Source organism: Salmo salar, chromosome 24, assembly GCF_965601325.2.
Source record: "Salmo salar chromosome 24, fSalSal1, whole genome shotgun sequence".
In the NCBI taxonomy this organism is placed as follows: Eukaryota; Metazoa; Chordata; class Actinopteri; order Salmoniformes; family Salmonidae; genus Salmo; species Salmo salar.
The window spans coordinates 11,809,082-11,881,170 of record NC_138314.1 but is presented as its reverse complement, the minus strand read 5'-3'; the positions used below and the strand labels follow the sequence as shown (position 1 = coordinate 11,881,170).

General features: G+C 44.4%; 1 protein-coding gene across 1 annotated transcript; it reads right to left on the bottom strand.

The window, feature by feature from the left end:
- Nucleotides 1-32,056: 32,056 nt before the first annotated feature.
- On the bottom strand, nt 32,057-68,433 carry tacr1a (tachykinin receptor 1a). The gene is made up of 5 exons (XM_014170969.3): nt 67,646-68,433; nt 57,717-57,911; nt 48,146-48,296; nt 45,008-45,204; nt 32,057-35,810 (listed from the first exon to the last, which is right to left on the bottom strand). The coding sequence occupies exons 1-5, from the start codon at nt 68,053-68,055 to the stop codon at nt 35,441-35,443; spliced, it is 1,323 nt and encodes a 440-aa protein (XP_014026444.1). The 5' UTR covers nt 68,056-68,433; the 3' UTR covers nt 32,057-35,440.
- Between the last annotated feature and the right edge of the window lie 3,656 nt (nt 68,434-72,089).

Genomic DNA, 72,089 nt, shown 5'->3' with positions numbered 1-72,089 from the left:
GGTGGGACGATTTCGTCCCACATACCCTAGAGAGGTTAACCTCTTACATCTAGACGTTCCGCTAGCGGAACACCTGCTCCAATATCCAATGATGGGCGTGGCGCGAAATACAAACTCCTCTAAAATCCGAAAACTTCCATTTTTCAAACATATGACTATTTTACAGCATTTTAAAGACAAGACTCTCGTTAATCTAACCACACTGTCCGATTTCAAAAAGGCTTTACTTATCCGAGTTGAGGGAGACCCGCGATCCTTACACCAGCAAAGAAAATAGTTTGCACTACACAACAAGGAAATTGTGGATTTACTCAACCATAAATGAATAGGTTATTAGTAGGTTAAAATCTACTAGTCACAGACAAACGACTTGACATGCTGCCATCTTGGATTTTGCAATCATGTGACAGCAAGGCTCAGCTGAGGCCTCGAATCCAGGATGGCTCGAACAGCATACGTCGGGGCCCCCTCAATGTCCAGAGGGGGGCGGAGGAACCTCTCGCACCTCAGCTTCCTGGAGTGGACCAGCCACCACCGGCCTGAGGAGAGACACACGGAACGAGGGATTAATGCGATAATTCTAGGGGAAGCTGTAACCTGTAGTTTACCTCGTTCAGTCTCTTTAGGACTTTAAATGGCCCCACAAACCGCGGACCCAGCTTCCGGCATGGCAGGCGGAGGGGCAGGTTTCGGGTTTAGAGCCAGGCCCGGTCCCCCGGTGCGAACACTGGGGCCTCACTGCGGTGGCGGTCAGCACTCGCCTTCTGCCGCCTCACGGCCCGTTGCAGGTGCACATGGGCGGCGTCCCAGGTCTCCTCCGAGTGCTTAAACCATTCGTCCACCGCAGGAGCTTCGATCTGACTCTGATGCCACGGTGTCAGAACCGGCTGATACCCCAGAACGCATTGGAAAGGAGGGAGGTTAGTGGAGGAGTGGCGGAGTGAGTTTTGGACCATCTCTGCCCAGGGGATGAACGCCACCCACTCCCATGGCCGGTCCTGGCAATATGACAGCAGAACCTACCCACATCCTGATTTACTCTCTCCACCCGTTACTCTCGGGGTGAAAACCTGAGGTGAGGCTGACCGAGATCCCCAGACGTTCCATGAACGCTCTCCAGACCCTGGACGTGAACTGGGGACCCCGATCAGAGACTATATCCTCAGAGACTATATCCGTAGTGCCGGAAGACGTGAGTGAACAGGGCCTCCGCAGTCTGTAGGGCCGTAGGGAGACCGGGCAAAGGGAGGAGACGGCAGGACTTAGAAAACCGATCCACAACGACCAGGATCGTGGTGTTGCCCTGTGATGGAGGAAGATCTGTCAAGAAGTCCACCGACAGGTGCAACCACGGCCGTTGTGGAATGGGTAGGGGTTGTAACTTCCCTCTGGGCAGGTGCCTGGGAGCCTTGCACTGGGCGCACACCGACCAGGAGGAAACATAAACCCTCATGTCCTTGGCCAAGGTGGACCACCAGTACTTCCCACTAAGGCAACGCACCGTCCGACCGATGCCAGGGTGACCAGAGGAGGGTGACGTGTGGGCCCAATAGATCAAACGGTTGCGGACAGCAGACGGAACGTACAGGCGCCCAGCTGGACACTGGGGGGGAGTGGGCTCTGTGCGTAACGCCCGCTCTATGTCCGCGTCCAACTCCCACACCACCGGTGCCACCAGGCAAGAGGCCGGAAGTATGGGAGTGTGATCCATGGACTGCTCCTCTGTGTCATACATCCGGGACAGTGCGTCTGCCTTAGCGTTCTGGGAACTTGGTCTGTAGGACAGAGTGAAAACAAAACGGGTAAAGAACATGGCCCACCTTGCCTGGCGAGGGTTCAGTCTCCTCGCTGCCTGGATGTACTCCAGATTGCGGTGGTCAGTCCAGATGAGAAAAGGGTGTTTAGCCCCCTCAAGCCAATGTCTCCACGCCTTCAGAGCCTTGACAACAGCCAACAGCTCCCGGTCCCCCACATCATAGTTTCACTCCACCGGGCTGAGCTCCTTCGAAAAGAAAGCACAGGGGCAGAGCTTTGGTGGCGTGCCCGAGCGCTGAGAGAGCACGGCTCCTATCCCAGCCTCGGTCACGTCCACCTCCACTATGAACGCCAAAGAGGGATCCGGATGAGCCAGCACGGGAGCCAATGTAAACAGAGCCTTCAGGTGACCAAAAGCCCTGTCCGCCTCAACCGACCACTGCAGCCGCACTGGTCCCCCCTTCAGCAGTGAGGTAATGGGAGCTGCTACCTGACCAAAACCCCGGATAAACCTTTGGTAGTAGTTGGCTGCCCTAGAAACCGCTGCACTTCCTTTACCATGGTGGGAGTCTGCCAATTATGCACGGCTGCAATGCGGTCACTCTCCATCTCCACCCCTGATGTGGAAATGCGGTACCCTAAGAAGGAGACGGACTGTTGGAAGAACAGACATTTCTCATCCTTGACGTACAGGTCATGCTCCAACAGTTGACCAAGCACCCTGCGCCCCAGGGACACATGCTCGGCGCGTGTAGCGGAGTATATCAGAATGTCGTCGATATACACCACTACACCCTGCCCGTGCAGGTCCCGGAAAATCTCATCAACAAATGCCTGGAAGACTGATGGAGCATTCATCAACCCGTAAGGCATGACGAGGTACTCATAGTACCCAGAGGTGGTACTAAATGCTGTCTTCCACACGTCCCCCTCCTGGATACGCACCAGGTTGTAAGCGCTCCTGAGATCCAATTTTGTGAAGAAGCATGGCGATGAGAGGCAGCGGGTAGCTGTACCTCACGGTGATCTGATTGATACCTCGATAGTCAATACACGGGCGCAGACCACCATCCAAAAGAAACTCGAGGAGGCAGGTGAAGTGGAGGGCCGAATGTATCCCTGCCCCAGGGATTCGGAGACATATTTTTCCATAGTCTCCTCCTGTGACAGAGGATACACTTGACTCCTGGGAAATGCTGCGTCTACCAGGAGATTTATCAGACAATCCCATCGTCGATGAGGTGGTAATTTAGTCGCCCTCTTCTTACAGAAGGCGAGAGCCAAATCGGCATATTCTGAGGGGATGCGCACGGTGGAGACCTGGTCTGGAATTTCCACCGTAGTCACACTGATGGAAACCCCCACACACCTCCCTGAGCACTCTTGTGACCACCCCTTGAGAGCCCTCTGTTGCCACGAAATAGTGGGGTCATGACAGGCCAACCAGGGTAGGCCCAGCACCACGGGAAACACAGGGGAATCAAAAAGGAAGAGACTGATTCTCTCCTTATGACCCTCCTGAGTAACCATGTCTAGTGGAGCGGTGACCTCCCTAATCAGCCCTGACCCTAATGGTCGACTATCTAGGGCGTGTACAGTTAAGGGCATATCCACAGGAACAAGGGGGATCCCTAAACTAAGGGCAAATGAACGGTCAATAAAATTCCCAGGTGCGCCTGAATCTACGAGCGCCTTATGCTGGGAATGCGGGGAAAACTCAGGAAATGAAATAAACACATACATGTGAGCAACAGGGGGCTCTGGGTGAGCCTGGTGCCGACTCACCTGGGGTGACACGATAGTGCCCTGCCTGCTGCCTCGACTCCCCCAGCACCGACCAGCAGTGTGCCCTCTGCGGCCACAGATGGTGCAGGGAATGGCCCCTCTTCCGATCGCTCTAAGTGCAGCACCTCCCAGCTCCATGGGCGTCGGAGCGGAGGTGCTGGGGAATGGAAGTGACAGGCCCCGATCCGGATGTCCACGGGCAGTCAGCAGGTTGTCCAGACGGATGGACATGTCCACCAGCTGGTCCAATGTGAGGGTGATGTCTCGGCGGGCCAACTCCCGATGGACGTCCGGTAGTGATCAAGTCAGGGCCCTGTCGTTCCATCCCGCACTGGCAGCCAGGTTTCGGAAGTCCAATGCAAAATCCTGTGCGCTCCTCGTCCCCTGCCTTAGGTGGAACAGTCGTTGAACTCTGCGTAATGGTCCAACGCCGCGTCTCCCTCACTCCATACGGCATTGGCCCACTCCAGGGCTTTGCCTGAGAGGCAGGAGACGAGGGCGGACACGCTCTTACATCCCGAAGGAGCCGGGTATACAGTTGCCAGGTAGAGCTCAAGCTGGAGTAGGAACCCCTGGCATCTGACAGCTGTCCCATCATCAGGAGCGCGAGCCGGATCCCGCTGGAACCGGGTGAAGGAGGGGTGGACAGTGGGACCTGCTGTAGTGGGGCTGGTGGAGGCGCTGGGCGACCTCCTCCTCTCTCCCAATGATCCATCTTCTGCAGCACGCAATCCATGGCGGTGTCCAGTTGTTGCAATATGGTCGCATGCTGCTGGACGCGCTCCTCTATCTCTGAAGGGAGGGCGTCTGCTCCTGCTGACTCCATTATTTCGGGTGAGTGATTCTGTAATGAGGTCTATGTGTAGCTGGTGTATAGGAGTCAGGCGCAGGACAGCAGATATGAGTAAATAAACGTATTTTACTCAACATAATATAAATGCAATACAAAAACAGAGCCCACAATAACGGAGCTTCCTACATAGAAACAATCACTCACAAGCAAACATGGGGGAACAGAGGGTTTAATAATGAACAGGTAATTGGGGGATTAAAACCAGGTGTGTAAGACAAAGACAAAACAAATGGAAAATGAAAAGTGGATCGGCGATGGCTAGAAGGCCGGTGACGTCGACCACCAAACGCCGCCCGAACAAGGAGAGGGACCGACTTCGGCGGAAGTCGTGACAAGCAGCTGTTTAGCACTAACGGAAGTTTATTTAGTGCTTCATCCGGGTAGCCGGAGAGTAGAGCATTGCAGTAGTCTAATCTAGAAGTGACAAGGCATAGATTAGTTTTTCTGCACCATTTTTTGACAAAGGTTTCAGATTTTTGCAATGTTACGAAGATGGTACAAAGCTGTCCTTGAAATATTCTTAATATGTTTGTTAAAAGAGAGATCAGGGTCCAGAGTAACGCCGAGGTCCTTCACAGTTTTATTTGAGACGACTGTACAACCATCAATATTAATTGTCAGATCCAACAGCAGATCTCTTTGGTTCTTGGAACCTAGAACTAGAATCTCTGTTTTGTCCGAGTTTAAAAGTAAAAAATGTATCGCCATCCACCTCCTTATGTCTGAAACACAGGCTTCCAGGGTAGGCAATTTTGGGTCTTCACTATGTTTCATCGAAATGTACAGCGATGTGTCGTCCGCATAGCAGTGAAAGTTGACATTGTGTTTCCGAATGACATCACCAAGAGGTAGAATATATAGTGAAAACAATAGTGGTCCTAAAACAGAACCTTGTGGAACACCGAAACGTACAATTGATTTGTCAGAGGACAAACCATCCACAGAGACTAACTGAGTTTGTGGGCTAGAAGAACCATCCTCACATTCATATCAAATGCCACATCTCCACTGGAGCACTCCTGCAGCCTGGAGGAAGTGTAAACACTCCTAAATGCATCACGATCACCTTCACAGCATGCACATTCTATCATGGCAGAATGACAGAATCCCTGGTTGGTGGGGTCTATGGTGATTTTCAGTCCAGTGTTTAGATACTTAGGGCAAATCAAATCATGTACAAGTTGGTTTATTTGTGACGTGGAATAAAAGCCACTGTTGGCTGGCTGCTGTCTGGTTGATCGCTGCTAGCTCTCATCTTCATCTCAACTAATTTGCGTCTCGACGCGCTGCTGCCAGCTACCTCATTTTCCTCCTCAACCTTTACTTCCACTGGCTGCCTTGATCAGTAGATCAAGCAAATTTTTTTATTTCATTCACTGCTTTTCTCACATTGGCTAACTGAGTTTGCTTATTTCTATTCACATACTGTAGGTATATTCTTCAAGATTTTTAATTCTGTCTCTCTTTACGGGGATTCTTCACAGGTGATATTTTCAAACAAGCAAGTGCATTTTAACCAATCAGGTTGCCGGAAAGGGCCTTTAAATGCCAGTAACCAATCAGATGTCAGGAAATTACTAATCTTTCAGCACGAAGCACTACGTCTACAAATAGCCATGTATGGACTAGCTAACGATATGCTCTGGAAAACAAGCTTTGAATGATATATGATTCAACATGGAGAGTTTTAAAAATAGAGGTTGAAGTTCTACATTAAACATGCTAACAAGATCAAAATGTATGATAGGTGTAGCTGACAGAGTTGGGATAAAATTATACAAATGAAGTATTTATATACATTATTTACGATTTATTTGTACATTTTATGAAAATAGGGAAGTTATTTTTGCAAAATATCCCAAAATCGAAAGAATTGACAGATGGAAGCAAAATCAAAAATGTTGCATGTGGTGCCTGGCCTTAAAATAAATGGCTACATCAAATGGTTTTGTATTGAACAAGCCATCTGATTCGATGAAAGATGGAGTTGAATGTGTGTTTCTGCCCATAATTTAATTTAAAGTTCTCCAAAGTTTTTTTCCAGCATTCTTTATATCATTGATCTTGGCTACATAATACAATTTCTTCTTCTTTTTGTAGAGTTTAGTCACATCATTTCTCAATTTGCAGTAAGTCAGCCAGTCAGATGTGTAGCCAGACTTATTAGCCACTCCTTTTGCCCCATCTCTTTCAACCGTACAGTTGTTCAATTCCTCCTCAATCTATGGAGCCTTAACAATTCTAACACAGTTTCTTAACAGGTGCATGTTAATCAATAATTGGAAAAAGCAATTTCATGAATTCATCAAGTGCAGCGTCTGGATGCTCCTTATTAATCACATCAGACCAAAAAATACTTGAAACATCAACATAAGAGTCACAGCAAAATCTTTTTATACACTATTTTAGGCCCAGTCTTTGGAACTTTGGCTTTCCTGGATATAGTCACTATATTGTGATCACTGCATCCAATGGATACAGCTTTCTAACAAAGTTCTACAGTATTAGTAAAAATGTGATCAATACATGTGTATGATCTTGTTCCTGTAGTGTTTGTAAACACCCTGGTAGGTTGATTAATAGCCTAAACCAGATTACAGGCACTGGTTACAGTGAGATGCTTCCTTTTGAGCGGACAGCTTTATGAGAATCAGTCAATATTCAGGTCCCAAAGAAAGAATAACTCTCTGTTTACATCACATACATTATCAAGCTTTTCACACACATTATTTAGATACTGACTGTTATCACTTGGTGGCCTATAGCAACACCCCAAAATAATAGGCTTTAGATGAGGCAGGTGAACCACAGCACTTCAATAACACTTGACATGAGATATTCTCTAAGCATTACAGGAATATGGCTATGAATATCTATAGCAACACCTCTCCCATAAGCAGTCCTGTCTCTTCCTTGTATTGCTACTGCTGTATCATCAAAGGAAATATCCAAGTGATTATCAGAAGTGGCTAATACAGTATATTAATGTTATTTGATGTTAGGAAGTTATTGATTTCATAAACCTTATTGCTAAGGCTACATATATTATTATGGGCTATTTTCAGCCATTTCCTGTGTAGCTTCTCAGAGATAGACATACAGTAATATGGAATAGAACAAACAAAGCAAGAAAAAAACATTCAGCAGGCCATTCATCAGTTGGTGTGTGTAACTGTGTGTGTGTGCTGTGGGGTTGAAGCTACGAACCCATAGGCTTGGCTTGCTCATCCCTTTCAGGCTTTTGGGCGGGAGGGTGGACAATGAGCCTGGTATAGCGGATGTAAGCAATGTCCCCATGCGCTCTGGCAGTTTCATTGCCGGGATAAGTTATTTTCTCTTCTGGCACACAGCCTCAGGATAGTCCTCGTTGAGGAAAATGTACGTTCCTTTCAAGTTCTTCGCTTTTTCCAGAACAGCTACCTTGTTCTTGAACCTCAGGAACTTGACCACTATTGGCCTGGGCATGTCACCTGGGCCGGTGGTGGGTTTTCCAGTCCTGTGGACACGTTCTACCTCAATCTTCCCGTGGTCCATCTGTAGTTTTTTTTTTGTCCTCAGACTCCGTCCAGGTATCATGTGGAGATTCTGCAATTCCGTCCACAGCAATGTTGTTCTGCCTTGATTGTCCCTCAAGATAATCTGATTTCTTCATCATTGCTATCATGGTTTCAGATACAGAACTGATGTCCTCTCTCAATGACTTACAGATTGTAAGCTTATCAGACCCTTGGTTGGCAGCATCCCTGGACAGATAGCAGCGTTTCCAGCAACTGATGCCAACCACGTCACATGATCCAAATTAAAAAATAACCAAACTTTTTCAATAGAACACTTTTTCAGAGACTTTCAAAACTTTCCAAAACAATAAACCGAGCTCTCGCTCGTTCCGGTTTTAATAGGGTTCCCGAGTGGCGCAGCGGCCTAAGGCACTGTATCTCAGTGCTTGAGCCGTCACTACAGGCCCTGGTTCAATTCCAGGCTGTATCACAGCTGGCCGTGATTGGAGTCCCATAGGGCGGCACACAATTGGCCCAGCGTCGTCCGGTTTAGGGTTTGGCCTTAACTGACTTGCCTTGTTAAATAAAAATATGGGCTTACATGATATGACAAATGAACAAACCTGAACTTGAACCTAGAAGGGAACACCAGCCAGAAAGAGAGGAGAAAAGATGGCCAGCTTTGTGGTTAGATTGTTATGTAACCTAAAAATATACCATTAGCTGGTAGAAATGACAACATGAAATGAATCATAGAATTGTAACTTATTCCATTCTACAGGTCAATTTTTTGGGCTCTTGTATCTTCATTTTCGTATAGGCTAGAGGCTATGTAATTTTGTATCTGTGGAGTTGTGTTGCTCTGTTATGAGAACAGTTTAATTTTTCTTTACAGTTGAGTTGCCCTGCTCGTGTCAGTGAACAGTAACTTTCAAACTAACTAATGACATGTTGCATGTCGACCCTGCACCAGAACCTGTGTTTGTATAGTTCATTGTGTTCTCCTGTGTGCTCCTTGTCCTTTGACCAGGCTTAAAAGAGATAAGTCTGAGGTTTTGACTACTTCTGGTCTGAAGCAGTGCACTATGTAGGGAATTGGGTTCCATTTGGGACATAGATCAGCATAAATCTGCAGAGGACAAAGTTATGATTTGAAAGTTCTGTTTGATTGTTTGAACATTCATTTTATGAGGCTATTTGCATTCTTATTCACCGCTCCAAGCTACTTTGACTTTATCCCCTCGTCACTCATCTTTTTTTCTCACTCTGTATTACACACATTCTCTCTCTCACTCTCGCTCACTCTCTCTCTCTGTCTCTCTCTATCTCCCTATCTCTCTCTCACACACTCTTGCTCTCTCTCCACACAGACACACACAAACACACACACACATTCATACTAATACGTAATCCAGTTGAGGTTTTGACAATGCAGTCTTTTAAACCGAAGAGTAATTGAGCAAAATCTGTTTAATCCATTTTCACTGCCCCATTGTGTCAGAGCTAAAACATTTTCAAGGGTGTTAAGCCTCATATCTATAAGAGAGCACACAGACAGCGAGACATACACACAGGGGTGGCAGGTATCCTAGCGGTTAGAGCATTGGGCCAGTAACAGTCGCTAGTTCGAATCCCCGAGCCGACAAAGTGAGAAATCGGTCAATGTGCCCTTGGGCAAGGGACGTAACTCTTATTGCTCCAGGGTCGCAGTTGATAATGGCAGACCCTGGCCATGACCCCACTCTCTGAGGGTGTCTCAGGGGGGTTCACACATGCGTATAAACCACACTTGTACATGAAATAGGACAAATATAAGCACACACTAAATTATTATTATTATTATTTATTTATTACAAACACTTGAATCCTTACCTGATTCTTTCGTCTCTGATTAGCAACTTTTCTTTACCGCCCAATCTATCTATCTAATCTAAAATAAGAATGACTTCATCAGGGGTGGTGTGTATTATTTGTAAATTAGGAGGCGAATACTGTGTTCAAATCACCCCCAGCCGTCAGCACAGGACACCAGGACACCCATCACGCTGCTCCGCCAGTTCACACCTGCTGCATAGACCACTGAGCAGACAACATACCAATTTCCCACCTGTCAGTCTTAGAGCAGTACACTGAGTAGAGGTCGACCGATTATGATTTTTCGCCGCCGATACCAATACCGATTATTGGAGGACCAAAAAAGCCGGTACCGATTAATCGGCCGTTTTTTTATATTGTTTCTTTAAAATTTGTAATAATGACAATTACAACAATACTGAATTAATACTTATTTTAACTTAATATAATACATCAATAAAATCAATTTAGCCTCAAAGAAATAATGAAACATGTTCAATTTGGTTTAAATAATGCAAAACAATGTGTTGGAGAAGAAAGTAAAAGTGCAATATGTGCCATGTAAAAAAGCTAAGGTTTAAGTTCCTTGCTCAGAACATGAGAACATATGAAAGCTGGTGGTTCCTTTTAACATGAGTCTTCAATATTCCCAGGTAAGTTTTAGGTTGTAGTTATTATAGGAATTATAGGACTATTTCTCTCTATACGATTTGTATTTCATATACCTTTGACTATTGGATGTTCTTATAGGCACTTTAGTATTGCCAGTGTAACAGTATAGCTTCCGTCCCTCTCCTCGCTCCTACCTGGGCTTGAACCAGGAACACATCGACAACAGCCACCTTCGAAGTAGCGTTACCCATGTAGAGCAAGGGGAAACAACTACTCCAAGTCTCAGAGCGAGTGATGTTTGAAACGCTATTAGCGCGCACCCCGCTAACTAGCTAGCTATTTCACATCGGTTACACCAGCCTAATCTTGGGAGTTAACAGGCTTGAAGGGGTGGGTATAATTTGTGGAACTTTCCAACAGGAATCTGTTCCAAAAAACGTAAAGTAAAAGGTTGCCAACCAACAATGCATACAAAGTAGCAACGCATACAAACCTAGCTAACTAGCTGCCGAATAGGCATCAACTCACCACGTAGCTTATTCTTAATGTTTGTCCATAGGCAACCAGAGTGAGGACAGACATTTTTCGGAATAAATGTGATGAGTGAAAAACGCAATGAAATAGACCACTCACTACCCGGTATCTTATTCTGCCGCTATACAACTTTGTATGCGTTGTTTTTTGGCAACCTTGTTATTTACAAAGTTTTTGGAATAGATTCCTGTTGGAACGTTCCACAAATTATACCCACCCGGCTTGAAGTCATAAACAGCTTGAAACACAGCGAAGAGCTGCTGGCAAAATGCACGAAAGTGCTGTCTGAATGAATGCTTACGAGCCTGCTGGTGCCTACCATCGCTCAGTCAGACTGCTCTATCAAATCATAGACTTAATTATAACATAATAAACACACAGAAATACGAGCCTTTGGTCATTAATATGGTCGAATCCGGAAACTATCATCTCATCTCGTGGAGTGCAATAGAGCGTTGGACTAGTAACCAAGGTTGCAAAAACTAATCCCCAAATCCCCCCTGAACAAGGCAGTTAACCCCCGTTCCTAGGCCGTCATTGAAAATAAGAATGTGTTCTTAATCTGACTTGCCTAGTTAAATAAAGGTGTAAAAAAAAAAAATCGGCAAATCGGTGGCCAAAAATACCGATTAACGATTGTTATGAAAACTTGAAATCGGCCCTAATTAATCGGCCATTCCGATTAATCGGTCGACCTCTAACACTGAGTATAGAAATGGTGAGGGACCAGCAGTTACCAAAACCCGTTGTCCCCTTTGCCCCCACACACTGCTTCTCTTCCCAATCTGTCTCCTATACATACTATGAAGACAGCAGATGGCACCATTTATAGTGCACTATAGGCCCTGGTCAAAAGAAGTAAACTACTGTATGCAGGGTATAGGGTGCCATTTGGAATGCAACCAGTGATGACAGGCTGTATCCTTGTGTAAATGAATCTATGTGCCATATGGGTTGTGTTGTGAGGTGGTGAGTGAGTGAGTGGCACAGGTAGATATGGGTTGGAGGGAGGGTGGGTTAGTGCAAAATTTCCAAGCTAATATGAACTGAGTGAGAGACCTCCTGCGGCTCCCTGACATCTGCACTCCCAATCAAGACCTTTCTCCCCTTCTCCCCTTTCTGCCTTTCTCTCTCTCCACCCACACACTCTCTCCCTTCTCTCTCTCTCTCTCTCTCTCTCTCTCTCTCCACCAACACACTCTCTCTCCCTTCTCTCCCTCTCCACCCAACACATTCTTTCTCCCTTCTCTCTCTCTCTCTCTCGCTCTCTCCACCCCACACATTCTTTCTCCCTTCTCTCTCTCTCTCTCGCTCTCTCCACCCCACACACTCTCTCTCCCTTCTCTCTCTTTCCCACATCCCCATTCTCTCCCAATCTCTTAATTTTTTTAGCTCTCTCTTTCCCTCTCTCTAACACAAACACACACAACCATTCTTCTGCATACAAACATTCTCCGTCTCTTGATTCCTCTTTGTGCTCACACTAGTCCTTCAACAATTACACGAACTCATACACAAATTCATAGCTTTTGTTTGGATGCATCCGCAATACAAATATGCTCAGCCCGTGATTGATGCGATCCTGTTGTTCCAACCCAACTCCCCGTCAGAGTGTAATTGGCTGTGTGACTGATGTTGATGCCTTCCTCTGGCTGGTCACCTAAACCACCGTGCTCTCCATGTGAGCCTGTTGAGCCTGTCATTATTCTGAGACCCACAGAGCAGGGGACAATTAATCTGAGGCCAGTGATGGATAATGACTGGGGCTGCTATGACATTCAATCTGCGTCCCAAATTTCATCCTATTCCCTATATAGTGCATTACCTTTGACCAGAACCCATTGGGTTGAATGATTGATCCTGTAATTTCAATGGCTGACTGATTCTTTAAATACTGTCTCTTTTTTGTTTGAGGCGCGGCTGCCCGGGGGAAGGCGCAGGTAAGAAGGAAGTTGCCATTTGCTGGTTGGTAGTGTTTGACTGTCTGACTAAGTTGAGAGAATATATTTTATTTATCTTGATTTGAAAATGAAATAATGTCTTCCTTCGACCCTGCACCAGAACCTGTGTTTGAATATTTCATTGTGTTCTCCTGTGTGCTCCTTGTCTTTTGACCAGGCTTAAAAGAGATAAGTCTGAGGTTTTGACTAATGGTGGAGAAGGAGAAAATAAAACTTGTAAACTTGCAACATGTTGTTGACTTCTTTATTTTGCAACTCAACCTAAACTTTAAGAAACTGTATGTATGTTAGGCAGAGCTCCTCATGCTCTTGTTTAAACCTGGGGTGGCGTGGGATTTGCTACACTTATTTCTCTACTGCCTTACAATAACCACAAACCTCTAACTGGGAAAATGACTGATTACTGCTAGACACAACAGCAAATCATCCGCCAACAAAATGATGATATTAATTCTATATAGTTATTGTCACCGCATGGGGCATAGCCTTAATCTACTTAGCTGCCGTCCCGGAACCCGTATGTCATGTTGAGATAGTGATGGAAAATTGCTTTGCAAACAGACTTACAGTTCCTCTATTTATACAACATAGTGTGTATATGTGTGTGGGTATACGTTTGTGCGTGAGTTTACACAGTATGTTCTGACCTGTAGTTAGTTGGCATTGGAGATGTGGGGATGGAAGTTTGTGGGGTTTGCAGAATTTTCTTTGTCATAGGAGGTCTATTTAATTTAGGTCCCGGGTCATTCCAAATCAAAAGCACAAGAAAGAGAATATTATCTCCGATTGTTTTGAAATCTTTTCTGTTTTTCTAAATAGATAAGATTAGTATTCCTGCAACTTTATTTTGTTTAACTGTAATTTGATCTCTGAGAAATGAAGCTAATTGATTGCACCCAAATTGGCCATTTTAATGTGTAGGATTCATATAATATTCAATAAATATAGCACCTAACATCTGATTTGGGAATTCTTTAAAAATAATCACCTAATAGTAGGAACAGCACCATCTACTGGTCAGAACCTGGTAATATCAGGATGCAGAATGGAACATAAACCTAACAACATCAATCATTTGTGAGGCATCCTTTGTGATTCTGATTCATCAGTCAATAGGTCTTTCTTGTGAGGGAGTGCAAAGAACGAACAGCTCTGCTCTGCAGCATGGCTACTCTGCTCTGTAGCATGGCTGCTCTGTAGCATGGCTACTCTGCTCTGTAGCATGGCTGCTCTGCTCTGTAGCATGACTGCTCTGTAGCATGGCTGCGCTGCTCTGTAGCATGGCTGCTCTGTAGCATGGCTGCTCTGTAGCATGGCTGCTCTGCTCTGTAGCATGGCTGCTCTGCTCTGTAGCATGGCTGCTCTGTAGCATGGCTGCTCTGCTCTGTAGCATGGCTGCTCTGTAGCATGGCTGCTCTGCTCTGTAGCATGGCTACTCTGCTCTGTAGCATGGCTGCTCTGCTCTGTAGCATGACTGCTCTGTAGCATGGCTGCGCTGCTCTGTAGCATGGCTGCTCTGTAGCATGGCTGCTCTGCTCTGTAGCATGGCTGCTCTGCTCTGTAGCATGGCTGCTCTGTAGCATGGCTGCTCTGCTCTGTAGCATGGCTGCTCTGTAGCATGGCTGCTCTGCTCTGTAGCATGGCTGCTCTGCTCTGTAGCATGGCTGCTCTGTAGCATGGCTGCTCTGCTCTGTAGCATGGCTGCTCTGCTCTGTAGCATGACTGCTCTGTAGCATGGCTGCGCTGCTCTGTAGCATGGCTGCTCTGTAGCATGGCTGCTCTGCTCTGTAGCATGTCTGCTCTGTAGCATGGCTGCTCTGCTCTGTAGCATGGCTGCTCTGCTCTGTAGCATGGCTGCTCTGCTCTGTAGCATGGCTGCTCTGTAGTATGGCTACTCTGTAGCATGGATGCTCTGTAGCATGGCTGCTCTGTTCTGTAGCATGGCTGTTCTGCTGAGCATGGCTGCTCCGTAGCATGGCGGCTCTGCTCTGTAGCATGGCTGCTCTGCTCTGCTCTGTAGCATGGCTGCTCTGTAGAATGGCTCTTCTGCTCTGCTGAGCATGGCTTCTCTGCTCTGTAGCATGGCTGCTCTGCTCTGTAGCATGGCTGCTCTGTAGCATGGCTGCTCTGTAGCATGGCTGCTCTGCTCTGTAGCATGGCTGCTCTGCTCTGCAGCATGGCTGCTCCGTAGCATGGCTGCTCTGTAGCATGGATGCTCTGTAGCATGGCTGCTCTGTTCTGTAGCATGGCTGTTCTGCTGAGCATGGCTGCTCCGTAGCATGGCGGCTCTGCTCTGTAGCATGGCTGCTCTGCTCTGCTCTGTAGCATGGCTGCTCTGTAGCATGGCTCTTCTGCTCTGCTGAGCATGGCTTCTCTGCTCTGTAGCATGGCTGCTCTGCTATGTAGCATAGCTGCTCTGTAGCATGGCTGCTTTGCTCTGTAACATGAGCATGGCTGCTCTGCTGAGCATGGCTGATCTGCTCTGTAGCATGGCTACTCTGCTCTGCTGAGCATGGCTGCTCTGCTCTGTACCATGGGCCAAGTCATCTAGTAGCTATCTCTCTAGGTCCCTGAGGTAATTTATCGGGAGAAAAGTATGAGGGGGTACTGGAGAAATGACTTTAAACAGAGAATAAAATGGTTGTAATATGTAATAAGGAAAACTAGTCCCCGGCCTGAAAAGCTAGTTGCTGACAGTGATGGATGTAGATGGGGATAATAAGATACAATGATTCCTAATTAGAGGGTATTACCGTGTTGTAAAAATAGTCAATCACTAATTTCTTTGACAGGGGGTAAAAAACCATCACCAAATTCAATGAGAAGACATTACATAGGATAAAGAAACAACACTCCGAGCTCCATACAATTTCTGACACATAGAGAACTGATACTATATACTCGTTGTTGGGGTTGGATTGTCGTGGGGTGTGGGAGGTTTGTGGATGGATTTTGACCACTTCTTTGGATTCCTTATGTCTTGCTCATTGTTAGAAAAAAGTTTGGTCCAAATCGAATGTTCGGTACTATAATTATTGCATATTCTATGAATCCTGTAAATTAAAATGGCCAATTTAGGCGCAGTCATTTCTAAGATAATGTTTACGGAATGCTTATCTTATCTGTTTCTAACTACAGAAACTTTTTCATATTAATCTGAGATGGTGGTTGTAATGGCTTGCTGAAATGCCATGGAATGACCCTCCTAGGTCACTATCCATTAGATTTTGATGAGTCAGCACCGGGAGAAAACACAAAACATGACATTGACTTAGTGCTGCCCTGCCGATGCTGTGCCAGTGCCTTGCAGGGCAGAAATAAACTTCTTGGATAAAGCCTGCAGCAGCAGCCATGAACAGACAGCACAGCAGCACCAGGCCCTGTCGCTTTCAGGTTGCTCACTCAGACAGACAGACAGACATATTGTAGCCCACCATGCTTTTGTGACTTAATGGATGCATCGCAAATTGCATCCTAATCCCTATTTAATGTAATACTTTTATCCAGGGCCTATATGGCACTGTATAGGGAATAGGGTGCCATTTGTGAGGCATCCTTTGTGATTCTGATTCATAAGTCAATAGGTCTTTCTTGGGAGGGAGTGCAAAGAACGAACAGCTCTGCTCTGCAGCATGGCTACTCTGCTCTGCAGCATGGCTGCTCTGTAGCATGGCTGCTCTGTAGCATGGCTGCTCTGCATCTGCTGAGCATGGCTGCTCTGCTGAGCATGGCTGCTCTGCTCTGTAGCATGGGCCAAGTCATCTAGTAGCTATCTCTCTAGGTCCCTGAGGTAATTTATCGGGAGACAAGTATGAGGGGGTACTGGAGAAATGACTTTAAACAGAGAATAAAATGGTTGAAACATGTAATAAGGAAAACTAGTCCCCGGCCTGAAAAGCTAGTTGCTGACAGTGATGGATGTAGATGGGGATAATAAGATACAATGATTCCTAATTAGAGGGTATTACCATGTTGTAAAAATAGTTTGGAGTGAGGCTGGTGTATGGATACTGATTATGGATACTGACAGTCTCCAAGCTGATGTAGGATATGCTGTTATTTATATACTGATCTCCATCTCTGTATGGACACTGATTGGTTGCATCCCAAATGGCACCCTATTCTCTATATAGAGGGCACTGGTCAAAAGTAGTGCACTCTATAGAGAATCAAGGTTGGGTAGATTGCTTTCTAAATGTAATCCGTTACTGAACTTTGGGATTACCCAAAAGTTAACTTTCTGTTACTTTTGGATTACTTCCCCCTTAAGGGGGCATTAGAAGACAAAAGGGATCAATCAAACACATTTGGTGTGTCATCATAGTGTAGAGACTTGCTCAGGCAGAACTCATTTAAGATTGTACCTTTTTTCAATGCTGAATGTCATTGAGAAAACAGAAAGGTGTTCATTTATTTTTTCCTCAAAATCCTTTCTAAATGTAAAAGTAATCCAATAAGTAATTATCTAGTTTTTCAAAAGTATCTGTACTCTGATTACAATATTTCTGCTGGTAAAGTAACTGATTACAGTTACAGTTTAAAAAAAAATAATCTGATTAATCAGTTACTCCCTAACCCTGTAGGGGATAGGATGCCATTTGGGATGCACTCTCTATTTCTGTATGGATAATGATCTGTCTCTGGGATGATGACTAGGAATATGCTAGACTGTTAGGAGATTTTATGATGTCAACTTGCTCTGGCAAAACTCTGGCATTGCCATACTAGATTCCAGTAATCCAGTAATTTAATCATAACTATGACTAGTTGTGGGTCTTTGTGTAATAGGCAAAATATCTTAAGGGAAGGTGGATTATTGGCAGCATGTGGACTCACTATGCTCATTGAATTATCCTCTCACCAGGGTATGTTTGTTTCTTTGTTTGTTTGCTTCATAGCTTTGATGAAGTTATTTTGAATGGTTTGATTGCGATTCTGGTCTCCGTTGTCTGAATGGAGGAGAACATTGGCTGATGGCTATTCTGTGAAATGTTGATTGTGTTTACTTAGTCTGGAGGAAAGAACTTTACTTGACACAGGATTACAAAGCCCTACACATGCCCAGAGACAGAAGTCCAAGTTTTACTCTGAATAGTTAACTGCTGTATAATTTGTGTGTGTGAGTACATGCACGTGTGTGTGCAAGCAGCCCTGTTAGTTTTAATGGGATAGATGCTTCTGCTGGTATTTGCTTGTTCATAAAATTTGTGCAAGTTTACATTAAGGTATATTTACTTTGCTGTTTCTGTACTTATTGTGTATGCTGGTGTTTGTTTAAACACATCTAAACACCTTTTCTATACTGAACAAAAATATTATTGCAACATGCAACAATTTCAACAATTTTACTGAGTTACAGTTCATATAAGGACATCAGTCAATTGAAATAAATTCATTAGGCCCTAATCTATGGATTTCACATGACCTTGTAGGGGCGCAGCCATGGGTGGGCCTGGGAGGGCATAGGCCCACCCACTTGGGAGCCAGGCCCACTCACTGGGAAGCCAGGCCCAGCCAATTAGAATTAGTTTTCCACCACAAAAGGGCTTTATTACAGACAGAAATACTCCTCAATTTCATCAGCTGTCCGGGTGGCTGTCCGAGTGGCGTGGTTACACGTGGTCTGTGGTTGTGAGGCCAAATTTTCTAAAATGACGTTGAAGGCGGCTTATGGTAGAGAAATGAACAGACAATTATCTGGCAACAGCTCTGGTGGACATTCCTACAGTCAGCATGCCAATTGCACGCTCCCTCAAAAGTTGAGACATCTGTGGCATTGTGTTGTGTGACAAAACTGCACATTTTTGAGTGGCCCTTTATTGTCCCCAGCACCTGTGTAATGATCATGCTGTTTAATTAGCTTCTTGTTATGCCACACCTATCAGGTGGATGGGTTATATTGGCAAAGGAGAAATGTTCACTAACAGGGATGTAAACAAATTTGTGCACAAAATTTGAGAGAAATAAGCTTTTTGTGCATATGGAACATTTCTGGGATTTTTTTTTTCAGCTCATGAAACATGGGACCAACACGTTATATTTTTGTTCAGTATAAATATAGTAAATTACCTTGGCTGGCAGTGTTCGAGCTCTCACTCCCATTTAACTTGAAGGAGCTGGTGGGCAGAAATAGTTGATTTTCCACATCTTAATTGAATGCTTTTGTTTTGAATTGGTAGAAGAAAATAAAGAATAGCTGAAGGATGAAGGACGCCTACACTCAATTCTAATCCAGAGAGAGAAAAGGATGATTGTCTAAATACAATTGTTTCAAAGGCAGCTCCTAGCTTCACAGCCTTGTTTGTGTTCTTTCTGATCTCATCCGAATAAATTGACAGAGGGAAAGGTGGCGGAGATGAACAGGGAAACACAATATAATATTTTTCTCCACTTTACCTCAGCTTAGCATTCACTTTTACTCAGTACTAATACTGCCAGGTGTCTCGGTTTCTTTGTAACTCAAACTGTAGAAGTACCAGAGAGGCAAGAAATAGCATTAATTAATATGATTAGGTTTAGTTAACTCTAATATGAATTACATTTAAATAGAGTTGCTTGAAAAACACTTTCTCTTCCAACATAATGTGGGCGAGTTCTCCTGCAAATGTATATTTAAAGAATGTAATCTGTCAAATTTGAGATGCAGTAGGTCTACACTGTCAGATGTATCAGGCAGACCATTAAAGCGGATAAAATAGTCCCACAGCCTTGCAGAGAAGCAAGTATCAAAATGTTTTATAGCACTAAAGCACTAAATACAATTCTTAATTTCACCAGTGATGGTCGTTGTGAAAATTGGGGCCCTTCTCACGTATTTTACTCCCACTCTCTGCTGGTCAAGCTACAAGAATAGATATCTAATTTCATTAGAAAAGGAAGTAGAACTGAGAGAGTGGAGGAGGAAGAGAGAGAGAGAGAGAGAGAGAGAGAGAGAGAGAGAGAGAGAGAGAGAGAGAGAGGGAGAGGACAGAAAGTGAGAGGATAGAGAGAGAGGATGACAGAGAGGGAAAGGAGGAAAGAGAAGAGGACAGAAAGAGAGAAAGAGGAAGCTTTTTATCTTGGCCTGTTCATGGCGTGCTTATGAATTCTGTAATTACTTTGACTAAGTGTCTGCCTCAGTAGCCCACATTTGAACTATTTCTCTATCCAATGGGACGTGCCGCCACACTCAAATACTTGGTCTTATTTACCAAGCCACAGGCCCCAATTGAGGAGCCAGCCACGTTCTGCTCTCCGCCTGGTGTGATGTGTTAAGCCCATGGTTAACCCTCCCTCCTTCCCTGCTTCTGTGGCAGGAGCGCAATCCCATGTCCTTGCACAACTGACACCATCATCAACACCTGCCTGTGACTCGGAGAGAGAGAGAGATCCCTCATGGTATAGCTGGTATTGATCTGTTTCTCTCTCTCCTCCTGAGACAATCCCAGCTAACCACCACCATAGTATTTGGACATTTAGCTGACTCCACAGTATAGTGGCGGTCCCTCTGACTCCTCCACTCCTGGTTGCCAGATTGCGCATTGGCGAGGTCACTCACCTCCATAGCTTAAGACAGACGTTCGTTCTCTTGCTCGCTTTCTCTCTTGTCCTCTCTCTCTCCATAGTTCAAGTGAATGTCACAAGGAGGGAGCTCTAGATTTCGTTTTGATGACTGTTAGCAAGCTGGACAGAGTAATGAGACTATAAATGTGGGCCAATTATAACCTCTACAGTTTCTATTCATTTTTGTCATTTCAAGATCGATTGAGCGTGTTTTTTGTCCAAAAACAACAAAAAACAAAACAAATATATATGTTATTATATATATTTGTTTTTACTCAAACCACCTTGCAGGCTGTTATGGAGGAGCTCGTGGTCCGGATCCGGCCCGCGGGCCGTATGTTTGACACCCCTGCTCTACAGCATCATGCATCTTATTGTATTTAAAAGGAAAACAGCATTGTATATCAAACTGCATCCCTTTGGTGGCAGAGAAATCGACGGCAGAGAGAATACACGTCACAATCCGCGACCACAAACTCTTATTTTCCTGACAAACATCCCTCATGACCTAAGACTCATTCTGCTTCAAGATGTCTGTCTAAAACAATGCAACTCTGTTGGAATCTGAAATTGGGGGAAGCAGAGAGGAAGGGGTCACACAATATCAACAGACACAGACAGACAGAAACCCTCTAAGACAGAACAAAGAGAGGACAAAATGAGAAATTCAAGAAGAGTAGATCAAGGAGGATGTACAGATGTCGGATATTAATATGACCGATTTCGTCCTCGTCGGGAAAATAATCCTGCAGCAGGAGGATCCTAATACATTTTTAATCGCCACCAGGGGGCAGCTGGAAGCGGTGTTTGTAGGCTATACAATGCAGTACCGTACCTAGGGGGCTATGGTTTGGGGAAGGCTCTGCAAACCAACCCCTCATACCATCAAGCAGTGGCGACCCGTCATTCAGGGCAGGTGCCCCACCTGTTTTGAGCCCCACACTTTTAGGTTAATATATATATATATATATATATATATATATATATATATATATATATATATATATATATATATATATATATATATATACACTGCTCAAAAAAATAAAGGGAACACTTAAACAACACAATGTAACTCCAAGTCAATCACACTTCTGTGAAATCAAACTGTCCACTTAGGAAGCAACACTGATTGACAATAAATTTCACATGCTGTTGTGCAAATGGAATAGACAACAGGTGGAAATTATAGGCAATTAGCAAGACACCCCCAATAAAGGAGTGGTTCTGCAGGTGCTGACCACAGACCACTTCTAATTTCCTATGCTTCCTGGCTGATGTTTTGGTCACTTTTGAATGCTGGCAGTGCTTTCACTCTAGTGGTAGCATGAGACGGAGTCTACAACCCTCACAAGTGGCTCAGGTAGTGCAGCTCATCCAGGATGGCACATCAATGCGAGCTGTGGCAAGAAGGTTTGCTGTGTCTGTCAGCGTAGTGTCCAGAGCATGGAGGCGCTACCAAGACACAGGCCAGTACATCAGGAGACGTGAAGGAGGCCATAGGAGGGCAACAACCCAGCAGCAGTACTGATACCTCCGCCTTTGTGCAAGGATGAGCAGGAGAAGCACTGCCAGAGCCCTGCAAAATGACCTCCAGCAGGCCACAAATGTGCATGTGTCTGCTCAAACGGTCAGAAACAGACTCCATGAGGGTGGTATGAGGGCCCGACGTCCACAGGTGGGGGTTGTGCTTACAGCCCAACACCGTGCAGGACGTTTGACATTTGCCAGAGAACACCAAGATTGGCAAATTCGCCACTGGCGCCCTGTGCTCTTCACAGATGAAATAAGGTTCACACTGAGCATGTGACAGATGTGACAGAGTCTGGAGACGCCGTGGAGAATGTTCTGCTGCCTGCAACATTCTCCAGCATGACCGGTTTGGCGGTGGGTCAGTCATGGTGTAGGGTGGCATTTCTTTGGGGGGCCGCACAGCCCTCCATGTGCTCGCCAGAGGTAGCCTGACTGCCAGTAGGTACCGAGATGAGATCTTCAGACCCCTTGTGAGACCATATGCTGGTGCGGTTGGCCCTGGGTTCCTCCTAATGCAAGACAATGCTAGACCTCATGTGGCTGGAGTGTGTCAGCAGTTCCTGCAAGAGGAAGGCATTGATGCTATGGACTGGCCCGCCCGTTTCCCAGACCTGAATCCAATTGAGCACATCTGGGACATCATGTCTCGCTCCATCCACCAACGCCACGTTGCACCACAGACTGTCCAGGAGTTGGCGGATGCTTTAGTCAAGGTCTGGGAGGAGATCCCTCAGGAGACCATCCGCCACCTCATCAGGAGCATGCCCAGGCGTTGTAGGGAGGTCATACAGGCACATGGAGGCCACACACACTACTGAGCCTCATTTTGACTTGTTTTAAGAACATTACATCAAAGTTGGATCAGCCTGTAGTGTGGTTTTCCACTTTAATTTTGAGTGTGACTCCAAATCCAGACCTCCATGGGTTGATAAATTGGATTTCCATTGATTATTTTTGTGTGATTTTGTTGTCAGCACATTCAACTATGTAAAGAAAAAAGTATTTAATAAGATTATTTATTTCATTCAGATCTAGGATGTGTTGTTTAAGTGTTCCCTTTATTTTCTTGAGCAGTATATATATATTTATTTATTTATTAAAAAAATTGTGGGGTCTTGCCTGTTTTACTTAATACATGTCACTCATATCAGTTTGCAAACAATGTAAAAATAAATAAAGCCGCATACAAACATGGTCTATTTTTTGCTTTCTTGAGTAAGGCAGCTCCAACATGCAGGTGTTTCAGTGTTTCAGCCTAGCTCAGTGCTTTCTGTGGTGGTGGGGCTAGCCAACAGAAAATACGGAGCATTGCGCCTGATTGGCTAAGTTTTCTGTCATGATTGGCTCAGTTTTCTGTCACTCATGGGACAGTATGTCATCCTCAATTCTAAGGTTAGAGCTCTAAAACTTTAGCCACTCGGGTTCTGCCATAGAGTTATTTTAGAAGTGCCCATCCAAGAAGTCTCAAGGTCATTGGCCACAGATAGAATGAAATCAAGTTATACCTATAGTAGCTTTGATTGGACTAACATTGGACTACAGTAGCTTTGATTGGACTGACATTGGTCAACATCATACCTCAAAATCTAAGCTAGCAAGCTAGCAGTCGTCACCATGAATCAAGTCGACAATCAAATCCTTTTCAACCCTCGTCATATGAAGAGAAATTAGAGATAAAATGTCTCGGTGCTCATCGGTCATTGGACATAAACATTACACAACAAGTTGGAAATTGCAAAATTCAACAATGAGTGGTTTGGGAAGGAATCAGTGGCTAACTGTGAGTTCAAGACAACTGGGAACGACTGGGAAAATACGTTTTGAATGGTCATTCAACTTAGAATTGTAAATCCGGCATCTTTCACTTTGATGACAAAATTTACCCACGAAGGACCGCCACGCCACTTTCCTGTTCAAGCACATCACAACGTGAGTCCAAAAATGTCTTGCTGCTTCATAAATTACAGTGAGGGGAAAAAAGTATTTGATCCCCTGCTGATTTTGTACGTTTGCCCACTGACAAAGAAATGATCAGTCTATAATTTTAATGGTAGGTTTATTTGAACAGTGACAGATTAACAACAAAAAAATCCAGAAATACTCATGTCAAAAATGTTATAAATTGATTTGCATTTTAATGAGGGAAATAAGTATTTGACCCCCTCTCAATCAGAAAGATTTCTGGCTCCAAGGTGTCTTTTATACAGGTAACGAGCTGAGATTAGGAGCACACTCTTAAAGGGAGTGCTCCTAATCTCAGTTTGTTACCTGTATAAAAGACACCTGTCCACAGAAGCAATCAATCTATCAGATTCCAAACTCTCCACCATGGCCAAACCCAAAGAGCTCTCCAAGGATGTCAGGGACAAGCTTGTAGACCTACACAAGGCTGGAATGGGCTACAAGACCATCGCCAAGCAGCTTGGTGGGAAGGTGACAACAGTTGGTGCGATTATTCGCAAATGGAAGAAACACAAAAGAACTGTCAGTCTCCCTCGGCCTGGGGCTCCATGCAAGATCTCACCTCGTGGAGTTGCAATGATCATGAGAACGGTGAGGAATCAGCCCAGAACTACACGGGAGGATCTTGTCAATGATCTCAAGGCAGCTGGGACCATAGTCACCAAGAAAACAATTGGTAACACACTATGCCGTGAAGGACTGAAATCCTGCAGCGCCTGCAAGGTCCCCCTGCTCAAGAAAGCACATATTCATGCCCGTCTGAAGTTTGCCAATGAACATCTGAATGATTCAGAGGACAACTGGGTGAAAGTGTTGTGGTCAGATGAGACCAAAATGGAGCTCTTTGGCATCAACTCAACTCGCCGTGTTTGGAGGAGGAGGAATGCTGCCTATGACCCCAAGAACACCATCCCCACCGTCAAACATGGAGGTGGAAACATTATGCTTTGGGGGTGTTTTTCTGACAGTAGTGAAGAAATTCGGCTTGTCACCAAAAACACTCACACACTTTTACAGATGCACAATCGAGAGCATCCTGTTGGGCTGTATCACTGCCTGGTACGGCAGCTGCTCCGCCCATAACCGGAAGGCTCTCCAGAGGGTAGTGAGGTCTGCACAACGCATCACGGGGTGCAAACTACCTGCCCTCTAGGACACCTACACCACCCGATGTCACAGGAAGGCCAAAAAGATTTCCAAAATGTCTTCAGCCTCCTGAGGTTGAAGAGGCGCTGCTGCGCCTTCTTCACCACGCTGTCTGTGTGGGTGGACCATTTCAGTTTGTCCGTGATGTGTACGCCGAGGAACTTAAAACTCTCCACCCTCTCCACTACTGTCCCGTCAATGTAGATAGGAAGTTGAAACTCTCGAACCCGCTCTACTACAGCCCCGCCGCCTGTTAGGCCCACCTTTTCCTGTAGTCCACGATCAGCTCCTTTGTCTTGCTCACATTGAGGGAGAGGTTGTTGTCCTGGCACCACACTGCCAGGTATCTGATCTCCTCACTATAGGCTGTTTCATCATTTTTGGTGATCAGGCCTACCACTGTTGTGTTGTAAGCAAACTTAATGATGGTGTTAGAGTTGTGTTTGGCCACGCAGTCATGGGTGAAAAGGGAGTACAGGAGGGGACTAAGCACACACCTATGAGGGGCCCCAGTGTTGAGGATCAGCATAGCAGATGTGTTGTTGCCTACCCTTACCACCTGGGGGTGGCCCGTCAGGAAGTCCAGGATCCAGTTGCAGAGGGAGTTGTTTAGTCCCAGGGTTCTTATTTTAGTGTTGAGCTTTGAGGGCACAATGGTGTTGAAAGCTGAGCTGCAGTCAATGAATAGCATTCTCACATAGGTGTTCCTTTTGTCCAGGTGGGAAAGGACAGTGTGGAGTGCGATTGAGATTGCGTCATCTGTGGATCTGTTAGGGCGATATGCGAATTGAAGTGGGTCTAGGATATCCGGGAGGATGCTGTTGATGTGAGCCATGACCAGCCTTTCAAAGTACTTCATGGCTACTGAAGTGAGTGCTATGGGGCGGTAGTCATTTAGGCAGGTTACCTTCGCTTCCTTGGGCAAAGGGACTATGGTGGTCTGCTTGAAACATGTAGGTATTGCAGACTCAGTCAGGGAGAAGTTGAGTACACATCCTGGTAGTGCTTTGAGTACCCGTCCTGGTACTCCGTCTAGCCCCGCGGCTTTGTGAATGTTGACCTGTTTAAAGGTCTTGCTCACATCGGCTACCGAGAGCTTTATCTCACAGTTGTCCAGAACAGCTGGTGCTCTCTTGCATGCTTCAGTGTTACTTGCCTCGAAGTGAGCATAAAAGGCATTTAGCTCATCTGGTAGGCTTGCGTCACTGGGCAGTGGTGTTTCACTGTGACGCTAATATTGCATTTGTAATGAGTAGGCTTGCATTGTGATTAATTCATAAAACTATCACACCTGTGCATTTCTTATCGATATCGGGGTAAAATAACCCTGGACATATTTGAAATGTGTAACTACATCAAGTCAATTGGAGGATTGAGTTATTTGTGCCAGAAGTGCATGGGTCAGAATCAAACCCATGTCAACACGGTAGGCCATTATGTGCACACTGAAGGCAGCGGCCCTAACTGCTAGACCATGCCAGGCCATGATTGAACTACATTTTTAGTTAATTCGTAACCTTAGGATACACTAGAAACGTGTATGTCCTAGCCTAGTGCAGACCAATATTTATCTTGCATTATTAAGCTGTATAAAATGACGAGTGATCGAGTTAAGAGCTGACATCTGTAGAGAGAGCCAAGGAAGGAGAGAGAGGGAGTGGAGTGAAATAAATAATGGTTGAAGAGACAAAGAAACAGACAGAGAAGCACCAGAGAGAGAGGAGAGTAAACTTTATTATTCTGCGGGCTTTGCCTACAAGAGGTAATTTAATCTGTCATGTTGAGCATTTTTGCTGTTGGCAGAGAAGAATGCATCATTGTTTTGATTATTTAAGCAGGTCTGCATAGCTGCTGCTGTTGATGGAGGAGTGTGTGTGTGTGTGTGTGTGTGTGTGTGTGTGTGTGTGTGTGTGTGTGTGTGTGTGTGTGTGTGTGTGTGTGTGTGTGTGTGTGTCTGTGTGGGTGTGTGTGTCTGCGTGCGTGTCTGTGTGTGAGTGAAGGAGCAGGGGGATGCACGCTCAGTTAAAAAAGAGCAACGGGAGGCTTCGCTTCCCAAGCCTCTTCACACTTGGCTCCATCTTTGTTTCTGACATCCACTTGCCCTAGAGCAGTTTGGAGGACAGTTCCCAAATAGACATTCTAAAACAGTCACTCTCTCTCTGCACCAGTGCCACTCATGGGGTTACTTCCTCCCAACTTACTTCTGCTGATAACAACTCTGCACTCCTCTTTCTCTTTGCACTGTAGTAGCTAATTGTCTCCACCGCATAGTATATGTGACCCAACACCTCCATGTTGCACATTGTCATTTTTTGATTTGAGAAGAATCTGTGAGAAGAATCTGACAGCGTAGGGAATGTTAAGTTTGTCAGTCCTTTACCCATTCAGAGACAGGTGACTGATACATATAGTGTATTATTATGGTGTTACAAATAATAATGTAACCTTTATTTAACTAGGCAAGTCAGTTAAGAACAAATTCTTATTTACAATGACAGCCTACACCAACCAAACCGACGACGCTGGGCCAATTGAGCACTGCCCTATGGGACTCCCAATCACAGCCAGTTGTGATACAGCCTGGATTCGAACAAGGGTGTCTGTAATGCCACCTCTAGCACTGAGACGCAGTGCCTTAGAACGCTGCGCCACTTGGGAGCCCAAATGGTAGTAGTGAATGTTATATATATATATATATATATAAAGTGTATTATTATGGTAGCAGTGAATGAATATATGTCTCTGCATGTTTATGTGAGAGAAGGAGATCAAGAGTCCTTGTATCTGCTTCCTATGCCTGCCCTTAGGACAGATGGACATGTGAGTTGGACCTTCTCAGACAACTGCCCGGTGTGACTCACCCTCCCTTTATTCTCCTCTATCCAAAACTGCACTGCCCACTAAGGAAGGGGGAAATGTATCTTGGAGAGACCTTGTTAGAATGCTATGGTAATTTCAGTAATAGTGAGAGAGGAAGAAGAAATGCTAATGAAAGCAGAAAAAACCCTGAGTATAAATAAATCCTCAATAAGATACAGTAATAAGATCAATAGTCATACTTAACAGACACAGTTACTCTCAACAAAAGGAGCCTTTATTGGTGGTTGTTTCATTTAAATACAGTTTGTACATTGTTTGAGTGAACCACAACAGCATAAACCTTTACGACAATCAGAGCAGAACATCTGGAGAGACATACGGTACCATCACTCAGGGTTCTAAAGTGCAACCATTTTGGTCACATAAGCTCCTAGATATTTTGCTTTGCGACCTGACATTTAGTTTGGGAGCACCAGTGCGACCACGAAATTAAATCACACCAGATAATAATTGTTGTGCCCTCGAGAAAAAAGCGAGTGAATATTAGTTCAATCCAAAGCCTACATGTAAAGAATATTAAAGAATGCATCAGCGATTTGTATTTCTTGCAACTTTCTGAAGATGTTAACTGCAAACTAGGCACACCGACACTTATCACTGCACGGACGCTCAGGCCACTAGAGCCACACACACACCTGTTCTCTGGGGAAGAATCTAGCTTCTAGTCTGTCTGTTGCCAACCTCTCACACATTTCTCTGTGAGTGGAGTGATAGGCTTCTGAGAAGAAGTGAGATAAGTGAATGAGGAAATCAGGATTTATTTACATGAGCTGCAGATCCGTCGGGCTTTAAAACAGAGAGGGTGACCCAGACGTGATAATCAGTCTCAGCATGGGTTCCTCTATACTCCCCTGTCGCCTTCTCTCCTCTGTCAGTCTCTCTGTCTCCCTCTTCTCTATCACTCTTTTCATGCTGTCAATATCATTTTGTTTCTCCTCGTTGCCTATTCTGTTCATCTGTCAACTTCACTTCTGTCTCCTAATGCATTCGCCACTGAGGCAATTCAAAGATCGGGCTGCGGTTCGCTCGCTCTACAACCAGCACACCCCTCACAAAAACACCATACTCTGCTGTAAAAAGTATCATCAGGTACATTCAGGTATGTCATATTGTTATATTTTCCTTGCAATAGGATAGATTGTTACGGTCAGATGATTCTGAAATAGACTGCTTCCAGAAAGCCAAGCCCATGTCTGAGATTTACACTCTATTCCCTTTATAGAGCACTGCATTTGACCAGGGCACATATGGCTGCCATTTGGAACGCATCCCAATTTACAGATAAAGTACATGGCCTGTGAGTCACTACTGTTCTGGCAGGTCTACAGAGACGTGGACAGACAAACTCTGTCCAGACCCATGCAGATGGACGGGTGTTTAATACGCACAGACTGCCCTCTACTCTCCTTTTACAGACAAAAAACAAAGGTCCAGTCCAAACACAAACATGCTTCATCTGACACATGGCTCTCTGCTCGCCGATCCCTCTCCTCTCCTTTTGTCTGTCTGGTGAGGTCTCCACAGAAGGTCAGGAATTATAATGAGACCATGCCAATCACTAGAGCGAACTGTTGTCTGTGTTGTTTTAGTAATTCCCCAACATTAATTTAGCACTATTTCTCTGCTGAGGTCTGCAGGGGTGCTCCTCGATTCACTCTGTTTATTATTGGGGGGATATTTAAACTTTTTCTACACTTAAACATTGTTTAGATTCTTTGTTTGAAGTCATACTAAATACTATAGGCTACACTATTCTCGACAAACTGATGTTGGATTAAAAAAGTAGCTATAATATGAGCAAACGTATTCATAACATTAACACAATATTGAGATTTGCATGGAAACAACATAGCTACGCGTTAAAAGGCAAAAGAAACCCCAGAAAACATCTGATTATGTACATCAGAGATAGTGGGTTAGTGTAAAGCAATACCAACACTGTAAATACCTTTGATCTTTTTTTTTTTTTACTGATGAATCCTGCTAAAATAAATATCTTGACACGACTGTAAGAAGTGCCTTCACAATGTCGATATAAATCTCTCAACAAGAATAACATATACATATGAAATACACATGTCTGAAATAACACGTATGAAATAACACATAACACTTATGAAAGCATAACCCAAGAGAGTAAGTGGTGCAACAAGAGGTGGTTTGGGATAGTTGCTGATAATGGCCAATGCAGGGGACTCAGTCAGGTAGATGATATAATATGGAAACTGGACAGTAATACATGTTGTTCTGTTGTAAACAGAGATCTTCCTCCAGGGATGCTGCAGACTGGGCTAATAGTTCAGTCATTCAGGGTAATTGTCTGACAGAGTGTTCAGAAATGTTTAACAGTGCCTCAGACAAGTCAGCAGCAGGACAAGTGAGGTCCATTTGATAGATCAGTGCAATACAAAACAACAAAGTTGTTTTGTTCAATGGTTCATCTTACCATTTCTCCCATCCTGGTCTAATAGACTAGATGTAACATTTCTCCCATCCTGGTCTAACAGACTAGATGTAACATGAATCCGGGACACTGAAATTAGTGTGATATGTTACGTTTGGTATGGTTCAGTGGAGGCTAGTGGGATGAGCTATAGGAGGATGAGCTCATTGTAATGGCTGGAATGGTATAAATGAAACGGAGTCTAACATGTTGTTTCCATATGTTTGATACCGTTCCATTAATTCCATTCATTACAATCAGCCTGTCCTCCTATAGCTCCTCCCACAAGACTCCACTGGTATGGTTACATAAGACAGAAGGTTACTTAATAAGGCAAAAAATAACGCAAATGTCTAGCAAACCAAAAGTTGCGTATTCGAATCTGACCATGGACAACGTAAGCATTTTAGCTAATTAGTAACTTTGCAACTACATCCTACATTCAACTACTTAGCATGTTATCTAACCCTTCTCCTAACCCTTACCTTAACCTAACTCCTAAACCGTAACCCTATAACCTAACTCCTAACCTTAACCCTAACCACTCACCCATAGCCTAGCAAACATTAGCCACCTAGCTAATGTTTAAATTATCCACCTAGCCACCTAGCTAATGATAGCCACAACAAATTGGAAATCGTAAAATATCATACATATTGCAAATTCTTAATATATTGTATGAATTGCAATGCGTAACATATAACAATTGTAATTCATAACATATCACACGAAATGTATAATGGAAGTCCACAAATTAATACATACATATGAACATACATACGTAACATATTATACTAAATTGAGTGTCTCGTATAGAATAATACGAAATGCTCTGAGACCAGGTTGCAGCTTTTCTCCCTCCAGCAGCTTGTAAACCACATCAGCTGCAATAGTTAGATATGTTCAATTGCTTTCATGTGCTGTTTAGCGTGACAGTTATATTCAAAACAAAATGTACAACAGAGACCAACACAGACCACACAAGCCAAGCCATGTGCAGTAGCAGTAAATGAGCAAGTGTTTGAAACATTACAGCATGGCAGGGGTAGGCAACTAGATTCAGCCATGGGACGATTTTTGTCGGAGCGTATGGTTGGAGGGCCGGAACCTAATTATAATAATCTGTATGCTGCAAATTGACCACAACTAAGTCCAAAAAGAGGTTGTATTTGAAAATAGCAATCATTTCATACCTTAATTGTGGGGGGAAATCACTTGCGGGCCGGTTTTGGCCCGTGGGCCACCTGTTGCCGACCCCTGCAGTATGAGTTCAACTGGTATGCTTAACAATGACATTTCAAAGTTATACAGAGAACCAACCAAACATAACTGTACTATGTACAAGGAGGTCCACACGAGATTAACTGATCTTTCAGCACTGTATCAGAGAGCATTGTGTGTAGCACCCTATTCCCTATGAGCCCTGGTCAAAAGAAATGCACTATATAGGGAATAGGGTGCCATTTGGGGGCGCAACTGTGGCTGTGGTAAACTATAAGCAGTGTGTGAGCTGCTGTCCAGCAATACTGCTGTAATCTTTGCTAACCCAGAAGTAAAATCTCACGTGATTTGGACAGCTGCTTTAAAAACTTCTGTGTTCGTACGTGTTCGAAATGGAGAGTTCCGGCAAAAACAAACCGTCTCCACCCTCGCAAAAGCAAGCTCTCTGTCAAAGCCCCCCCCCCACCCCAAAGCACTCGAGGCGAAGCAGTTTAAGTACCGCCTTTGCCCAATCCTGATATGTCCAAATGACCAGTGACGAAAAACTGGAACTGATGCTGCTCGGCCCTCACCCATCCCATTCAGTCCTGGCAGATTCTCTCCATCTAAACGCATCAAAGCAGTAGCCACTCAGATCACTGTAGCAGAGATAAGCACATCTCACGGTGCGTTGCACCAGCCAGAATCCATCATGTAGATGGTAGGCTCATACATACAGGTAAGTGAAAAACACATCACATCATTAAGGAAAGGAGAGATCTGCTCTTTTTACCCTGTGTGTGTGTGTGTGTGTGTGTGTCTGTGTGCATTCGTGTGCATGGATGTGTCTGTATGTGCCTATGTGCGTTTGTGTCTTTGTGTGTGCGCTTCTTTCTGTATGTGTGTGTACAGCTGTTCTGTATCATCCCATTCCGTCTCTCTCTCCCCTTGTGGGTAATTAGTGTGATTGGAGAGAGATGGCGTTGATGAGAACATTCAACCAGTTGAGTAGACAGCATGGCGCCAGCTCTCTCCCAACCCACAGGAACAAGGCCAGCCTATTGTCTCCATCACTACAGTGATCAAAACCAACACTGCTTTCTGAAATAAGCTACCATACATCCTGCAACATTGTCAATTAACAAACTTGTTTTGAATGAGGTTGAGTTCACATTCAGCTGCCTCTCTTTGGCATAATCTTCTCTTGAACCTGCCATCTGAAATGTAAAAATATTCTATTGAATTTAGACATTGAGTGTTTGGTCTATTTTTGGTTTCAGTATTCAGTTCAACTGTATGGGAGCTACCGACCTTTTGGATTAGGAGGGATGCCTTTTTGGCTAAACTAGTGTCTGCCTGAGAGGGTTTGTTTGGAGAGAAAAACAGGCTACCTGGTTCCCCATGTTAAATTAATCAGCTGCAAGGCGTGTTTCATTTAGTGGCTGTCTTGAGGAGAAATGCAATGTCTGGGTGAATCCTGTCCTCCTTACAGACTGTGCCCACTGAGACGTGTGTCTCACACACACACACACACACACACACACACACACACACACACACACACACACACACACACACACACACACACACACACACACACACACACACACACACACACACACACAACCATTAAAATTACATCTGAATGAATCTTAGAAGTATACCAGACACAGTAACATAGGAGTGGCAAGGCAGAAAGAATAGGTATCAAATTACAATGGGATAAGTAGATATTCTACACCCCTAATGATTTACGTTTTTGAATTCAGTACTCCAGATTCAGATTCAAAACAACATCCTGGTACTTTGCCAGCCAGGAAAGGTAGGAAAGGTAGACCGATCAAATCAAACTCTCTCTGTGGTGAACAGAAGCTAGCGGTACCAAAGGAGCAGATTCTGTTGGTTTCTGAAGCCATTGTGGTATGTTGAATTTATTGTCTTCCTAGAAATTGGGCTCTAGGGTTTTAATCGTTTGGGCAAAAAGCTTAGCCCATTCCTGAAAGCTAAGACTCTCCGGAACATGCATGACAGAAGACTGTGTTAGCCCACTTATCTAAAGCCCATAGGCATATGTTCAGGAAGTTAATGTAAAGGATGAATGCAGTACTGTATCTACCATATTGACCCTGAATATAAATATAGAATATGGAATTAAATTGAAGTAGAGTTTTAAACTTAATGCAATATTCATTAAATTCAGTTTCAAATCATGAAATACAATTTGAATTGATGAATTCAATTATTCAATAAGGCATTACAAATGCAAAAATATTGATTTAAAATTTAAAATGTTTATACAAACGTAAAATTGGGAAATTTAAATACATGTGTGTGAACAGCTGTGGGTGTCTGTGGGTCTGTGTGAGAATGTGTGATTATGTGTGTGCTGAACAGCATACGTACATACATAAGTGTACTCGTTAGGTTTCAGATGGTGGGGTAGGAGCTGCTGTGTCACAGCTATAACGGCTCCCTCCCGCTGAACTCACAGTCACACAGAGGTTGCATGGCAAAGGGCACCCTCTAGTCAAAAGCAATGCACTATCTAGGCAATAGGGTTCCATCTGAGACCCAGAGGTTTTATACAGAGAGAATTGCCTCAAAGCTGCCTCCCTTCATCCCTCAGCAGCATTATGCTAAGTATCCAGACCCATCTTCCCATCGCTGGTTACAAGAACTAACAAAAGCCTCACAGTGCAGTTTGTCTTTGTTTATGTAATCAGACTACATTTCTCCACTGTCTTATGTCCTGTGAGGTACACAGCTGACTAGCGCTCTGTTCAGGTCTATCCCACATTATTCCACTGAAGTCATGCTGAAAGGCCACCAGCTAAACACACCTCAGCCCCAGTTGTCTAATTTAGTTTCCCAGTAGTCTAGTTTCCCATGGAGTGCGGGCTTGTTAACCCCGGGCTTCGTTTCAGGGTCTTAGGCTATGCAACCGGAATACCAAGCTTATCATAGACATGTTCATGAGAACTGACTGTGCTCCCAGCAATCACACACTAATGCACTATTCACAGGTACTGGTGGTAATATGAACATTAGAAGCAACTGTGAATATGCTAGATAAGTAGTGGGTAGATTCTGATCATTGAAGGTTTGTAGATAGTGTAAAGGTTATAGGGTTCAGTTAGGGCTGGGTCCTGTATTAAGCTTGTTTTCTGTATTGATCAAGTCTTGTTAGCAACAAAAACCGACACGTGTGCAACTATGGGGCAAAACAGACAGGGTTGGTTTACATTTTTGACAACATGTAAAACACATTTTGTCTCCAATGTTTATTGAAAACATAAATAAAGTTGCACAATGAGTACTTGTTGTCTCTGAAATACATCCTTACATTTCTTGGTTAGCGTGCTAGCGAATTTTAGCATAGACGTGACAGCAGTCAAATACCTCAAAAAACAAGGTAAAACTAGCTGAAACGAGCCACTCACGATTTCACACTTGTCATTGTTGCTAGCCATCTGGCCATCCAGAATCACAACACACGGCTTTCTGCCCCATTGAAGCGTGCGCATCGTTTTCGTGACGTTCTCAGCTAACTCGTCTACAGCAGGTACCAGGTAGTGTGGGCTAGGTATGCCTTACGGCCTTAGTGTCTACTGACTCCTGTTTAGTTTGAATCAGGGCACCACGGAAAGCACAATGCCCTCTGAAGGGGAACCAAACCAAGCCTTAGTCACAGGCGGTAGACTTGATGCCCAACATTCAATGAAAGGACATTATACACATACATGGACGGAACCCACACACCAACACAAATGTACATTCACACACAAACACGTTCACGGGCACACACAAACACACATGCACACGGTCCCCATTGGCAGATATTGTGAGAGAGTGTTCAGCGGTGCTTGACTCTACTCTCCCCTCCCTACTCAGGCAGGTTGTTGTAGAAGCTGGAGGTCTCCGAAACGGTCTTGGAGATGCTGCGGGACGAAGAGCCATTGGAAGTCAGGTCCAGAGAGGAGCGCCTGGGTGCTGCCACACACAAACCCACTCCCCCTCCGCCAACCCCCCGTGCCCCGGCCTCACACCCGGTCCCAGATAGGGCCCCGAACCTGGGAGGCTCCAAGTCGTCGGCCACATGCGGCACGGCGGACACAGCGGTCTCCATGCGACTGGTCTTATACATGCTGGTCTGGGTCTGTAGGTAACGTGTGGACTTGAGCTCCAGACCCTCGTAAGAGCCAGCGGGGACACAGGGACAGCATCGGAACGCCTGCTTGAAGCCAGCTCGGAACCTAGGGAAGGACAGAGAGACAGATAGCACAGGACAGACAGACAGATAGCACAGGACAGACAGCACAAGACAGACAGACAGACAGACAGACAGACAGACAGACAGACAGACAGACAGACAGACAGACAGACAGACAGACACACAGACAGACAGACAGATAGCACAAGACAGACAGACAGATAGCACCAGACAGACAGACAGATAGCACAGACAGACAGACAGACAGACAGACAGACAGACAGACAGACAGACAGACAGACAGCACAAGAAAGATAGCACAGGACAGACAGACAGACAGACAGACAGACAGACAGACAGACAGACAGACAGACAGACAGACAGACAGACAGACAGACAGCACAGACAGACAGCAGACAGCACAGACAGACAGACAGACAGACAGCAGCAGACAGACAGACAGACAGACAGACAGACAGACAGACAGACAGACAGACAGATAGCACAAGACAGACAGACAGCACAAGACAGACAGATAGCACAAGACAGACAGACAGCACAAGACAGACAGATAGCACAAGACAGACAGATAGCACAAGACAGACAGACAGAGAGCACAAGACAGACAGACAGACAGACAGACAGACAGACAGACAGACAGCACAAGACAGACAGACAGACAGACAGCACAAGACAGACAGACAGCACAAGACAGACAGACAGACAGACAGACAGACAGACAGACAGACAGACAGACAGACAGACAGCACAAGACAGACAGACAGACAGACAGACAGACAGACAGACAGACAGACAGATAGCACAAGACAGACAGACAGACAGACAGACAGGCAGATAGCACAAGACATATAGCACAAGACAGACAGACAGACAGACAGACAGACAGACAGACAGACAGACAGACAGACAGACAGACAGACAGACAGATAGCACAAGACAGACAGACAGACAGACAGATAGACAGCACAAGACAGACAGATAGCACAAGACAGATAGCACAAGACAGACAGACAGACAGACAGACAGACAGACAGACAGACAGACAGACAGACAGACAGACAGACAGCACAAGACAGATAGCACAAGACAGAAAGAGAGACAGACAGATAGCACAAGACAGACAGACAGACAGACAGACAGACAGACAGACAGACAGACAGACAGACAGACAGACAGATAGCACAAGACAGACAGACAGACAGACAGACAGATAGACAGCACAAGACAGACAGATAGCACAAGACAGATAGCACAAGACAGACAGACAGACAGACAGACAGACAGACAGACAGACAGCACAAGACAGACAGAGAGACAGACAGATAGCACAAGACAGACAGAGAGAGACAGACAGACAGACAGACAGACAGACAGACAGCACAAGACAGACAGACAGACAGACAGACAGACAGAGAGCACAAGACAGACAGACAGCACAAGACAGACAGACAGACAGATAGCACAAGACAGACAGACAGACAGACAGCACAAGACAGACAGACAGACAGACAGCACAAGACAGACAGATAGCACAGGAAAGATAGCACAGGACAGACAGACAGATAGACAGCACAAGACAGACAGATAGCACAGGAAAGATAGCACAGGACAGACAGACAGACAGACAGACAGAGACAGACAGATTGCACAAGACAGACAGACAGACAGACAGACAGACAGACAGACAGACAGACAGACAGACAGACAGACAGACAGACAGACAGCACAAGACAGATAGCACAAGACAGACAGAGAGACAGACAGATAGCACAAGACAGACAGAGAGAGAGACAGACAGACAGACAGACAGACAGAGAGCACAAGACAGACAGACAGACAGACAGACAGCACAAGACAGACAGACAGACAGACAGACAGACAGACAGACAGACAGACAGACAGCACAAGACAGACAGATAGCACAGGAAAGATAGCACAGGACAGACAGACAGATAGACAGCACAAGACAGACAGATAGCACAGGAAAGATAGCACAGGACAGACAGACAGATAGACAGCACAAGACAGACAGATAACACAGGAAAGATAGCACAGGACAGACAGACAGACAGAGACAGACAGATTGCACAAGACAGAGCAGACAGACAGACAGACAGGACAGACAGACAGACAGACAGCACAAGACAGATAGCACAAGACAGACAGAGAGACAGACAGATAGCACAAGACAGACAGAGAGAGAGACAGACAGACAGACAGACAGACATAGAGCACAAGACAGACAGACAGACAGACAGACAGACAGACAGACAGACAGACAGACAGACGGTAGCACAAGACAGACAGACAGACAGCACAAGACAGACAGACAGACAGACAGACAGACAGCACAAGACAGACAGATAGCACAGGAAAGATAGCACAGGACAGACAGACAGATAGACAGCACAAGACAGACAGATAGCACAGGAAAGATAGCACAGGACAGACAGACAGACAGACAGACAGACAGACAGACAGACAGACAGACAGAGACAGACAGATTGCACAAGACAGACAGACAGACAGACAGACAGACAGACAGACAGACAGACAGACAGACAGACAGGAGGCAGGAGGCAGGCAGGCAGATAGCACAAGACAGACAGACAGATAGCACAAGACAGACAGACAGATAGCACAAGATGGACAGACAGACAGACAGACAGACAGACAGATAGCACAAGACAGACAGACAAACAGACAGACAGCACAAGACAGACAGATAGCACAAGACAGACAGACAAACAGACAGACAGCACAAGACAGACAGATAGCAAAGGAAAGATAGCACAAGACAGACAGACAGACAGACAGCCACACAGACAGACACACAGACAGATGCACAGACAGACAGACAGGCAGATAGCACAAGAAAGACAGACAGACAGACAGCACAAGACAGACAGATAGCACAAGACAGACAGACAAACAGACAGACAGCACAAGACAGACAGATCGCACAAGACAGACAGACAAACAGATAGACAGCACACGACAGACAGATAGCACAGGAAAGATAGCACAGGACAGACAGACAGACAGACAGACAGACAGAGACAGACAGATTGCACAAGACAGACAGACAGACAGACAGCACAAGACAGCACAAGACAGACAGACAGACAGACAGACAGACAGACAGACAGACGCGCGGTAGCACAAGACAGACAGATAGCACAAGACAGACAGACAGACAGACAGACAGACAGACAGACAGACAGACAGAGGTAGCACAAGACAGACAGACAGACAGCACAAGACAGACAGATAGCACAGGAAAGATAGCACAGGACAGACAGACAGACAGACAGCACAAGACAGACAGACAGACAGACAGACAGACAGACAGACAGACAGACAGACAGCACAAGACAGACAGACAGCACAAGACAGACAGACAGACAGACAGCACAAGACAGACAGATAGCACAGGAAAGATAGCACAGGACAGACAGACAGATAGACAGCACAAGACAGACAGATAGCACAGGAAAGATAGCACAGGACAGACAGACAGATAGACAGCACAAGACAGACAGATAGCACAGGAAAGATAGCACAGGACAGACAGACAGACAGACAGACAGAGACAGACAGATTGCACAAGACAGACAGACAGACAGACAGACAGACAGACAGCACAAGACAGATAGCACAAGACAGACAGAGAGACAGACAGATAGCACAAGACAGACAGAGAGAGAGACAGACAGACAGACAGACAGACAGACAGACAGACAGACAGACAGACAGACAGACAGACAGACAGACAGACAGAGAGCACAAGACAGACAGACAGACAGACAGCACAAGACAGACAGACAGACAGACAGACAGACAGACAGACAGACAGATAGCACAAGACAGACAGACAGACAGCACAAGACAGACAGACAGACAGACAGCACAAGACAGACAGATAGCACAGGAAAGATAGCACAGGACAGACAGACAGATAGACAGCACAAGACAGACAGATAGCACAGGAAAGATAGCACAGGACAGACAGACAGACAGACAGACAGACAGACAGAGACAGACAGATTGCACAAGACAGACAGACAGACAGACAGACAGACAGACAGACAGACAGATAGTACAACACAGACAGACAGACAGACAGACAGACAGACAGACAGACAGACAGACAGACAGACAGACAGACAGACAGGCAGGCAGGCAGGCAGGCAGATAGCACAAGACAGACAGACAGATAGCACAAGACAGACAGACAGACAGCACAAGACAGACAGACAGATAGCACAAGATGGACAGACAGACAGACAGACAGACAGACAGACAGACAGACAGACAGACAGACAGACAGACAGACAGACAGATAGCACAAGACAGACAGACAAACAGACAGACAGCACAAGACAGACAGATAGCACAAGACAGACAGACAAACAGATAGACAGCACAAGACAGACAGATAGCACAGGAAAGATAGCACAGGACAGACAGACAGACAGACAGACAGACAGACAGAGACAGACAGATTGCACAAGACAGACAGACAGACAGACAGCACAAGACAGACAGACAGACAGCACAAGACAGACAGACAGACAGACAGACAGACAGACAGACAGACAGACAGACAGACAGACAGACAGACAGACAGGGAGATAGCACAAGACAGACAGACAGACAGACAGACAGACAGACAGACAGACAGACAGACAGACAGACAGACAGACAGACAGACAGACAGACAGACAGATAGCACAAGACAGACAGATAGCACAAGACAGACAGATAGCACAAGACAGACAGACAGACAGACAGACAGATAGCACAAGACAGACAGACAGACAGCACAAGACAGACAGATAGCACAGGAAAGATAGCACAGGACAGACAGACAGCACAAGACAGACAGACAGACAGACAGACAGCACAGGAAAGATAGCACAGGACAGACAGACAGATAGCACAAGACAGACAGACAGACAGACAGACAGACAGACAGACAGACAGATAGCACAAGACAGACAGATAGCACAAGACAGACAGACAGACAGCACAAGACAGACAGATAGCACAGGAAAGATAGCACAGGACAGACAGACAGACAGACAGACAGACAGACAGACAGACAGACAGACAGACAGACAGACAGACAGACAGAGACAGACAGATTGCACAAGACAGACAGACAGACAGACAGACAGACAGACAGACAGACAGCACAAGACAGCACAAGACAGACAGACAGACAGACAGACAGACAGACAGACAGACAGACAGACAGACAGACAGACAGACAGACAGACAGACAGACAGACAGACAGGGAGATAGCACAAGACAGACAGACAGACAGACAGACAGACAGACAGACAGACAGACAGACAGACAGACAGACAGACAGACAGACAGATAGCACAAGACAGACAGACAGACAGACAGACAGATAGCACAAGACAGACAGACAGACAGATAGCACAAGAGAGACAGACAGACAGCACAAGATAGACAGACAGACAGACAGATAGCACAAGACAGACAGATAGCACAAGACAGACAGACAGACAGCACAAGACAGACAGATAGCACAGGAAAGATAGCACAGGACAGACAGACAGACAGACAGACAGACAGACAGACAGACAGACAGACAGACAGACAGACAGACAGACAGCACAAGACAGACAGACAGACAGACAGACAGCACAAGCACAGACAGACAGACAGACAGACAGACAGACAGACAGACAGACAGACAGACAGACAGACAGACAGACAGACAGACAGACAGACAGACAGACAGACAGACGAGAGACCAGATTTTTTTTAAAGGGGAATGTGAAAAAGCTGAGGATATAGAGTAAGAAGAAGAGGAAAGAGTTTGATGGAAAATGAGCGGAGGCAGATGTGGAGAGGAGAGGGGTGCTGCAGAATGTTTCATGACTTAGTTACACTCCTAGAGAACTGCCAGGGTCTAACTCTCACATTTTGGTTTTGTACTTTAACGACACTCAGCCATAACCTAGTGTGAAATAGGCATCTTTCAGAGACACTAGACAGCCGGCAGGTGGTTGTTAGGAAAACCAATGGGAGGTTGGTTCTTCATAAAATTTACCACCACAGTGAATTAACCATATTTACAATAGCAAAAAATGTAAGATACAGGTTTCAAATTTGAATGTAGTATGCTACAGTACTGTAAATTACAGCACATTACACTGTTTTCACATTTGGCAATACACTTGCACTACCAATTAAAATTGACTGAACATCACATTCCATAATTCAAATCAAATCAAACTTAATTTGTCACATGCGCCGAATACAACAAGTGTAGACCTTTCTGTGAAATGCTTACTTACAAGCCCTTAGCCAACAGTGCAGTTCAAGAAGAGTTAAGAAAATATTTACCAAATAAAATAAAGTAAAAATAATAAAAAATAACCCAATAAAATAACAATAACGAGGCTAAATACAGGGGATACTGGTACCGAGTCAGTGTGCGGGAGTACAGGTTAGTTGAGGTAATTTGCACATGTAGGTAGGGGTGAAGTGACTATGCATAGATAATAAACAGCGAGTAGCAGCAGTGTACAAAATAAATGGAGGGGGAGGGGGGGCAATTTAAATAGTCCGGTGGCCATTTGATTAACTGTTCAGCAATCTTTTGGCTTGGGGGTAGAAGCTGTTTTTAAGGAGGCTTTTGGTCCTAGACTTGGTGCTCCGGTACCGCTTGCCGTGCGGTAGCAGAGAAAACAATCTATGACTTGGGTGACTGAAGTCTCTTACAATTTTATGGGCTTTCCTCTGACACCGCCTATTATATAGGTCCGGGATGGCAGGAAGCTTGGCCAATGATGTACTGGGCCGTACGCACTACCCTCTGTAGTGCCTCACGGTCAGATGCCGAGAAGTTGCCACACCAGGCGGTGATGCAACCGGTCAGGATGATCTCGCTGGTGCAGCTGTAGAACTTTGATGATCTGGGGACACATGCCAAATCTTTTCAGTCTCCTGAGGGGGAAAAGGTTTTGTCGTGCCCTCTTCACGACTGTCTTGGTGTGTTTGGACCATGATAGTTTGTTGGTGATGTGGACACCAAGGAACTTGAAACTCTCGAACCTGCTCCACTACAGCCCCGTCAATGTTAATGGGGGCCTGTTTGGCCCGCCTTTTCCTGTAGTCCACAATCAGCTCCTTTGTCTTGCTCACATTGAGGAAGAGGTTGTTGTCCTGGCACCACACTGCCAGGTCTCTGACCTCCTCCCTATAGGCTGTCTCATCGTTGTCAGTGATCAGGCCTACTACTGTTATGTCGTCAGCAAACTTAATGATGGTGTTGGAGTTATGTTTGGCTACGCAGTTGTGGGTGAACAGAGAGTACAGGAGCGGACTAAGTACACACCTATGAGGGGCCCCAGTGTTGAGTATCAGCGTGGCAGATGTGTTGTTGCCTACCCTTACCACCTGGGGAAGGCCCGTCAAGAAGTCCAGGATCCAGTTGCAGAGGGAGGTGTTTAGTCCCAGGGTCCTTAGCTTAGTGATGAGCTTTGAGGGCACTATGGTGTTTAACGCTGAGCTGCAGTCAATGAATAGCATTCTCACATAGGTGTTCCTTTTGTCCAGGTGGGAAAGGGCAGTGTGGAATGCGATTGAGATTGTGTCATCTGTGGATCTGTTGGGGTGGAATGCGAATTAAAGTGGGTCTAGGGTATCTGGGAGGAGGCTGTTGATGTGAGCCATGACCAGCCTTTCAAAGCACTTCATGGCTACTGATGTGAGTGCTACGGGCGGTAATCATTCAGGCAGGTTACCTTCGCTTCCTTGGGCACAGGGACTATGGTGGTCTGCTTGAAACATGTAGGTATTACAGACTCAATCAGGGAGATGTTGAAAATGTCATTTGGTCCATGCTTTGAGTACACATCCCGGTAATCCATCTGGCCCCGCGGCTTTGTGAATGTTGACCTGTTTAAAGGTCTTGCTCACATCGGCTACTGAGAGCGTTATCACACAGTCATCCAGAACAGCTGGTGCTTTCGTGCATGCTTCAGTGTTGCTTGCCTCGAAGCGAGCATAAAAGGCATTTAGCTCGTCTGGTAGGCTTGCGTCACTGGGCAGCTCACGTCTGGGTTTCCCTTTGTAGTCCGTAATAGTTTTCAAGTCCTGCCACCTCCGACGAGCGTCAGAGCCGTTGTAGTAGGATTCAATCTCATGTGTGATCAAAGCTGTGATCATTGAAGACGTCTTTCACAATGTAATCAAATGAAAGACACGAAAGAAACAATGTTTTGATGGCACTAGTTTGCATCAAGCCTGTCTTGAGCATTTGGCCATAGGTTTTCATCGAAATTGCAGTAAATATCTTCATTGTTCATGCACTTAGGGAAAAACCTTTAAGCATGTCGAATCCAAACCTGACATAAGTCTGGATTGAAATCATTGTATGCCTCAGCGAATACTATAGTAAAGTCTGCAAAAACACTACAGTGAATACTGTAGTATTCCTACCACAGTACGCACTATATTCTTTTTTCATGTGGGCTTGATAAAATAAAAATCATAATAGTCATCATCATAGTATTACATTTGAGCATATCATACTTTTATGTTTCTACTTTATAGACATACATTTTCATAATCTAGCTCTCAAAATCTGCAGTAGACAAACCAGTTTACATCTATAGGTTTACCAAACGTTTAAGTGATCATCAGTCAAATTAAGTAATAGTAAAATGTTTTCAAAAGAGAAGAGAATCATATCAAAAGTAATGTGAGCATTGCATTGTGAAAGGCAATTACTTTAAATGAAAATGTATTGCAATGTGAAACATGTATTTCTAGATGAAACTGATTAAGTTTGGTGAAAAAATGACTATGATTTTGTGTGTTTAGAGTTTTGATGATCTGTTTTGAGTTTTGTACCACATAATTGTGAAAATTACACCAAAGCATTAAAAAACTGTAACAAGTCATATTAGAGCAAGTAGTTGTTGTTCATGCAAGAATTCATTTTTCTTTCATTTTGCCTTCACCACATAAGTAAAGGTTATGAATAATATGTGATGAATGTTCCTCAACATATAAATAATGCAATGAATAAATAATCTACCTAATAAAAAACAGGTAAGAGAATTTTAAACCATTTTGATTTACCCATTGTGTGTGTGCCTGTGTGTGTGCCTAGGTGCCTGTGTGTGTGCCATATGCACGCACCTGTGTGTGTTCCTCCGTGGTGTACCTACCTGTCGTTGAGACAGCAGTAGATGATTGGGTTGTACATGGTGGAGCTCATGGCCAGCCACATGACAGCCAGGTATACTTGTTGGATGTAGAGCGTCTCAAACAGGAGGGGGAAGTACAGATGGAGCAGGAAGTACACGTGGTAGGGCAGCCAGCAGATAGCAAATGTACACACCACCACGATCATCATCTTCACCACCTAACACAGACAGAGACACAGATAAACCACAGGATTGGGGTTCATTAAAATTCTAATGACAGAGATCCTATTAAATTAGTTCTGTAATTCTGAGTTCGATTCAGTCATTTCAGGAGGCATTTCATTGATATATCGTCTAATCTTTCCCAGAGCCCCACAGTAAATATTTACCCTACAATACCCCTGATTTGTTAGTGTACAGATATAGGATCTTAATTTGAGCCAGTTTGCTACAGCAGGAAAATAATCCTGCAGCAACAGGAAATGTGAATTATTATGTGGATTATAATTAATGGACATAAAAATAAAAAATAAGCTCAAATACACTACAAGTTTAAAATGTCCTGCAACAGGGTGATCAATAAAGATCCTACTGTACACCTGTACCTTGCATCCATGATATAATACTATGGTCAACGCTATTTCTTTAAACCTAGTGTTAGTGTATGGTACCTTGTGTTTGGCTGTGAGCTGGGCTGGTGTAACCCAGGGTTACTGTGCTGTACCTTTAATTATAGTCTGTGCTGTACCTTTAATTATAGTGTGTGCTGTACCTTTTATTATAGTGTGCTGTACCTTTTATTATATTGTGCTGTACCTATTATTATAGTGTGCTGTACCTTTAATTATAGTGTGCTGTACCTTTAATTATACTGTTGTCACGCCCTGACCTGAGAGAGCCGTTTTTCTCTGTTTGGTTAAGTCAGGGTGTGACATGGGGTGGGCATTCTATGTTTTCTATTTCTTTGTGTTTAGCCGAGTATGGTTCCAGCTGTCTATCGTTGTCTCTGATTGGGAATCATACTTAGGCAGCCTTTTCCCCACCTGTGTTTGTGGGTAATTACTATTTCTGTGAGTATTTTGTGTGCGCCACAGTCGCGTCACGTGTCTTTCTGTTTACCTGTTTATTGTTTTGTTCGGTTTTCTCCAATAAAGTATGTGGAATTACCGGCATGCTGCGCCTTGGCTGATTTATGACAGGGAGTTTGAGGACAGTGAACGTGACAGAATTACCCACCACAAGAAGGCCAAGCAGCGTGCGCTTACTGGGAAGACGAGCTGGACCGGGGAGAATCAACAACGACGGAAACACGAGAGGCAGTCCCCAAAGAATTGTTTTTTTGGGGGGGGGCACACGGGGAGTTTGGCTAAGTCAGGGTGGAGACCTGAGCCAACTCCCCGTGCTTACCGTGGGGAGTGAGTGACTGAGCAAGCACCATGTTATGCTGTGATACGAACTGTCGCCAGTGCGCATTCACAGCCCGGTGCGCTCTGTGCCAGCGCCCCGCATTTGCCGGGCTAGAGTTAGCATTCAGCCAGGAAGGGTGGTGCCAGCTCAGCGCTCCTGGTCTCCAGTGTGCCTCCTCGGTCCAGGATATCCTGCGCCAGCTTTACGCACTGTGTCGCCAGTACGCCTTCACAGTCCAGTTCGTCCTGTGCCAGCGCCCCGCACTTGCCGGGCTAAACTGAGCATCCAGCCAGGATGGGTTGTGCCAGCCATACGCTCCAGACCTCCAGTGCGCCTCCACGGCCCAGTATATCCTGCGCCAGTTCTACACACTGTGTCGCCAGTGCGCCTTCACAACCCAGTTCGTCCTGTGCCAGCGCCCCGCACTTGCCGGGCTAAAGAAAGCATCCAGCCAGGACGGGTTGTGCCAGCCCTAAGCTCCAGACCTCCACTGCGCCTCTACGGCCCACTATACCCTGTGCCTGCTCTGTGCACCCGGTCTCCAGTGCGTCTCCCCAGTCTGGTGAGACCGGTTCCAGCTCCACGTAAGAAGCCTCCAGTGATGATCCATGGTCCGAAGCCTCCAGTGATGATCCATGGCATGAAGCCTCCAGTGATGATCCATGGCACGAAGCCTCCAGTGGTGATCCATGGCCCGGAGCCTGTAGGGATGATCCATGGCACGAAGCCTCCGGTGATGATCCATGGCAAGAAGCCTCCGGTGATGATCCATTGCAAGAAGCCTCCAGTGATGACCCATTGCGCGGAACCTGTAGTGATGATCCACGGCACGGAGCCTCCAGCGATGATCCACGGCACGGAGCCTCCAGCGACGTCCCCCAGTCCGGAGCCTCCAGCGGCGTCCCCCAGTCCGGAGCCTCCAGCGGCGTCCCCCAGTCCGGAGCCTCCAGCGACGTCCCGCAGTCCGGAGCCTCCAGCGGCGGTCTGCAGTCCGGAGTCTCCGGCGATGATCCGTGGTCCGGTAATACAAAAGTGGAGGGATCAGCGGGCGCCACCATGGGTAGATGCCCACCCGGACCCTCCCCTATAGGTTCAGGTTTGCGGCCGGGAGTCCGCACCTTTTTGGTACTGTCACGCCCTGAACTGAGAGCCGTTTTTCTCTGTTTGGTTAGGTAAGAGTGTGACATGGGGTGGGCATTCCATATTTTCTATTTCTTTGTGTTTAGCCGAGTATTGTTCCTAATCAGAGGCAGCTGTCTATCGTTGTCTCTGATTGGGAATCATACTTAGGCAGCCTTTTCCCCACCTGTGTTTGTGGGTAAATATTATTTCTGTGAGTGTTTTGTGTGCGCCACCGTCGCGTCACAGATCTTTCTGTTTACTTGTTTATTGTTTTGTTCAGTTTTCTCCAATAAAGTATGTGGAATTACCGGCACGCTGCGCCTTGGCTGATTTATGACAGGGAGTTTAAGGACAGTGAACGTGACAACTGTGCTGTACCTTTAATTATAGTGTGCTGTACCTTTAATTATAGTGTGAGCTGTAGCTTTAATTATAGTGTGAGCTGTACCTTTAATTTTAGTGTGAGCTGTACCTTTAATTATAGTGAGCTGTACCTTTAATTATAGTGTGCTGTACCTTTAATTATAGTGTGAGCTGTACCTTTAATTTTAGTGTGAGCTGTACCTTTAATTATAGTGAGCTGTACCTTTAATTATAGTGTGCTGTACCTTTTATTATAGTGTGCTGTACCTTGCGTTTCGCAGTGAGCTGCTCCTTGTAGCGGTCAGAGGAGTCTCCAGGTATGTTACTGGCCCAGAGAGTGAGGCCCACCACCAGATAGGCACAGCCCATCACCAGTAGAGGCAGGAAGTAGATCAGCACTGTCACGCACATGTAGTACCTACAGGACACGACAGGGAGGGGAAGACAAGATCAGCATGCAGCACTGCTACATTGTACCTACAGGAATGGGGAAGAACATCTGCACAGTCACCCACACATACAGGTAACTGCCAAAATAATGGAAACACTTTAGTAAATGACGAATAGAAAATATATTGAAAGCAGGTGCTTCCACACAGGTGTGGTTCCTGAGTTAATTCAGCAATTTGATGATTTGATGAGCATGAAAGCGTTGTAAACCATATGCCATGGCCATCTCAGTCACCAGATCTCAACCCAATTTAACACTTATGGGAAATTCTGGAGTGCTGCCTGAGACCACGTTTTCCACCACTATCAACAAAACACTAAATTATAGAATTTATCATGGAAGAATCCCTCCAATAGAGTTTCCCAAACTTGGTGCACGTTCTTGTTTTGGCCCTAGCACTACACAGCTGATTCAAATAACTAATCATCACTCTTTGATTATTTCAATCAGATGTGTAGTGCTAGGGTGATACTTATCAGGTAACTGTATCTTTACGGCAGGTGCAACAGTAATAGGGTATGAATAAGGGCCTCCTTATCGAGCAAACATATCTAATACAACTATTCTGAGAACATTTTTCTATATTTACATGGCAAAGGAACTAACTCCCCCCCATAATTAACTTTCCAATAATAAATAACAAATTAAGAACATTAAGAGAGCTCAGATTCAGTTAATATGAGTTAATGGCTTGGGTATCAGACACAGTAGCCGGTCTCTCCTCCCCAGAGACTTTCATGGAAGTCTGTGTGTTTTTTTTTTAATTTTATTTTTTTTTAAACAAGGAAAATTCAGACAATTATTATAATCAGATAGAACACCCAGGAGGACAGAGACACAACATCAGCCTTCAGGCCCTCATACCGACCTACTGAGCAAAATGCAGGTGCACCAGAGGATCAAACCTGGCTCACACAGTACACAAGGCATAAGAAATGAGCCCAAAGAGAGAGAAGCTGCAATTCAACCAATTGACTTGAAGGCTTATCTTTTTTTTGCACCAATGGTTTTCCTCCCCAAAAGCTCTGTTGTACCTTTTTATTCTCTAGTGATGCATGCAGCGTTTTAGTTTTTGGGATATAAAAGGTAAGACAACTGTGGAAAGCATCTGTTTGTGTTTGCCGAGGAATCCAATAATCAAGGTATACTTCCGAATTGTGTCAGTGAAGCCATTTATCTACTTCCCTAGAGTCTGTTAAACTCGTGGACACCATTTTTTTTGTCTCTGTGTCCATTATGAAGGAAGTTATAGGTAGTTTCGCGAATCAATGCTAACTAGCATTATCTCAATGACTGGAAGTCTGTGGGAACAGCTGGAAGTCTACAGTCAACAATAGTTAGCAATTGCGCTAACGCAACATAACAACTTCCTCTGAGAGAGACATAAAAATGGTATCCACGAATTCATCTGACTCTGGGGAAGTAGATAAAGGGCATTGCCAACATCCTGAAATATCCCTTTAATGGCATTCACAGTCTGTTTACCGTGAAATGTTTGGGAACTGCATGAGAGAGTACAGGCAGCAAATTGGTAATGGGTGGGCTCCTGTACAGACTTCCCCTGACTTTTTTGTCTGAGATGTGTGAAATTAACTGTCACAGCTCCCTAATACTTGCTTTTTGTAAATAATATGATAGGAGGGGGAAAATGAATTAAATTCAAAAGGAGGACACACCAAGTTTCTAAACACAGAGGAGCAACATCGCGAGACTGCCGGTAACACTTGTGAAACAGACCAAGCAGACCAGGCCAGGGTTTGGGGTTTGGGAAGTAAATGAGAGAAGTTAAACATTCCTCCTTACTTGTTCATTTTCCTGGTTCGAGCCAATGTCTTATAAAACAACCTTGTTAAAGAGATAAATGTTTCATTTTAGTCAAAAACAACTTTATATCGAAGAAGTGCCTTTGACTTGATGGCCTGACCACACGCAGTTCGGCACGAGACAAAGTTTAGACCCAAAGTTTAGACCCCGTTAGACCCGAAGTTTCCGCACATGAGCGTAGCTAGCCAATGACGTCATGACATCGCCTACAAGTGTGATTGGGGATTTCTATTGGAGAAGCTGTTTTCTGCCTATCTTCATACTGTACTGTCTTTGGAGAACAGGTAGGCAGTACTTCCTCAGATAAAGTCTTGTTTTATAGTGAACAAAAATATAAAAGCAACATGTAAATTGTTGGTCCCATGTTTCATGAGCTGAAATATAAGATCCCTGAAATTGTCCATATGCACAAAAAGCTTATTTCGCTCCAATTTTGTGAACACATTTGTTTGCTTCCCTGTTAGTGAGCATTTCTGCTTTGCCAAGATAATCCATCCACCTGACAGGTGTGATATATCAAGAAGCTGATTAAACAGCATGATCCTTCCACAAGTTCCCCTTGTGCTAGGGACAATTAAAAGCCACTCCAAAATGTGCAGTTTTGTCACACAACACAATGCCACATATTCCTCAGGTTTTGAGGGAGAGGGCAATTGGCATGCTGACTGCAGGAATATCCTCCAGAGTAGTTGCCAGATAACTGAATGTTTATTTGTCTACGATAAGCCGCCTCCAATGTCGCTTTAGAGAATTTGGCAGTACGTCCGACCGGCATCACAACCGCAGACCATGTGTAACCATGCCAGCCCAGGACCTCCACATCCGTGTTCTTCACTGGCGGGACAGTCTGAGATGAGCCACCCGGACAGCTGATGAAACTGTGGGTTTGCACAACCAAATCATTTTTTCAGAAACCGTCTCAGGGAAGCTCATCTACGTGCTTGTCGTCCTCACCAGGGTCTTCGCCTGACTGCAGTTCGGCGTTGTAAACAACTTCGATTTCCACTGTACAGAGCAGATGGCGTTGTGTGGGCGAGCAGTTTGCTGATGTCAACGTTGTGAACAAAGTGCCCCATGGTGGCGATGGGTTTATGGTATGGGCAGGCATGAGCTACGGAGCACGAACAAATTGCATTTTATCTTTGGCAATCTGAGTACACAGAGAGACCATGACAAAATCCTGAGGCCCATTGTCGTGCCATTCATCCTCCACCATCACCTTATGTTTCAGCATGAAAATGCACGGCCCCATGTCGCAAGGATCTGTACACAATTCCTGGAAGCTGAAAACGTCCTAGTTCTTCCATGGCCTGAATACTCACCAGACATGTCACCCATTTCCCACCAATATCCAGCAACTTCGCACAGCCATAAAGAGGAGTGGAACAACATTCCACAGGCCACAATAAACAGCCTGATCAACTTTATGCGAAGGAGACTCTATGCATGTTGCGCTGATCCATAGATTAGGGCCTAATGAATTTATTTCAATTGACTGATTTTATTATATGAACTGTAATTCAGTAAAATCTTTGAAATTGTTGCATGTTGCGTTTATATTTTTGTTCAGTGTATTTGTAACAGAGAAACCAACAACGGTGCCATATTTTCATCCCTCTCTCTCAACATGAAAGAATTCTCAAATCGCACCCTATTCCCTATGTGGTACACTAGGGTGCCATTTGGGACGCAATCTGAGGGACTTCCAAATACGGACACATAGAAAGAATGTGTATATCAGGCCAGCTTTTCCATTCTTACCTCCCTATGACTCTGTCAGCAAAGCATGTGTTTAATTTCTCCGACAGTTTTCAGGGTTGTTGTTGTCACTAGTATAACTATTTTCTTCAGGGGAATATTTCAAAAGGTAGCAGGGCTTATCAGTGTGTTTTGGTTTGGCAGGCTGAGGATCTGACTGTTTGCAGGTCCTTATCAGGGTCACTTCACTTGGAGACTGTGAGTCAGACAGCATTTTAGTATTTTGCAACACCCATCACAAGCAGCTGAGGATATCATATGTCGTCGACGCACTCATGCAGACACACTCACCAGGCAGACGCATGCATTGACACACAGACATGCCATAGACATACTTTAGAGAAACACACAAATGCATGCACACAAACTCGCAAACACGTACAGTTACACACATACACTATTAGAAAAAAAGGTGCTATTTAGAACCTAAAAGGTTTCTTCAGCTGTCCCAATTGGACAACACTTTGAAGAACCATTTTTGGTTCCAGGTAGAACCATTTTGGTTCCAGGTAGAACCCTTTTTTGGTTCAATGTAGAACACAGGAGGTTGGTGGCACCTTAATTGGGAAGGACGGACTCGTGGTAATGGTTGGAGCGAAATAGGTGGAATGGTATCAACTACGTTAAACACATGGTTTCCATTGTGTTTGATGCCATTCCATTTACTCCATTCCAGCCATTATTATGAGCCGTCCTCCCCTCAGCAGCATCCACTGGTATAGAACCCTTTCGACATGGATCCCAAAAGGGTTCTACCTGGGTTCTACCTGGAAGTGTACAGATGTAAGATCTTTTAGCCAATAATCCTGCAGACACAGGAAATGTGAATTATTATGTGGATTATAATTATTGGACATCTTTGTAGGGGTTGATACATATTTCATAAGGGAAAATTAAGTCTGAAATTGCAAAGTGGAAATTAGAAACTTCTTAAGTTCACCTGCAACAAGGTGATCAAATTAAGATCCTACAAATGAAGATGCTTAAATGCACACACACACACACACACACACACACAGTTTGGTGGGAGTGTGTAGAAAAATTTACATTTGGTTCTAAAAACTATTGTTTGTCTAAAGAACTGTCAGTACTTCCAGTAGAGCCTGTTGTGGGTATAAGGCAATTTACAGAAATCAGTGCGGCCTTGAGCAAACTTCCCCGGAATACATAATGAGCCTGGTGGCTGCCTGCATCCTGCCTCTCCTCTCCCATCTTCTCCTCTCCTCTCCTCTCTCTCCCCATCCTCTCGTCTCCTCTCCCTCCTGCCCCCTGCCTCCTGCTCGCTGGGCAAGCAGTAAAGAGAAGTGAGTGTCTGTCACCTAAGTGTCACAGCACCGTTATCAATAAAAATCCTGCCAAATAAAGTCACACTGGAAGGACTTGCTGCTCATTAATTTTCTGTCTTCTCTTCCTGCCTTACTGTCCAGCCGAGCTCTAGACTGGATCTCAACGTTTGTCTGTGTTCTGTTGCGCCATGTGTGGGCCGCTGTTGCTGTTCTTTGGACTTTGCTGGGAGAAGAGAATGAAGCCTGGGCGTCTGCAGAGGGAGATGAATGTAGTGGCTGAGGTAACATGACACCCTGCACAATGCTGCTGGCTTACTGGCATAGATCAAAGACAAGCTCTTTAGGTACCCAATTTAGGGGACGGGGGGACAGAGAGAACGGGGTGTGCAGGATGGTCTGTGTGTGTCACTGTGTGTGTCTTTTTCTCTTTCTCTATTACCTACCCTCTCTTCCTCTCTCTCTCTCTCTCTCTCTCTCTCAATGTGTGTGTGTGTGTGTGGGGGGGGCACTGTGTGTCTAACTCTCTGTGTATGTGTGTGGGGGTGGGAGGGGGTGTAATATGAGTGTGTGTATAGAAAAGGTCTGTGCACAGTTGTGTATGCGGCTGAACCCGCACACGGGCGTGTGTGAAGGTCCAGTGTACTTGTCTGAGTGTGTGATCATACTGTTGGAAACTGAATCTTCGGTAAGTTTGTGACGATGCTATTTATACCCTCCCCGTGGCCTTAATCCCTAATTCCTGCTCACTGAGAGGGGGCAGAGGGGCAGCACACACACACACACACACACATACACAAACTGCTCACATGCACACACACACACACACACACACACACACACACACACACACACACACACACACACACACACACACACACACACACACACAATGCTTGGACTGGAGGGTCAGCCATAGTCAGATGTGTCAATTACAGCAGCGGACGGGCTGGCTGGCTGAATTACAACCACACCAAAGCTCCGCTCACTTAGTCCTGATGTGTCAGTGATTACAGTTTCATTAAAAAAGTAATAAGTGCCACAGCGATTCCTACATGAACATTGCAATTGCCATCGTGCTATTCATGACAAATGGTTACAATGTGGATTTGGCGACAAAGAAAGCAACCCTAAAATGCTGTGGTGTTGATGTGCTGAGAGCAGAGGGGCTGCTGTGATCAGATCAGAGCTGGAGGCTGTGCGTTTATCAGCTCACTGGATGTCGGAAGGTAACGACTGCAGTCAAACAAATACATTAAGGGCCACAGGGGTGGGGTGCACTTTCTCACTGTTAGAGTAAATGGGCCTTACGCGTGCTAGCAGTGGCGGTTGGTGACGTTTAAAATTAGGGAGGACGATTCGGTTTTTTTTATGAGCATGGCCTTATTTCTATTACATTATATTGGATGACTGTCATTCATGTTCCATTCACCCAGCTCAATGTTACATCGATAGGTTTAGGCTAGTACATGATAATCAAATGTTCCCTATACCCATCATGAGGTTGCTACAACCTAGCCTATGAATGAACGTTTACAACGTAGGTGCACAGGTCGAAAGAAAAGTTTTAGTAATCAAGGTGACAGACAGTGACACATTCAATACCGCATTGCATACTCTTGCCTGCATCTAGCTCATCAAGGCTTTAATTATTAGTCCAACAGTTGCAAACAAGAGGTTCCATTGGACAAATTCAGGTATGTTTATCCCCGTTGTATTCCGTTTGCTTACGTTTTAGAAATGTTTTTAAACAGAATCGGCTGAATTAACACACCTCTTATCACACGCAAACACAGTTCACTTTAATAGCAGCCACATACAAACAACATGATCATTTTGCTCGTTGTATAATTCCTTCTCGCATCTACTCGCTCTCCTCCTCTAACTTTTCCCCTTCGCTTGTGGACTTCAGTGCACAACACATCTGTCTGTGACAAGGCAAAAAAACTTTCCAAGCCAAACCTTCATATCATAACCACTAACTGCTACACACAGCCTATATAATTGTCACCATATTAGCATATTACCATATAACGTCATAGTCAACATAACTACTAGAACTAACACATTAGTAAACCCGCAACAATCATGCAGTACAGTCAGCAAGCAGTTTAGCAGTTATACCGGCATGACCCGGTGGCAAAAAATGTATAAAACCAAAAGCTTGCCTTGACTTGGAAGAGTTCCAGTGTTGGATATGCATAGCCAGCTAGCTAACATAGCATCCCTCTCTGTTTGAGCCAGGTGTTTGAGTAGGCTAAACTAGCTATCTGCATTCGCTAGCTAAGTGAAACTGAAAGTGAAAAAATAAATGATACGAAATATCTCTCTCTCTCTTTCTCTCTTGCTTCTCCTTCATTTTTAAAGAACTTAAATTGTCTAAAACTATTGCCTTTCTCTCTCTGAGTCAATTACTCACTACATTTTATGCACTGCAGTGCTAACTAGCTGTAGCTTATGCTTTCAGTACTAGAATAATTCTCTGATCCTCTGATTTGATGGACAATATGTCAGTAAATGCTGCAAGAGCTTGGAGGATGTCCTCTGAAAGTTGACATAATTACTGTGTAAGTCTATGGAAGGGGGTGAGAACCATAAGTCTCCTCATTTTTCTATTGAAGTCAATGTACCCAGAGAAGGACGGAAACTAGCTGTCCTCAGGCTACACCATGGTACTATGCTATAGAGTGCTGTTGAGGCTACTGTAGACCTTCATTGCAAAACAGTGTGTTTTAATCAATGATATGGTGACGTAAATATATTTAGCATAGTTTTATCTAAAAAGATTAACTTTTTTAACGTTTCACTATTTTTATTTGTATGAAATTCACTGAGGAGGATGGGCCTCCCCTTCCTCTTCTGAGGAGCCTCCACTGCTTCACAGCTTTTAGTTTGCCGTACATTATGGGGTGAAGAGAACCAAGGAGAGCGTTGGGAAGTGGTCCCAGCACAAATAAAATACAGCATATAGGTGTGAAGTGCTAACATTAACTCCTATATATATATCCTAACATTAACTCCTATATATATATACACACATTTACATTTTACATTTTACATTTACGTCACTTTATCCTATCCCAGGTATTCCTTAAAGAGGAATACCTGGGATATATATATAGCACTTCACGCCTATAATTGTATTGTTCATTGAAAAAGGGAAAGGGGATACCTAGTGAGTACAACTGAACGCATTCAAACGAAATGTGTCTTCCTCATTTAACCCAACCCTCTGAATCAGGGTATGACAACCGTAATCTTTCCATTCTATTTTGGTAACGTAAGGAAGGAAGCAATGTAGAGGAAAGGTTGGGCAGAATATCACTCAGTCAGACACGTGTCTGTTGGTGTCACTTTCCTGCTTCATGTTCAACTGTGAAGAACAGCAAAACAGTGTGAAAGATGAGAGGTGAGAGAGGGGCGAATGGAAGAATGAATGCGAGAGGCTCAAATCCAATGATTCAGCAATAACATCTAAACTGCCCAAAGCCCCCTACAATACAAATAATAATCTGTTCAATATCTGGCTACCCATATTCACCTGATACTGCAGCTCAGAATGTGTCTACTGGCTTCGCAATCACACCAATAAATAATACTCTGTTTCCTTCCAACAATGTTTTGTTAAGGTTAGACACAGGGTATGTAGTCTGCATGCACTCGCAGTCTGCGTCTCAAATGGCACCCTCATTCCCTTTATGGTGAACGACTTTCGACCAGAGCTATATGGGCCCTAGTCAAAGGAAGTGGACTATAAAGGGAAAAGGGTGCCATTTGGGATGTTCTCTCAGTCCTTTCAGTTTGTTTATTGCTTTCGATGGATGAAGCTAAGAGGATAATATAAAATCAGCCCTGCGTTTGGACAGCTAGAAGATAATGGAATTGAGCTTTTTATGTTTAATCCAAGCTGCTCTTGAGTGGAGACACAATTCGAGGAATTTGGAATCGATAGTGAAGGTAAATAACATATTTGATCTGTTAGGCAACAGAATTGTAAACAGCAGAATGTCTTGGTCTATCTTGTATATGCTCTGCTGAAGACGTGCAGAAGTCGACACAGGGGGGCCTTAACTCTCCGCTGCTTTCGATAACAGTCATCATTAGCATTGTATTTAAAACAGAGTCAAACTGCTGCTTTAATAAGCAGTGCGGGAATGGTAAATGTTACATCGGCTTTAATAAATAGTGAGAGAAGAGTAAACTGTATAGTTATGTATTCTACTGTTTACATCTGAAGTGATATTTTCCCTACACAGGTGTACTTGATAAAAAGCTTTTGGTGGTTTTTCTTTCATCGAGAAACAGAAAAGAAACAAAGCATTTTTGTTCCATGCTGCTTTTATTTACTGGCTAGTGTATACCAACAACCTCCTCATGCATTTGTTCTCCTTTCAAAGTAATCAGGAGTGTTTAGTTTAGTGATTAGTGGAAATGCCAGCGCACACGCACACAAACACACACTCTCGCTCTCTCTCTCTTTTTCTCTCTCTCACACATACACACACTTATACAAGAAACTCACATATTTCTGTAGTCGCAGCCAGTGTATTCGGGCCACTCGATGTAGCAGATGATTCGTCCAGGCAGCTCTTCTGTCACTGAGTAGTAGTACTGAGGGAAGGCCAGGAGCAGAGCCAGCACCCAGATCACCCCCACGATCACCTTGGTCTCTGTGGACGACATACGCTGCTGCAAGGGGTGGATGATGGCCATGTACCTAGGAAAAGAAGAGAGAAAGGAGGGTCAAACACATGTTCAGGAAGATACAAGGTGAAGATCTACACACATACACACAGAGATGTAAAGTATTTAATAAAAAATACTTTAAAGTACTACTTAAGCAGTTTTTTGGGGTATCTGTACTTTACAGTACTATTTGTATTTTTGACTACTTTTACTTTACTACATTCCTAAAGAAAATGATGTACTTTTTACTCCATGCAATTTCCCTGACACCCAAAAGTACTAGTTAAAATTTGAATGCTTAGCAGTACAGGAAAAAGGTCCAATTCACACACTTATCAAGAGAATGTGCCTTGTCATCCCTACTGCCTCTGATCTGGTGAACTCACTAAACATAAATCCTTCTTTTGTAAATTATGTCTGTGCTGGAGTGTGCCTCTGGCTGTCAAAAAAAGTTATAAAAAAGGAAATTGTGCCATCTGGTATGTTAAATATAAGGAATTTGACATATAGTATTTACTTTCACTTTTTACTTTTACTCAAGTATGACAATTTAGTACTTTTTCCACCACTGTGCTTACTTTTAGACTTTTACTCTAGTACTATTTTACTGGTTTCATTTCACTTTTACTTGAGTCATTTTAGATTAAGGTATCTTTACTTTTACTCAATTATGACAATTGAGTACTTTTTACACCTCTGCGCACACACACACACACACACACACACACACAAACACAAAATGACACTATTGATCAAACTAAAATGCAAATGTTTTATTCTTCCACTCTGAGCATCAGGGTCTATATCAATGCAATGTGCATGTTCCAATCCTGTCACGCTCGTCGTAAAAATGGGACCAAGACGCAGCGGGAATGTGAATACTCATCTTTTTTTATTAAAGAAACAAAACAAAACACTTGAACAAAACAACGAATAGAAAACAGTCCTGTGAGGCACACAGCTACACTTGGAACAACTACCCACAAAAACCCATGAAAAAACACCCCTACTAAATATGACCTTCAATTAGAGGCAACGAGAAACAGCTGCCTCCAATTGAAGGTCAAACCAATAAACTAAGCATAGAAATAGATAAACTAGACACAGACATAGAAATAGACTAACATAGAACATTTCCCAACAAACCCCGAAACACATAAAACATACACCCCCTGCCACGTCCTGACCAAACTTACAATAACAAATAACCCCTTTACTGGTCAGGACGTGATAATCCTCCCCCGTCTATATTTAGTTTTAGTCATCGACTGTCTGCCTTTGACAGAGTAAAAGCTTATCCTCATCTTCTTAGAATTAAGGGTGACTCGAGGAACCCTGGAGATTCTCAAGAAACACTGGAGTTCCACAAGGAAACATTGCAGTCAATGGGTTTTTACTCTTGAACATACACTGCTCAAAAAAATAAAGGGAACCCTTAAACAACACATCCTAGATCTGAATGAAATAAATAATCTTATTAAATACTTTTTTCTTTACATAGTTGAATGTGCTGACAACAAAATCACACAAAAATAATCCATGGAAATCCAATTTATCAACCCATGGAGGTCTGGATTTGGAGTCACACTCAAAATTAAAGTGGAAAACCACACTACAGGCTGATCCAACATTGATGTAATGTCCTCAAAACAAGTCAAAATGAGGCTCAGTAGTGTGTGTGGCCTCCACGTGCCTGTATGACCTCCCTACAACGCCTGGGCATGCTCCTGATGAGGTGGCGGATGGTCTCCTGAGGGATCTCCTCCCAGACCTGGACTAAAGCATCTGCCAACTCCTGGACAGTCTGTGGTGCAACGTGGCGTTGGTGGATGGAGCGAGACATGATGTCCCAGATGCTCAATTGGATTCAGGCCTGGGGAACGGGCGGGCCAGTCCATAGCATCAATGCCTTACTCTTGCAGGAACTGCTGACACACTCCAGCCACATGAGGTCTAGCATTGTCTTGCCTTAGGAGGAACCCAGGGCCAACCGCACCAGCATATGGTCTCACAAGGGGTCTGAGGATCTCATCTCGATACCTAATGGCAGTCAGGCTACCTCTGGCGAGCACATGGAGGGCTGTGCGGCCCCCTAAAGAAATGCCACCCCACACCATGACTGACCCACCGCCAAACCGGTCATGCTGGAGGATGTTGCAGGCAGCAGAACGTTCTCCACGGCGTCTCCAGACTCTGTCACGTCTGTCACGTGCTCAGTGTGAACCTGCTTTCATCTGTGAAGAGCACAGGGCGCCAGTGGCGAATTTGCCAATCTTGGTGTTCTCTGGCAAATGCCAAACGTCCTGCACGGTGTTGGGCTGTAAGCACACCCCCACCTGTGGACGTCGGGCCCTCATACCACCCTCATGGAGTCTGTTTCTGACCGTTTGAGCAGACACATCCACATTTGTGAGGTCATTTTGCAGGGCTCTGGCAGTGCTCCTCCTGCTCCTTCTTGCACAAAGGCGGAGGTAGCGGTCCTGCTGCTGGGTTGTTGCCCTCCTACGGCCTCCTCCACGTCTCCTGATGTACTGGCCTGTCTCTTGGTAGCGCCTCCATGCTCTGGACACTACGCTGACAGACACAGCAAACCTTCTTGCCACAGCTCGCATTGATGTGCCATCCTGGATGAGCTGCACTACCTGAGCCACTTGTGTGGGTTGTAGACTCCGTCTCATGCTACCACTAGAGTGAAAGCACCGCCAGCATTCAAAAGTGACCAAAACATCAGCCAGGAAGCATAGGAACTGAGAAGTGGTCTGTGGTCTCCACCTGCAGAACCACTCCTTTATTGGTGGTGTCTTGCTTATTGCCTATAATTTCCACCTGTTGTCTATTCCATTTGCACAACAGCATGTGACATTCATTGTCAATCAGTGTTGCTTCCTAAGTGGACAGTTTGATTTCACAGAAGTGTGATTGACTTGGAGTTACATTGTGTTGTTTAAGTGTTCCCTTTATTTTTTTGAGCAGTATATTTGAACCTTTGGTTAATTGAGGGGTTCTTTGAGTACGGTTCCTTCAATGTTTCAATGTAACAAGAGTTTCTTGAGCACTTTGAATTCATTTTTCCGTTGAATGTGTTCTTCGGTTTGCAAGCCTCTCCCTTTTTCCTCCAAACATAACGATGGTCATTATGGCCAAACAGTTCTATTTTTGTTTCATCAGACCAGAGGACATTTCTCCAAAAAGTACAATCTTTGTCCCCATGTGCAGCGGCAAACGGTAGTCTGGCTTTTTTATGGCGGTTTTGGAGCAGTGGCTTCTTCCTTGCTGAGCGGCCTTTCAGCTTATGTCGATATAGGACTCGTTTTATTGTGGATATAGATACTTTTGTAACTGTTTCCTCCAGCATCTTCACAAGGTCCATTGCTGTTGTTCTGGGATTGATTTGCACTTTTCGCACCAAAGTACATTCAACTCTAGGAGACAGAACGTGTCTCCTTCCTGAGCTGTATGACAGCTGCGTGGTCCAATGGTGTTTATACTTGTGTACTATTGTTTGTACAGATGAATGTGGTACCTTCAGGTGTTTGGAAATTGCTCCCAAGGATGAACCAGACTTGTGGAGGTCTACAAAACTTTTTCTGAGGTCTTGGCTGATTTCTTTTGATTTTCCCATGATGTCAAGCAAAAAGGCACTGAGTTTGAAGGTAGGCCTTGAAATACATCCACAGGTACACCTCCAATTGACTCAAATGATGTAAATTAGCCTATCAGAAGCTTCTAAAGCCATGAGATCATTTTCTGAAATTTTCCAAGCTGTTTAAAGGCACAGTCAACTTAGTGTATGTGAATTATAAGTGAAATAATCTGCATGTAAACAATTGTTGGAAAAATTACTTGTGTCAAGCACAAAGTAGATGTCCTAACCGACTTGCCAAAACTATAGTTTGTTAACAAGAAATTTGTGGAGTGGTTGAAAAAGGAGTTTTAATGAAAACAGCCTTACCACCTCTGGGGAATTGGTCAAAGCTATAGTGATTGTTGAGTTATTATCATTGGGATTGAAAATTCTCGCGACACTGATGCCAGCTTGATTTCTGTTCACCACCTGCATACAAATGCATAGATTTACATACTGTATGTTCACATGAACACACAGCAAACACACAACCCCTGTATTTCTCTTTATTTTGTAGAACCTTACAACAACAGCATGGAATCACGGTTTTGGGAATCCTTTTGTCATTTTTTAAACTAGAAATTCAATCTGTTTTCTGTATCTACTGTTTGCCCGGAGTGCTGATAGTCACTCAATTAGCCCATGACAGCTAACATTTTTTAGATTGGTAAATTAGTCAAGCCAGCTATCTAAACTCATAGTAATCATGTTCGAATTACCGCCCAGGGGCCCCCATTGATTTTGTTAGTGACTCTCACTCAACAGGAAGATGCTCTGTCCTGGTGCTCTCTTGCTCTCGTGGAGAGCTATAAGCCTTTAAGGTATAGGCTCCTTCTACAGAGGTGCCAACACAATATTTAACCTTCAAGCTTGCAGTGTTTTTTCTGTTTTGAAATGTTTTGGTTTAAAGGCTATAATTTGATCAGGAATCAATTTCCCAGCTCATTGTGCTCTCAGGGGGTACTGTTGTTTTGCTGAAGATTACATAACATCCCCATCAACAGATGGGAGGAAATGAGCCCGGTGGCAGACCTGGGTTGAAATACTATTTGAAATATTTTGTCACGTCCTGACCAGTATAAGGGGTTATTTGTTATTGTAGTTTGGTCAGGACGTGGCAGGGGGTATTTGTTTAGAGTGTTCCGGGGTTTTTGGTTATTGTTCTGGTTTTGTATTTCTATGATTTTCTAGGTTCTGTATTTCTTTGTTGGCCGGGTATGGCTCTCAATCAGGAACAGCTGTACATCGATGTTGCTGATTGGGAGTCATACTTAGGTAGCCCTTTTTTCACCTGTGGTTTGTGGGAAGTTGTTTTTGCACTGCTGTGTTTAGCCTGCAATACTGTGCATCCGTTCGTTTTCTTGTTTTGTTATTTAAGTGTTCAATAAAAGTTCAAATGAGCACTCAACCCGCTGCGCCTTGGTCTACTACATACGACGACCGTTACATCTTTCAAATACTTTGAGTGTTTGTTGTTGCCTGTCTGGAGTTCCAAATGGGTGGGGTTTACAGTATTGGGACTATACGTTGGTCAATTAAGCGGCATGTTCAATCAAGCACAGATAAAGTAATTTAAATAATTTCAAATAGTATTTGAACCCAGGTCTGACAGGTGGTGAGAGGCTGGGTGCAGAGAGAGGTAATGCTGATTGATAGAGAAGATTTCTATTCCTGCCGGAGACATATACTATACATATATATACATATGCAGCAGCCCAACGTTGCCAAGCATTGTGTGTGTGCGTGTGTTTGTGTGCCCTACACTGCGTTCATTACTCCAGCAGTCAGCACTTCCCGCTGGACGCCAGCCATAGACAACCTAAATCTAATGCTACCCACAGCCCACATCCCACAGCCCACAACCTAAACCACTGAAGACAGAAATTTGAAGCAATATATCCTTAATCATTATAATCCAATACACATACACTACCGTTCAAAAGTTTGGGGTCACTTAGAAATGTCCTTGTTTTGAAAAAAAGCAAACAAATTTGTCCATTAAAATAACAGCAAATTGATCAGAAATACAGTGTAGACATTGTTAATGTTGTAAATGACTACTGTTGCTGGAAACTACAGTTTTTTATGGAATATTTACATAGGCGTACAGAGGCCCATTATCAGCAACCATCACTCCTGTGTTCCAATGGCACGTTGTGTTAGCTAATCCAAGTTTATCATTTTAAAAGGCTAATTGATCATTAGAAAACCCTTTTTCAATGATGTTAGCACAGCTGAAAACTAGTGTTTGTCACGCCCGGACCTGAGAGAGCCTTTAATATGTCTCTATTTAGGTTTGGTCAGGGAGTGATTTGGGTGGGCATTCTATGTCCTTTTTTCTATGCTTTGTATTTCTTTGTTTTGGCCTGGTATGGCTCTCAATCAGGGACAGCTGTACATTGTTGTCGCTGATTGGGAGTCATACTTAGGCAACCTGTTTTCCTTTGGGGTTTGTGGGTAGTTATTTTCTGTTTTGTGAGTATACCTGACAGAACTGTTTGGCTGTCGTTTGTTTTTTTCCCCCATTGTTTAAGTGTTCTCTTATAATAATAAAGAAGATGAACACGATACACGCTGCACCTTGGTCTACTCCTTCAGACGGCTGTTACAGTGTTCTGATTAAAGAAGCAATAAAACTGGCCTTCTTTAGACTAGTTGAGTATCTGGAGCATCAGCATTTGTGGGTTTGATTACAGGCTCACAATGGCTAGAAACAAAGAACTTTCTTCTGAAACTCGTCAGTCTATTCTTGTTCTGAGAAATTAAGGTTATTCCATTCGAGAAATTGCCAAGAAATGTAAGATCTTATACAACGCTGTGTACTACTCCCTTCACGGAACAGCACAAATTGGCTCTAACCAGAATATAAAGAGGAGTGGGTGGCCCCGGTGCACAACTGAGCAAGACTACAAGTACATTTGAGTGTCTAGTTTGAGAAACAGATGCCTTACAAGTCCTCAACTCCTCAACTGGCAGCTTCTTGAAATAGTACCTGCAAAACACCAGTCTCAGTGTCAACAGTGAAGAGGCGACTCCGGGATGCTGGACTTCCTATAGAAAATGTGTGGGTAGAACTGAAAAAGCGTGTGCGAGCAAGGAGGCCTACAAACCTGACTCAGTTACACCAGCTCTGCCAGGAGGAATGGGCCAAAATTCACCTAACTTATTGATGGAAGCTTGTGGAAAGCTACCTGAAACATTTGACCCAAGTTAAACAATTTAAAGGCAATGCTACCAAATACTAATTGAGTGTATGTAAACGTTTGACCCACTGGGAATGTGATAAAATAAATAAAAGCTGAAATAAATCATTCTCTCTACTATTATTCTGACATTTCACATTCTTAAAATAAAGTGGTGATCCTAACTTACCTAAGACAGGGAACATTTACTAGGATTAAATGTCAGGAATTGTGAAAAACTGAGTTTAAACATATTTGGCTAAGGTGTATGTAAACTTCCGACTTCAACTGTATGTGTGTGTGTGCGCACGTGTGTTATGTGAGTGTGTCTCTGGACAGATCAGCTGTAGACCTACAGTAAATATAGACTTTATTTATCAACTCTGTATTGGCGTGTGTGGCTGTGTGTGTACAGTCCTCTTATAGGTGAAAGGTGGGAGACGGGGTATGATGACCTAACATGACACAGTGCAAATAAATCCAAAGTGAATAGACGGTGTGCCAGAGTCTGGTCTGGATATAGCGCTGCTGTGTTGATCCCGGACTAAATACATTTGACCCCCAACAGTGGGGGTTCATTTCCCTCATACTACTTACATCTCTTTCTTCACAACCCTCTAACTCTTTCTTTTATTTCTTCACAACTAAATACAGAATTTTGTTTTGCTTTTTTATAAAAAGCAATCAGATGAAGATAGGAGAGAAATATACAGAGATTGGCTGAATCGCTGTGACATCCCCTGAGAGTCAGGAAGAAATTAGAGGAAATTGAATGAACAAAAACAGACACAGTAGTCTTGCTGCCACAGAACGGCATGGCTGCATTAAGATGCTCTGCACTGCAGCAGCACACAGTGTCACACACATGCATGCTCTCTCTCTTTCTCTCTCTCTCTCACACACACACACACACACACACACACACACACGCACACACACACACACACACACACACACACACACACACACACACACACACACACACACACACACACACACACACACACACACGCGTCACCCCACATGTACACACAAACACATACACACACATACATTGACACAAGGAGGGGGGGGGGGGGGGGGGGGGGTGTCTGCCTTGCTGTGAATATGTGTACAGCATAGCATGGGAGCAACATGGAGGTGATGACTCAAGGCAGCTGGGACTATGAGAGAGGGAAGAGGGAATTAACCTGTTTTGCGGAGACGCTCATCATAATCACCTGGCACGTAGCACACTCTACTGCTTTTCTATAGGGCATTAGAGAGACATTTCCTATACAAGGGGAATACATGGAAAGACGCATAATTTGATCTACATAATTGAAGGCGTAAACACCTGCTGTTTGTGGTGTTTTTCCTCCATATGTTACACATTAGAGTCTCTGCGCCATGATCATTTCGCTCCCTCTGTTTACTGGAAATGTAGAAAAAAAATGATAGACCTTACCAATTACATCTTGCATACACGATCACTGCTCATTGAGTATGTCAAAAGAATGTGATCATGAGGAGACAGGATTCATTAGGCAAGTTTATAACAGTGGTTGGATAATGATGAATGGAGAGATGACTACAAGCTTAACCTGTTGATAAGTATGGGGTTTAATCAGATCAGTGTGTGTTGTTTGAAGTGTGTCTTTTAGCGCCTCACATGATGCCTGTTCTCCCTGCTCTCCTTGCTCTCCCTGCTCTCCCTACTCCAGGTCATCTCAAGGGTAATTGAATATCAAAACACTGCAAAGGTCAAGTACATGCAGACTCTGCTGGGAGAAAAGCAGAGCTCTGCATGCGTTAAAGGTTATTCCCGCTGGAGTACCAAGTCAGGGGGTAAGAGGAGAAATCAGACAGCTTTCACATGAGAATGGCTTTATCTCACTAACAGAAACAGAGGTTAATAAGAATAGCATTGTGGGGGTGAGTCTGCTTAAAACAACAGCCTGGATATAAACACAAGAGTGAGGTCACACACTCACACAGGCATGCACACGCACACACACACACACACACACACACACACACACACACACACACACACACACACACACACACACACACACACACACACACACACACACACACACACACACACACACACACACACACACACACGCGTTATTGATTGATTGGTTTGATGGATTTGATGATGGAGCAGCAACAGCAGCCTCACCCCAGAACCAATTAAGTTGAATGAATACATTAGCTATATAACATGTCTATGTAGTCTTGGTAGAAATGTTCTTATCTTAAATGGGCAATCTGTAGTTCAAAGAACAACAAAGCGGGCGCCCAGCCAGTGTTTTGGTAAACAGCTGAGGGATTGAGCTGGAGAAATGTAACCACTCTTAAATTCATAGACAGACCTATGGATTCAAGGACTGACCATCCATGATATCAACATTAGGGTAAAGTTTTAACAATGTTTTGAGGCTATACAATGTTTGTTTACAACTAAATTGCTTACAAACAATGGAGTAAAACAAACATATTTTGACAGTAAGCGACAGTAAGCTATATTCTTCAAGAATCAATGGGTATATATAAGAAAAAAAAAGATCTATCAATTGCTGATTGCCACTTTGAACCTGTACACTTATAATCTCCATGGACACAGCCAGAAGAGGACTGGCCACCCCTCAAAGGCTGGTTCCTCTCTAGGTTTCTTCCTAGGTTCCTGCCTTTCTAGTGAGTTTTTCCTTGCCACCGTGGCTATACATCTGCATTGCTTGCTCTTTGGGGGTTTAGGTTGGGTTTCTGTATAAGCACTCTGTGACATCTGCTGATGTAAAAAGGACTTTAGAAATAAATGTGATTGAATTTTAATTTCATTGATATTACATATTTATTACAAATAAATTTGTGACAGGATTCAAGTGCATTATTGTTCTGTTTTGCTTATTGTGACCATAGGCAAACATTCTAGCCTATATCCATTGAAACGTCCCCCCAAACTGAACTCACCTGTCCACCGCTATCGCAGTCATGGAGTAGATACTTGCGAAGACAGCAGCGACGGGGAAGAAGTTGTGAAAGCGGCAGTACATCAGCCCGAAGTACCACTCATTGTGGACGGAATAGACGAAGTTGATAACGGTGTTGAAGGCTGACATAGACGCCTCTGCAAACGCCAGGTTCAACAGAAAATAGTTGGTCACAGTTCTCATTCGTTTGTGCGCCATAATGATCCATATTACTACGACGTTCCCCACCAGAGACACAGTAACCATGCAACTGTAGGCGAATGCCCATAGAACAATTCTCCAAACTGGTTGCACAAACTGGTTCCCGTCTAGATCAGTTCCATTGACCCCTGAAGCGTTGGTCCAATTGCTTAGCAATGGCAAATCAGTCGTGGTGAACAAGGGATCCATTTTGGTGTTATCTATTTTTGTGACAAAAATAATGTTGGTCCATGCAATACCTATGACATGAACACTCAACCGTTAGAAATAATCTTGGTGTGTGTTGATGTCTTTCAATTTAAACTTTCTTCATCATTGCCATTCTTCTGATTAATTTGGCACAGCTAATTTAGAATGGTAAAATAATGGAATGATCACTGAAGGCGCAGCTCACACACAGAAAATTGAGAATAGTCGTAGTTATTAAAAATTGAATTTGGATAAAACGATGAATATGTATTTAAGTTGACTCCACTCCGTGTAAAATTGAGATGGTCCTTGGTGTATGGCTCTTCTCCACCGCAGCAAAAAGACATGGGGAACAGCGTCCTAGTCTCCAGCGCTGTACTCTGTACTCCGTACCCTATACTCTTGGCTCAGAGAGGTGCTCTCTCTCTCCTCTCACACAATCGACGTGCGCCATCGGGAGCGCAGCCAAGAGCGCGCATACGCGAATATCATAGATGTTCTGCAATAGTGTGTTGTAACTTGAAACGTCCATGGACTGGACAACTTGTTCAGCAAGACTAGCATACTTAAACTAATTAATGATTGTCTAAATGTAGACAATAGAGAAGTATTTAGCCGACGAATAAAATGACTGGTCGTTTGCTGCTATAGCAGATAATGACTCCTGTAGTGAATGGGGGGTGTATTTCAATGGTGTAATTTATTATAGGCTCTTTTACCTAACAATTTACAATAGCTCACATTTTCTGACAGCATTGTAGAAACATTATACAGTTGAAGTCGGAAGATTACATACACTTAGGTTTGAATCATTAAAACTTGTTTTTCAACCACTCCACAAATTTCTTGTTAACAAACTATAGTTTTGGCAAGTCGGTTAGGACATCTACTTTGTGCATGACACAAGTAATTTTTCCAGCAATTGTTTCAGGACAGACTATTTCACTTATAATTCTCTGTATCACAATTCCAGTGGGTCAGAAGTTTACATACACTAATTTGACTGTGCCTTTAAACAGCTTGGAAAATTCCAGAAAATTATGTCATGGCTTTAGAAGCTTCTAATAGGCTAATTGACATCATTTGAGTCAATTGGAGGTGTACCTGTGGATGTATTTCAATGTCTACCTTCAAACTCAGTGCCTCTTTGCTTGACATCATGGGAAAATCAAAAGAAATCAGCCAAGACCTCAGAAAAAAAATTGGAGACCTTCACAAGTCTGGTTCATCCTTGGGAGCAATTTCCAAACACCTGAAGGTACCACATTCATCTGTACAAACAATAGTACACAAGTATAAACACTATGGGACCACGCAGCTGTCATACCGCTCAGGAAGGAGATGTGTTCTGTCTCCTAGAGATGAACGTACTTTGGTGCGAAAAGTGAAAAGTGCGAATCAATCCCAGAACAATGGCAAAGGACCTTGTGAAGATACTGGAGGAAACAGGTACAAAAGTATCTATATCCACAGTAAAGCGAGTCCTATATCGACATAACCTGAAAGTCCTCTCAGCAAGGAAGAAGCCACTGCTCCAAAACCGCCATAAAAAAGCCAGACTACTTTTTACAACTGCACATGGGGACAAAGATTGTACTTTTTGGAGAAATGTCCTTTGGTCTGATGAAACAATAATAGAACTGTTTGGCCATAATGACCATCGTTATGTTCGGAGGAAAAGGTGGAGGCTTGCAAGCCGAGAACCCCATCCCAACCATGAAGCACGGGGGTGGCAGCATCATGTTGTGGGGGTGACAAAAATGGGGAAGGGGAGATGCAGTTTAGAGAGAGACTCAAATTATTGTTGCTCTGTTTTCCTCAGTTTCCCCCAAATTGGTGTAAAAGCTTAAATATTTTTATACTGAGGTGGACACATTTGTGAAAGCCTACATTTTGTTCGTTTTAGAGGCCTCTGGAAACTGACCTGGTGGGCTTCTGTATCATAAGCCATAAAGGGATATGTCAAAGTAAAACATGAATTTCCTAAGAATTGAAAGACAGCATGGGATACACAATTTAACAAGAAGTTGTATTACTTTCTTTGATCATTATCACGACTGACTGTCTGCTACATGTTTCTGCTCACTGTTCCCATCTAGTGGTACTTTCTGCCACAGCCACCTAATGCTCTGTGGTGAACTGCGCTATAATGGTCATAGCTAAATATCTGAATGAATGTTGTAGCCAAGGAATAGGGGGGGGGGGGGGAGAGAGAGAGAGACTGCTGAATATAGACTGCCAGGGACACATTATTGTCTGTTAGCGAGAGCAGCTCTAGGAGATAAGGGAGGAAGCCCTTGTCTGGTGCCGAACTGGACATTTGTATTCCTTTCGCAGTGTCCACGTGGCTGACAGGAGAAATCATATTATGTGCTGGCCACAGGCAGGGTTGGGTCGGTTAATTTTCTAAATGTAATCTGTTACTGTTACTAGTTACTTTTGGATTACCCAAACTCAGTAACTTAATCGGATTACTTTCAGTAACTTTTGGATGACTTTCGCTTTAAGAGGCATTAGAAAAAGACAAAAAGGATCCATCAAACGCATTTGGTATTTCATCATAGTGGTCTCTGAATTGATGTCATTGAGAAAACAGAAAGGTGTCATAATGTATTTTGTTTTTCAAACATCCTTTCTGAATTTAAAAGTAATCAAAGAAGTAATCATCATTTTTTCCAAGTATCTTTAATCCGATTACAATATTGTTCCAGGTAACGTAACTGGCTACAGGTAAAGTTTTTTTTTGTAATCAGATTACATGTAACCGATTATACACTGCTCAAAAGCAACACAATGTAACTCCAAGTCAATCACACTTCTGTGAAATCAAACTGTCCACTTAGGAAGCAACACTGATTGACAATAAATGTCACATGCTGTTGTGCAAATGGAATAGACAACAGGTGGAAATTATAGGCAATTAGCAAGACACCCCCAATAAAGGAGTGGTTCTGCAGGTGGGGACCACAGACCACTTCTTAGTTCCTATGCTTCCTGGCTGATGTTTTGGTCACTTTTGAATGCTGGCGGTGCTTTCACTCTAGTGGTAGCATGAGACGGAGTCAACAAACCACACAAGTGGCTCAGGTAGTGCAGCTCATCCAGGATGGCACATCAATGCGAGCTGTGGCAAGAAGGTTTCCTGTGTCTGTCAGCGTAGTGTCCAGAGCATGGAGCCGCTACCAGGAGACAGGCCAGTACATCAGGATACGTGGAGGAGGCCGTAGGAGGGCAACAACCCAGCAGCAGGACCGCTACCTCCGCCTTTGTGCAAGGAGGAGCAGGAGAAGCACTGCCAGAGCCCTGCAAAATGACCTCCAGCAGGCCACAAATGTGCATGTGTCTGCTCAAACAGTCAGAAACAGACTCCATGAGGGTGGTATGAGGGCCCGACGTCCACAGGTGGGGGTTGTGCTTACAGCCCAACACCGTGCAGGACGTTTGGCATTTGCCAGAGAACACCAAGATTGGCAAATTCGCCACTGGCGCCCTGTGCTCTTCACAGATGAAAGCAGGTTCACACTGAGCACATGTGACAGACGTAACAGTCTGGAGACGCCGTGGAGAACGTTCTGCTGCCTGCAACATCCTCCAGCATGACCGGTTTGGCGGTGGGTCAGTCATGGTGTGGGGTGGCATTTCTTTGGGGGGCCGCATAGCCCTCCATGTGCTCGCCAGAGGTAGCCTGACTGCCATTAGGTACCAATATGAGATCCTCAGACCCCTTGTGAGACCATATGCTGGTGCGGTTGACCCTGGGTTCCTCCTAATGCAAGACAATGCTAGACCTCATGTGGCTGGGGTGTGTCAGCAGTTCCTGCAAGAGGAAGGCATTGATGCTATGGACTGGCCCGCCCATTCCCCAGACCTGAATCCAATTGAGCACATCTGGGACATCATGTCTCGCTCCATCCACCAACGCCACGTTGCACCACAGACTGTCCAGGAGTTGGCGGATGCTTTAGTCCAGGTCTGGGAGGAGATCCCTCAGGAGACCATCCGCCACCTCATCAGGAGCATGCAAAGGCGTTGTA

Coding starts and splice junctions, on each gene's coding strand:
- tacr1a (XM_014170969.3), bottom strand. CDS start 68,055: ATGGATCCCTTGTTCACCACGACTGATTTGCCATTGCTAAGCAATTGG. Junction 57,912..67,645: donor ACTGCGATAGCGGTGGACAG/GTGAGTTCAGTT, acceptor TTCTTTTCCTAG/GTACATGGCCATCATCCACC. Junction 45,205..48,145: donor AGCTCACTGCGAAACGCAAG/GTACAGCACACT, acceptor TGTCTGTGTTAG/GTGGTGAAGATGATGATCGT.